Source organism: Engystomops pustulosus, chromosome 7, assembly GCF_040894005.1.
Source record: "Engystomops pustulosus chromosome 7, aEngPut4.maternal, whole genome shotgun sequence".
NCBI lineage: Eukaryota > Metazoa > Chordata > Amphibia > Anura > Leptodactylidae > Engystomops > Engystomops pustulosus.
In genome coordinates, this window is record NC_092417.1 from 105,988,066 (window position 1) to 106,060,154 (window position 72,089).

A 72,089-nucleotide genomic window follows, 5' to 3' on the forward strand; every position below is an offset into this window, starting at 1 on the left:
CCGTAACGGAAAATAGTGCCCAAAGTTGAAAATGGCACTTTTTTGCCATTTTGAAAAAAATAAAAAAATCAATAAAAAGTTATCAAAACGTCATATAGACCTAAATATGGTAGCAATAAAAACGTCATCACAATTTGCAAAAAATGAGACCACCCACAGCTCTGTAAATGGAAGTATGAAAAAGTTATTGGTGCTAGAAGATGGTAAGATCCCCTGCTGTTAGCCCTCATCCACAGATCAGTCACAGCTGTCAGTCATCAGGCTACAATTTGATCCTTACAAGTGCCCAGGTGAGAAAAGAGCTGAAAAGACTCAAAGTGGGCAAGGCTACAGGACCAGATGGTATCAGTGCAAGATTAATCAAGACCTGTGGTGATCAGCTTTGTGGTATCATTGCACATATGTTCAACATGAGCCTGGAGTTGGGAAGGGTACCACAACTGTGGAAAACATCTTGTGTGGTACCAGTTCCAAAAACACTTCACCCATCGGACCTCAACAGCTACAGACCGGTGGCATTAACATCCCATTTGATGAAGGTCTTCGAGAGGTTGGTTCTCACACATCTCCGCCCTCTAGTGAGCTCATCTATGGACGCCCTACAGTTTGCTTATCGGCCAGGCATTGGTGTAGATGATGCGATCATCCACCTACTACATCGAACTCTTTCTCACTTGGAGAAACCTGGGAACACTGTGAGAATAATGTTCTTTGATTTCTCCAGTGCTTTCAATACCATACAGCCAGGGCTACTAAGAGACAAACTGGATCTGGCTGGAGTGGACCACCATCTCTCTAGTTGGATCCTAGACTACCTCACAAACCGACCTCAATATGTGAGAGCCCAGGATTGTGTGTCGGATACTGTGATGAGTAGTACAGGTGCACCTCAAGGTACAGTTCTGGCTCCCTTCCTCTTCACATTGTACACAGCAGACTTCAGGTACAATTCATGTAGCTGCTACCTCCAGAAGTTCTCTGATGACTCTGCAATAGTAGGCCTCATTACAGGTGAGAACGACAGGGAGTACAAAGAACTGATCCGGAAATTTGTTTACTGGTGCCAGCGAAACCACCTTAGGATTAATGCTGAGAAGACCAAGGAGATGGTGATGGACTTTCGTAAGCACAGTCCTCCTTCTCAACCGGTGGTCATCCATGGGACGGACATTGAGGCAGTGAAGTCCTATAAGTACTTGGGTGTCCTCCTCAACAATAAACTGGAGTGGGCAGAGAACATAAACGCACTTCACAGGAGGGGTCAGAGCCGGCTACACCTGCTGAGGAGGCTGAGGGCATTCGGAGTGCGGGGGGCTCTTCTTAAGACCTTCTTCAACTCTGTAGTGGCACCAGCCTTCTTCTTTGGCATAGTCTGTTGGGGAAGCAGCATCTCAGCTAGGGAAAGGAGCAGACTGGACAAACTGATTAGGAAAGCCAGTTCTGTCCTGGGGGGTCCTCTTGACACAGTGCAGGTGGTAGCTGAGAGGAGGACACTGGGTAAGTTGAAGTCTATTCTGGAGAATAGCTCCCATCCCTTGCATGAGACTGTGGTGGCATTGGGGAGCACCTTCAGTGACCGACTGCTTCACCCCAAATGTGAGAGGGAGCGTTATCGTAAGTCATTCCTCCCCGCTGCCATCAGGCTGTTCAACAAACAAGGCCCAAACAGAAGTAACCTGCGCCCCCCATCTAACCAGTCCCTGCAGGTCCCATCCACAGACTAAACATCAAACTGCCGATCATTGCTTGTCTCTTTTATGTCTTTTTATCCCCCTTTTATTTTTGTTCATTTATCCCTAATATTATTGTTGTCATAGTTTGTACTTCACTCTCTGTACCCTCTCTGCTGCTGTAACGCTGTGAATTTCCCCACTGTGGGACTAATAAAGGATTATCTTATCTTATCTTATCTTAAAATCAAAAAAATATTTTTGTACAAGAGGTTTTAGTTTTTGTAAATGTATGAAAACATTACAAAACTTATACAAATTTGGTATCCCCCTGATTGCACCAACCCAAAGAATAAAGTAGACATGTCATTTGTTGCACAATCTGTAAAATCCAAGCCCACAAAAAATGTTGCAAATGCACTTTTTTCTACCATTTTCACTGCATTTAGTATTTTTCCTGCTTCCCAGTACACGGCATGGGATATTAAATATCGTCACTGTGAAGTGCAATTTGTTACGCAGAAAATAAGCCATTTATAGATTTTTGAAGATGGGGAGTGAAAAGTAGAAATGAAAAAAAAAGCTGGGTCGTTAAAGGGTTAATCATGGTCTATGGTGGTTTTGACATATTAGTCCATTGTCTTTTCTTTTATACCTTAAATCATTAAATATTTATATACACATACATATTGATACCACTTCCAAGTCATATATTTTACTGTATAATGTATTGGGGGCACTTAGAATGAGGGGCTGGGTGTTTTAGAGGCAGGTTACAGTATTAGGTGCAACCATCTCCATTTGTCGATTTTTGTGGTATTTTATACCTTTTTATTGTTTTTGCTATCTTTGTGGTCTAGTTGGATTAATAAAAATAAAGATGTATTGCCTATTTTGACGCATGTCTGCTTTCCGTTTTTTATTTGGATTAATAAAAATAAAGATGTATTTCCTCTTTTGACGCTTGTCTGTTTTCCGTTTTTGATAATAATTATCTAAGTTGAGTGTGTCTGGCTGTTGGTCATTCATTAGTGCCGGGCCTGCACTTTTATGATATATAACACCTACAAGGTATGTGACAACACAGTGTAATCACGTCCATGGCATCTACTGGACACTTGGGGACCTCTATCTGATAGAAACATGTTTCTCCTATCAATGTCTGCATACACATGAATGGTTCATCTTAGTTCACTTTCAAGGTGTCTCCATTCACTACTATAATGTTTCTTACATTAGTAAGTTTGTCAATTTTCTATTTCCATTATTTGAGGATCCAACCTCTACGATACTAAAGATTTAGCAAATACATTACTTCTACCTCTATGTGGAAATTCTGATGAACTCTTCAGATGTCAGAATCTTACAAGTCATAGAGTAATATCAAATTATAAGAATATGCCATGTAAGGCCAAATGCTAATAATTTCCACTGTTTTCTGACTCCACTAACTCTTCTATTATAGAAGAAAATTGCTTTTGCAATTTCAGACTTCTTTCCTTATAGAGTTATATGTACAGAAGGTCTTCATTCACTTACCGTTATCCATTGGGTTAATTGTATGGTACTCATTCTGTCATGGTTCTGTTATTTATAGTAGAAAAAAACACATGAGCTGCAATGCTAATTTTGTATTTTTGTAAATAACGGAAAGCACAAGACGGAAAGCACTAAAAATATGGGTTACACACACAAATAACACCAGTTTTTAAAAATAATGTCCCTGTAAACTGAAACCTTCACACAACTTCTAAAAAACTAATTATGGAATCAAACATACACAAAATACACACATGTATATTATCACTCACACCGATTATTGTATACAAATACACATATATACATGTAACCACATATATAGGCACATACATAATGTTAGGATCCGGGATGTGTGAATCCAATGGACCACCACGGGAGGTGGTACTAGCCGACACCTGGGACCAGAGTCGAAGTGGCACCTGGTCTTCACCAGAGCCCGGTGGCAGCCAAGGTCGAGGTGCCTTAACGGAAGACAGTTGGGTACAGGCAGAGGGTCAAGGCAGAGATGCAGGGTCAAGTCCAATCTGGGGTCACAACAGGAGGTCCAGGCAGATGGGAATGGGAACACAGGCAGACGGGACACAGGAACACAGCAACACGGAGGAACACTGGTAACACGGCAACATAGGACTCAGGAGAAGGAACACATAGGAACGCAGGAATACACAGGAACTCAGGAATTCACAGGAATGCAGGAATACTTGCTAGAAAGCTTTTTCTCAGGCTGTGAGATCCGGCAATGCAGGAAGGGAGGTGCCAGATTTTAAGGTGGAGTTTTTCAGCCAGCGCACCAATCAGCGGGGGCACACAGAGGACCACGGGTGGTCCCGCAATCCGAGACAGGGATCGCGGGAGCACCTGTGACACATAAAGAGACATGCGTGCACATTTTGATGCGTGCAAATCAATACATTTATTCCAGCATTCTGTGTGGCAGCCAGCAGTGAGATAAGTAAGCTGCATAAACTGGAAGTAGTTCTTTTTTTAGCACACTCTTACTTCCTCCTGCCCTCAATGACACTGGCACTCTAGGCAACTGCACCAATCCCCCCCCCCATTGTACTTACAATGCCCCTGTCACTATGACAACATTGACAGCTGTCTTACCTGTGAACTCTTTACGTCTGCCTTGGTCAACACTGGATTCTCTCAATGCCAAAAAAGAGAAAATGTATAATTCAACCTCTGAAATCTAGTAATTAAATGTATTATTGAAAATAATGCTCCTTTGAATGTCTGATTTGGATATATGAATATGCAGGCAGCAAGTGATCGTCAGAGTGCAGAACACTTATAATAGTCTGGGCACAAATTTGCATGACTATTCAGAAGACTTCACTACGTGTGATGGCCAAAGGTGGTCTCATAACAATATTCAGATTGTAATAACATTCCTTTAGAGAATGTAACTCAACAACAATAGACTCGTTGAACTTTTAACAAAAAAAATCTCTTTCACTCAAGATGGTATAAAACAAGGCTTCCTGATGTACCACTTGCTAATATATATGCAAATATCTCAACTCCCATTAATACAATCCTTCAAAATCTTGCCTTCCTTTTACAAAAAAACTCCCGATATTACCCAGTGTCAAGAGGATGGCATAGAAATGGCATCAAGATGAGAATGTCAAGGTAATTTCTGACATTTCAGCCTATCACGCTAAGTGCTCATTGAAAATCTCATCTCCATCATTAGTTAATGTCGCCAATATTTCCAATCTGTTTTCCAGATCTTAGAACAAAGATCACATTTGACTGCATTGCAATGTCCTGTAACACAAGTCGTATTTTTGCCTTCTTATTATTATTGTCAAGACAATTGTAAGGATTATGTGAAAAAGTACTTATTTACTCTGCCTCTAAAGAAAAAGCTGGCGTTGGCATGGAAACAAGCTCATAAGAGTCCTGAGTATTCCACCTCTAAAAGCTTTTCTAAATGTTTTCAGAACTATAGGTAAGACATGCCATTTAATTTCTAATTGCACCCACGGTATATGAAGGCTGCTCAGCTAATTCTTGCATGTGTGTGCGAGGGGAAAAGGCTAATAATGTATTAGTTACAAGCTACTCCCATGGTATAGAATACACAAAAAAGGGTTCCTTAAAGGCAACCTTGAGAGGACACACATTTATAAATATGAATTATGAACATCTGTAGACATTTTTTAATCTTCATCTTACCCTGTTGGAAAGAGGTCCTGCTCCACATATGTCGAGCTATTGAATATGCTAATACACTGCTGCATAACCATTTTTCCTGCTAGACGTTACCTGCTGATGCCCTGATTAGAATAAAGTTACCTACTATTCTTCCATTCTATTACAGTTCTTGCATGTCCCAATACACAGAGCAGAATAATAATGCTGCCTAGTGTGTATTGTTTATGCTGCACATTGGAAATTCATGGACCCCGCATCATGACTGGGCTTTTATTTGTTATGCTGAGAAGGCACATACTTAATATACAGAATAATTTGAAATGCTGGGTTGTAGGTTCTTTTTTAATGGGGCCTGATAATTTATTCCTCTCAAGAATTTACTCAAGAGCACAAATTACAACAAAGAGGGAAAGAAGAATTAAGGGGGGAGGTGTAGAAGAGGAATATGCACTTATATTAGAAGTAATGAAAATATGATTTTTTTTATGTAGCAAGTAATATTTGGGAAATTTGTATTTAACCCTTTATAAACTATATAATAATTTCTCTAAATTGAGCAAACAAAAAAGGTAAATTTAATTTATAAATATACTGAAGATTGTTAATCTGTAATAATTTTAAGTCTTACTTTGAAAGTCCAGTACAAAGCATTTTTGAGATCAGGGAAAGAGGTGTGTGTTTTTATCCATTAAAAATCTAACCACAAACAGAACCAAATATTCATTGCCCCATTTAACAGTTCAGGCCACGGATAGGAGCATTGCATCTTGAGTGGCTAACGGCTATGGAAGACATTGGAAGAAAGCAATTTCATCATCCTAAAACTAATTGTAAACCAAAGGGATTCTCTAAGAGCTCTTGTAAACCTAAGCCAGCTAGTCAGAATCTCACAAAGTTATGTACAGATGTATCAAAAGTTAACTTAAAGGTTGTCACGGGTGCTCTTGCGACCCACGTCCTGTGTAGCGGCACCCTACAAGGCTTACCTTTCCATGCTCCAGCGGCGTCTTCTGCGGGCCAGTGCACACATCCCCACCTCCTATGGCGTGCTAGCTTTGTGAGATTTAAAGGGTCAGCGTGCTGTTAATTGGTGCTGGCCTGCCCCCGACCTGTTAAATAGCCGGTCTCTTCCTATAACCCCTGCCAGATCTTTGTGCCTCAAAGCCCTACAGAAAGTGTTTATTGTGGCTCTTGTCATTATCTGTTGTGACCTCTGCTTACGTTTCTGATCTCAATTCTCTGCCGCCTGCTTTGACCTTGTACCACATCCCTGACTCTGATCCCGTTCCGCCTGTCCTGACCTCCTGCCTGACCACGACTCCAATTCTGCTTGTTGATTCTGTACCTCGCCTTGGCCACCACCTCGGGCAAAGTCCCGCCTTTTGTGTCCCTTTGCAGCAAATCTAAGCGGCTTTGCGCTGGGCTCTGGTGAATACCAGGTGCCACTATGCTCCTAGGTGTCATTTTACGTCATTGCTCAAGGTGGTTCAGTGGGTCCACTACCACTGACCCTGAAAAAGGGGTTGTCCACATTCCAGCAATTAATTGATATTGTTTGTGTAATGAAAAGTAATAAACATTTTCCAGAATAGTTTCTGTATCAATTCTTCTTGTTTTCCAAAACCTCTGCTTGCTGTCTTGCAACAGGAAGCTTTGTCGTTTACTTTCTTTAGATAAACACCAGTCCATGGTCATGTGATCTCACACAGGTGCATGACTCGTTGTAACACACAGTTTAATCATAGCTGTGTGATTATAAAGAGCTATACACCTGTGTGAGATCACATAACCATGGACCAGAGTTTATCTACAGGAAGTAAACATAGACGCTTTCTAGAAAACTGTGAGGAATTTATAAAGAAAGTGTATTAAGATAATTTAATAACTTTTCATTACACAAACTATTTCAATTATTTGCTGTAATGTGCTAAAACAACACTTTAACATATTAATAGCTCAGCACTTTTAACAGTCTTTCAATGGTTTTTGGTAAAAAGATATGATAATGATCATAAAAGTTCTGAGGGATTTTAATAACTGTAGCATATTGATGAATATGCTGTAATCCAATCATTGTCCCCCATTTATTAACGTGTTTGCACCAGTTTTCTGTCTGACAAAAAAAATAAAAAATGTGCACCTAATGGGACGAGTTACTGATTAGTCGAATAAGGCGCCACAATTCTGTCTGCGCTGCAATTCTACAACATGAACAAAGTGCGCCAAAAAAGAATAGAAAATGGTGCACACTTCCAGAGCAGAGCAGGGGGCACCAGATTAATGAATACTGTGCACCACAATTCATGAATCTAGCACCCACTGTATACTACACAGGCAAACTGCACATAATGTTGTTTGCACAGTTTTTGATAAATATGGCCCATTGTGTATTATTCAAATTCTTTCTAATATTGTATAATGTGGAGACAAATTAAATGATATACATAATCCATATTTCATTTCTGCATTTCAATATCTCCTTTCTATATGTATGGCAACTACAAAGGTCATATTTAGCTCCTGGACAATATTTTATCATCTACCTGAAATCTTAAACAGTGCAGTGACAGGACCAGTCTGGACATACAGAAGCAAAATTAGATCATGTGAAAACTCACAGCTTTAATGCAGTTGCATCCAGATGTTTACATAAACTATATAAAAACAGTTTTTTTCACTATTTGACATGAAATCAAAATAAAACTTTAGCGTTTTAGTAATTGACACCATTGCCCTTAAACATTTTAGATATCCTTCTAAACAATTCTCACAATATGTGGTAGAAATTTGGACTCTTACCTTCTGACAAAATTGATGTAACTGAGCCATGTGTGTAAACAAGCTTGCTCACAACTGGCTTTTCAGCTTTACCCAAACATTTTCATTAGGATTGAAATCAGGATTTTGAGATGGTCACTCCAAAATATTGACTTTGTTGCTTCAGTTTTACCTTATAATGTTCTTTCCTCATGATGCCATCTATTTTGTGAAGTGCACCACAACATGATGCTGTCAGCCTCAGGTTACACTTTTGGGATGATGTTCTCAGGCTTGCAAGCTTCTCCCATGTTCCTCCAAATATAACAATGGCCAGAATGGCCAAAGAGTCCAATTTCAGTTTTGTCAGACCACAGGATGTGTTTCCAAAAATGTAGGGCTTTGTTCCTGTTTGCATTTCCAAACAAACTTGATTTTTTTAAGTATCTTTTGGATTATTAGATTCTTCCCAGCACAGTGGCCTTTTTTTTCCATTTTCATACAGATTTTCTTTCACTGTGGATAATGACACACTCCTATTAGCTTCAGCCAGCATCTTCACAAAGCCTTTTGTTTTTTCTTGGGTTCATATGGACATTTCAGACAAAAACATGTACATCTCTGGAGCACAGTCCTCTTCCTGAACTGTATGATGGCTGAAAATCTGCATCTTGTTTGTACATGTGTTTAATTGTTTGTACATATGAATGAGCCACCATCAGTAATCTTCAATTTATCTGTAAATTGCACACAAGGATGAACCAGACTTGTGCAAGTCTACAATATTCTTCCTGATATTTCAGCTGCTCTATGTAGAATTTCTCATAATGTTACAAGAAGATGCTGTGTGTTTTAGGTGTGCCATCAAGTACATCCACAGGTGTGAATGTTGCCAATAAAGCTTGCAAAGACATGTCATCATCACAAAGAACGTTTCAGAACACACTGGAGGGGGAAGTGTTCCTTGCTCACTGTAAAAGTCGATGAATCTGCAGCATGGAGGGGCTCTGGAGAACTCTCAGACTCATTTGCATAATTTTAGAAATAGATTTTAGAAAGAAGTTGGCCATGCATAACAAATTAAAGACAACTACCTACATCCTGGATCTCTGAGTGAGTGCCCCTGCTACATCATGCTTGATATTGATGGTAGATTCCCTTAAAAGGATTTACAAACTTACCAAAAGCAGAGAGGTTTGATGGGTACAGTTTTAACCCCTTAAGGACGCAGAGTTTATTCGCTCATTTCTCGCTCCTCCCCCTTCAAAAATCCATAACTTTTTCATTTTTACGTGTACAGACCTGAGTAAGGGCTTATTTTGTGCGTAACAAATTTTACTTTCCCGTAATGTTATTTATTTTAACATGCCGTGTACTGCGGAGCTGAAAAAAATTTCTAAATGTGGAAAAATTAAAAAAAAAAAAGCATGTTCTTGTGGGCTCAGTTTTTACAACTTTCACTCTTCGCTCCAAATAACATGCCTACTTTATTCTTTGGTTCGGTGCGATCGCGGTGATACCAAATTTATATAGGTTTTATTGTGTTTTAATACATTTTCAAAAATTAAACGAATGTGTACAAAAAAGAAAAATTGTCATATTCTGAAGCTAATAACTTTTTCATAATTTGGCTCACGCAGCTGTGTGTGGTGTCATTTTTTGTGAAATGAACCGAAGTTTGCATTGCTACCATTTTGAGGTCTGTGCGACATTTTAATCATTTTTTATTCCATTTTTTATGTGATGTAAAAAGGTGTAAAAGTCGCATTTCGGACATTTGGGCGCCATTTCCCGTCTCGGAGGTCACCACCGGCCGTAACCGTTTTCATATTTGATAGATCGGGAATTTTGGGATGCGGCGATACCTAATGTGTCTGTGATTTTTACTGTTTATTATGTTTTATATCAGTTCTAGCGAAAGGGGGGTGATTTGAATTTTTAATATTTTATAATTTTTTTTTATTTTTTAAACTTTTTTTTTTCCTTTTTTTTTCCACTATTTCTTAGACCATCTAGGGTACATTAACCCTAGATGGTCAGATCGTTCCTACCATATATTGCAATGCTTCTGTATTGCAATATATGGCATTTTTGCAGCTCATTCATTACAATGAGCCACTGGCTCATTGTAACGAATCTGCAGAAGCCAGATAGCCTTGGGTCAAACGAAGACCCGAGGTTACCATGGCAACCGATCGCCGCCCCCTGATGCCGGCGGCTTGGCAGGCGGCAATGAAAGGGTTAATAGCCGTGATCGGTCAAGCACCGACCGCGGTTATTAGCGGTGGGGTTTGCTGCAATATGCAACAACCCCCACCTCTGTATGAAGAGGACGCAACCCGTGAGCCCTCTTCATACATTCCCTATACCTCTGCGCCGTAGAGCTACAGCGCGGAGCTTTAAGGGGTTAATAAATTTAAATTTTAAAACCTGTATAAAAATGAAATAAAATATTTTAAAAAACCATGCCAATATAAAGCAGATATGCAGTAAACGTTGAATTGTAACTAATTTGGTTGTTTAGACTAAATGTTTGATGAGCATAACATTTTAAAATCTGTAAATCACTAGTCTTATACATATTTTCATAAGTGAATGCAAAACATATCAACCAAAATGTACCACTAATCTGCAGTACAACTTGTCACAAAAAAACTATCTGAAAATCACTTAAGCATTTTTAAATTATCACATATCACATGAAAAATTGGGCTTTGTCCTACAGATAAAAAACTTGCTGTGTCCTTAAAGAATCAAGGATTGTAAACCAAGCACACTGACAAACTGGTGTGTGCCTCCTCTGGCAGGATCTGCTCTTCTTGCCTTTAAAATCATGCAAATTAATACCTATGGGACCCAGAGCCCCTCACACTGATTTGCATAGTTTTAAAAATAACATATCCTACCCGTGGGAGAGCACACCAGTATTAAAGTGTGCTTGGTTTACAATCATTTATCCTGGTGGTAGATGTCCTTCACGGCCTCATGTACATTAATGTGTATACTTTATGGGCCACAAGCAGGGGAACATGCTCCCCTGGTTGTGGCCTGTCGGACCTCAGGGGTAAACGCCGCTAACTCCACCCTTGGCAATAGAAAATGACTGCCAACACTGCAAAGATGGGCGGGAATAGGACATGTTCTCTAATATGCCATGACCAAGCCCAGTAGAGACTGATGAGACCATGAGTTAGCAGTATAAAAAATGGGAGAACACCACCCTGATTTTTCCTAAAGGTACTGTTTTTACAAGTCCTTGTTTTGTGATTTATATCTATATCTATCTTATTTGTACTGTTTTAGTCCACACCTTCAAATGTAGTTGTCTATAATTTCTGCATGTATATTGTAAATATCAGTTATACCTTTTGTTGTTATTTTCAAAAATGTTAAAATCCAATAAAACAAAATTTGAAAAAAAAAAACGGCCAGCACAAAGCCAAATTAAATGGCTATGTACATGATGCCTAAGGGGTTACAAATCAAGAACTTATCAAGAACGTATTTAAGTGATGCAAGAACATGTAAAGTCCTCAGGGTGTGGTCACACGTCGTGTTTACTGCATGTGTTTAAAAACGCATTGGAATAGCTGAAGAGTGATTTGCCTAATTATACAGCTGTTAACACTTGCGTTTACAAAATGCAAATGTTAATAAACACATGTGTTAACCGCAATGTTAACACATGTGTTAACAATGCATTAACAGTTGCGTTTTGTAAATGCAAGTGTTAACAGTTGTTTAATTAGGCAAATCGCTCTTCAGCTATTTCAATGCATTTTCAAATGCATTAAGTAAACGTGACGTGTGACCGCACCCTCAAGCTTCGATATTGCCCCAGTATTAACTCACACCCCATAAAAGTTACCTAAAATAATAAGATCTCCTATAACCAACATTATATTAAAAGTTAGGTACCATATAAGTTTGAATTAAAGGGAAAAAAACTATAACAATTGTAACTGACAAATCATATACTTTTACATGACAAAAAAATATTTCCAATTCAAACACCATCAATTAATTTCCTTTATGTTAATCCATCAGTTAAGAAAAGCAAAACATGTGCATATTGCATTTGCAACTCCTAATGGTACTTTAAAAAGTTATAGGAAAAAAGGTTGAAAGAGAAGGATTTTGTAATTAATCAATACAAATGCTTGAGAAAAAAAATCACATAAATGATGAAATTAAACAATTCTCCAATTATAATGTGTGATCTCAGAAAATGTCAGTTGCCATATGTGATTTAATTAAAAAATAAAAATCAATTTGCATTTTTAGTACTTGATTCATCATGGTTTATGATAAGATAAATCTGGTGAAATTCCATTATAAATTTGATTTATGATATTGGAAAAAAGGTTAAAAAACAGAAACTAATACTGAAGCAATATACAAAATGTGTGATGCAAATAAATAGATAAAGCTGATGAGTAGAATATAATCATTGCAGTTTGATCAACACAGAGAGCAGTAAATAGAAATTAGATAGAACGGTCCATAAATAGTTCAGGACAAAGATCAAATGTTAGATGTTACATAGCTAGGGCTCTTTCACATTGGCGTTGCTTTGCACGTCTGTTTTTCAGTGATTTCCATGGATGCCTCACAAAGCCACTGATTTCTATCGGTGTTTTCACATTGGCTTGTATTTTCACCAATTTGTGGTCCATGGAAAAATTATGCAACAAGCGGATCACAGAATGGAATAGAAGTCTATTGGTCAGCAAAGAAAACTGATGAAACTTCTTTTTTTCACTGATGAGGCTAAAAAAAACAGGTGGGATGTTTTCATAGCAATGTTAACCCCTTCCCGACGCGCGCCGTACGGCGCGTGCCGGGTCCCGGTGCATGGAGAGGGCTCGCGGGCCGGTAAGCCGGTAAGTCTTTGCTGCATATTGCTAGCACCGATCGCGGGAGCTTTCACCGCGATCGCCGACGGCAATGCTGCCGGAGGCTTAAAAAAGATGGCGCCGCATGGCCGCCATCTTGGCGCGGACCTTCGCTCCCCGATGACGTCACGGGGAGCGGTGATCCGTTGCCATGACAGCATCGGGTCTCACGAAGGCCCGAAGCTGTCTCGTTTTAACCCATTCATTACAATGTGCTATCAGCACATTGTAATGAATGAGGAGTAAAATCCCCATATACTGCCATATTGCAGTATGGCAGTATATGGTAGGATCGATCAGACAACCTAGGGTTAAAGTACCCTAGGGAGTCTGAAAAATAGTTAAAGTAAAAGTAAAAAAAAGTTAAAAAAAAAAAAATTATATTAAAAAAAACTAAAAATTCAAATCACCCCCCTTTCCCTAGAACTGATATTAATATTAATAAACAGTAAAAATCATAAACACATTAGGTATCACCGCGTCTGAAAATGTCCGATCTATCAAAATATAATAATGGTTTATCACTGCGTTTAACCCTGTAACGGAAAATAGCGTCCAAAGTCAAAAATGAAATTTTTTTGCCATTTTGGAAAATATAAAAAAATTAATGATCAAAAGGTAGCACAGTCCTAACAATGATAGCAATGAAAACGCCATCAAAAGTCGCAAAAATTTACACCACCCACAGCTCCGTACACCAAAGTATGAAAAAGTTATTAGCTTCAGAAGATGGCAAAATCAAAAAAAAAAAATTTGTACAGGAGGTTTTAATTTTTTTAAATGTATGAAAACATTATAAAACCTGTACAAATGTGGTATCCCTGTGATCGTAGCAACCCAAAGAATAAATTAGACCTGTCATTTGGGGCACACAGTGAAAGCTGTAAAATCCAAGCCCACAAGAAAACATCGCAAATGTGTTTTTTCACCATTTTCACTGCATTTGGAATTTTTTTCCCGCTTCCCAGTACGCGCCATGGAATATTAAATACCGTCACTACGAAGTGCAATTTGTTACGCAGAAAATAAGCCATCACAGAGCTCTTTATGTGGAAAAATAAAAAAGTTATAGATTTTTGAAGGTGGGGTGTGAAAAATGGAAGTGAAAAAACTAAAAAAGGCCAAGTCGTTAAGGGGTTAAACCTTTTTTTGACACAGGGACAAAACAGAAGTGAAAAGGGAGACAAAACGGAGACAAAACACACATAGCACCAATGCCAATATGAAAGACCCCTGAGGTCCATTCATAGATCTCAAGGTAGATATCAGGCTGCATGCACAATGTTGGAAATACTAAAAGTCCTTGAGAATAATGTTAAATAAAAACAGTCAGATAGATAGATAGATGTCTAAAAGATTGATCATTGTTTGTATGTTGTTCACAGTTTTTTTCTGGATTTTTCTTTTATTAACCCCTTAATGCTTAGCATTCGCTATATCGGAGGCTGAGTTGATGCCGGTTCAAATTGAGATCTGAGCCGAAGCAGCATTGGGATACATGGGGTGCTTGCTGTAACTAATAGCCGACACCCCATTGTAACACCCACATTCAGAGTGGGCTCCGATCGCCAGTGTTTAACCCATTAAATGTTGCAGACATTTAAACTGCCTTCCCCCACGATCCTCCCCTTCCTCTGGCAGCCCTGAGGTCCGATCAGGACCCCAGCATTGCTTGCCAGTAGTTCCTGTAAGATGGCATCTATGACATCATCTTAAAGGCACAATGTCAGCCTATGCAAGTGCTTGTTCATGTCCCATGCTGGAAGTAATAGAAAAGTGTTAAAAAATTGTTATTCAATATAAAATAAATCAATAAAAATGACCATAAGCCCCATAACATATAAAAAGATATATAATGCGCAAAAAAGTCTAAATAATAACACAAGCCCAATATATATAGTATCCCCATGTCCGTAAGAATCTGTAGAATAAAAGTAAATAATTATTGAACCTGCATAAAAAAACCTGTTACAATCCCGCCCAAAATTATGATTTTTACCTATTTAATCCCCCAAAAAATGCAATAGAAAGTCATCAAAAAAATATGTACCCTAGAATGATATTGTTGCAAAGTACAACATGTCATGCAAAAAAAACAAGCCATCAATTAGCTCCATAGCCAAAAAAGTAAAAATGTTATACCCCTTAGAAGATGGCAATGCAAAAATGATAGGTTTTTCCCCAGATTAGAGTTTTATTTGGTAAATTTAGTAAAGCAAAAGAAAAAATATTCATGTATGGTATCCCTGTAATCTCTTTGACCCATAGAAAGATTAAAGATGAAAGATTACATGATTATTAGGATATAGGGTGAACCCCCAAAAAAAGTAAAAAATCAGTACAGAATTGATGCTTTTCTACTTCTGCCCTCAAAAAAAAGTTCATACATTTTCAACAATAGGGGACACCAACCCCAAAATGGAAACACTGGAAAAATCACCTCAACCTGCAAAAAAAATGCTGTCACATGGCCCCAATAACGAAAAAAAGCTGAAATTTTACAGCATACAAAAGGAGATAATGAGAAAACTAAAATCCTGGCAGCTCCTTCCTTTCTGCATCTCGCTGTGCGCCCATAAGTAACGACCTCATGTCAGGGGTCTCTGTACTGGGGAGAAATTGCATAACAAATTTTAAGATGGGTTCTCTCTTTTTATCTTTAGGAAATGTGTACATTTTAGGGCTTAATGAACGTATAATTGACAAAATTTGCCCATTCTAAATTTCACCTCCATTTTGATTTAATTACTATGAAGATATCAAGTGGTTAACGATCTTCCTAAAATCTGTTTCTGATAGTTTGAGGGGTGCAGATTTGAAAATGGTTGGATTATATAGGGGTTTTGTTGTTAAATATGTAAAATTTCATTCAAAACAGTATTTACCCCCAAAATAGTCAATTCTGAAAATACGGAAAATCGATATTCGATTTGTAAGTCGCGTTACATCTAAATAAAGTATCCAGACATTTCAAAAATTATGAAAATGTATAGTAGACATATGAGTAATGTTATTCAGCAAGTTATTTATGTGGTAAATCTATCAGCCTGAAAGCCTGAAATCAGCCAATGGTTTCGAAATTGGCAAATTTTTCAGAAAATTCATCAAAATCTTTTCTTTTTGTTGTAAATAAACACAAACTTATCAGCCAAATTTTACCACTAAAATGAAGTACAACATGAGGAAAAAACAATATCATCATCGTTTAGAATCACAAGCGACGCATGTCGGTATACATCTTAAATCACAACTAGACATATTTTAATAGTGTAAAAGTATTAAATTCCATTATGCTCATATTGTATGTTTACCATGGTTCCATTAGCTATTATATTACAGTTTTCTGTCAGGTCTTTTGAAGAAACCCATGAATGTGCTATATTATTAGCAGCTCCATGCACAGCTTCCTCTTTAAATTATTGCTGTCTCTATACCTGTCACTTTGTATCCATATTGTTTTGGTAATTGTGGCTTGTCTTTATAGGTTCACCCTTGCTATGCAATTATGTTTCTATTACTTGCACCATAGCCACATATGTTTCAGCTGTTTTGTAGAGATATTCACTGCTGCTGTGCAAATGTATTTTTTAGGAATAATTACTAGTTTAATTAGGACTCAATGCAGATAGATTTGGAAAAATGCAACTTTAAAGGGAACCTGTGTTGACTTCTTCACACATACAGCTAGTGACAGGTTCCTATAGAGTCCTATTAACTAACCTATTGACACCATTCTTTTATGGTGTCAATATAAATCAACTTTATATGTAAATCAACTTTAAATTATATTTCCTTGCATCAGAGAAGGCTTGTCCTGCTTGGACATTCCCTCCCATCTCCTCCTCCTATTTCTCATGTCACATGCCTCTTTTCAGCATGTCATGGGACTAGAGTGACATTATTACAGATCCTTTAGCCTCCTATCATTAGCAAACTGTATACATGCATATATCTGATCACATGAAATCACAGCATGCCTTATTGTACTTCTACTTCTTCCCATCTTCCATGAAGGCATGCTCTCCATAGAGCAAAATATCATAGACTGTCAATCAGGAACAAGGAGACAGGGCAATGCAAGTACAATTTAATATGTATGGCTTAATTAGTGTGAATGACTCACATCAGGTGAGCTGCATATAAGTTTCCAAACTATTTTTTATAGCATTATAATATTGCAGCCATGTAATTGAACTATGAGGGATGAGGGCAATGCTTTTTAATCATAGTTTTTAAAGAAGTCTTTATTTTGGGTGAGTTAATTTGCATGACAGGATCTTTTTAATTCTCCTTAATAAACTTTCTTGGAGGTGACTTTCTTTATCTTTACTTTACTTCAAGCAAATGTTGTCTTTTCCATGGTCATCATGATGAAATTTTTAAAGTTTGTTGCAGGTGTTGAACATTGGAGGGTTTCTACTATTGATAATCGGACCCATTTAAATTTGGGTTTGGCAGAATTTTAAAAACCTGTACCAAACCCGTACCCCAACAGGTAACTGTATAAATGCTGCTGGCAAAGTCGTTAGCAACATTAAAATTACAGCTGCTGTGTATTCACTGGCGTTTTTTGGGAGGCCCATGGCTCCGATGAAGCTAACATTTGGGTTTATTGCAAATTATATTTTATTATACATATGCAAAAAATGTGAAATCCTAACAATATATATAGAATGCAAAAAAAAACATTAAAACTACTGCAGAATTCTGGGGATGCATGATGAAGTAAGTGAAGAAAATGTCAAATTGATGGTATTACCCCACGGCTACCATGGCATACAATATATATGCATGTGTGTTGAAATGTGGGTTCTTTTAGCCATTAAAAAAGGGCATCACTCATTAGAAAAAGCTTCTGGTCAAAAGAATATTATATTTATTAGATATATTTATTAAAGCAAAAGCAAACAAAACATATACAAGAACAAAATGCTGAAAGGGGTCTGGTTGCAGCTACTTTTGAACAAGCAGATCCCCTATGGATCTTATAGCTTCGACACCCTGAACTAGAGCCACTCTATTCCCAGATTCCTAGAGTCTTAACTCCTTTGCGTCCCAGCTTTTTTTGTTTTTTCACTTTTCCGTGTACAGAGCTGCTTGAGGGCTTATTTTCTGCGTACCAAATATTACTTCTCAGTGATGTTATTTATTGTTCCATGCCGTGTACTGGGAAGCTGGAAGAAAATACCAAATGTGGTTAAATTGGTGAAAAAACGCATTTGTGTCACATTCTTGTGAGCTCGGTTTTTATGATTTTCACTGTACACTCCATATGATACATCTACTTTATTCTTTGGTTTGGAGCGATCACGGCGACACCCACTTTATAAGTTTTAATGTGTTTTAATACATTTTCAAAATTAAAACTATGGGCCAGATGTATCACTATTTTGTTCTGTTGTTTTTGCACCTTTTCATACTTTGTGCCAGTTTTGCTACTAAACACCAGACACCAAAAATAAACATATTTCCCTCATTTATCCCACCAATTCAGAAGTTTTGCTGCACCTTATAATATTTATCATTTGTAACTTCATTCAGGCGCAAAAACGGGCGCAAAAACACTCCAGTCTTAAGGTGGCGTAAACTGAGAAGCAAGCATTGAGCTCTTGTGCAGAGCATAATGTGCAACCTCTGTTTACAGTTCATGACCTTTGATTTACAAAACAATCTGCAAAAGCCTCAGCTCTGATTAGGACAGAAGAGACGTTTGTAGGATTTTGCATATACTACAGAGAAGTTTCCCTTTGTAGCAGGATGACATCACTGATGTCTGAGGAGGATACTGCCCAGAATTGCAGGGGGGCAGCAGAAGATTAGCACTGGAGAATCAAATTACCAGGAGAATACCCTGTTGAGGAGATCATTGGGTGCAGCTTGTCACCTACCTGGGCTCTGCTGTGAGGGTCATTTTCATGCTGGGGTGTGGCAGAAAAGCAGAGAGGAGTTTGCAGGATGAGCACATGTAAGTACCCTGAACTAACATAGCGCCTAAATTGCGTCTAAAATAAAGTGATTAATAAGAGGCAGGAATTGAACTCATCACAGATGGTTGTAGCTTGTGATAATTCTGGTGCTACAATGCAGCAGAATTAAGGTGCAACTATTATACTTAAGTGCAGAAAAGTGATTCACCTGGCCCAATGTATACAAATATATATATATATATATATATATATATATATATATATATATATATATATTTCTCACATTAGCTATTATTTTCATTGCTTCCAATTGAAGGAATGCACTTTTGCACCTTTTTACATCACATAAAAAATGTAAATGTAACTTTATATTACATTTTTTATGTGATATAAAATAGTGTAAAAGTGGATTTTTGGACATTTGTGTGCTATTTTCCATTATGGGATTCACTGCTGGGAATAAGCGGCTTTATATTTTGATAGATCGGGCATTTTGGGATGCTGTGATACCTAACATGTTTGTGATTTTTACTCTTTATTTACTTTTATATCAGTTCTAGGGAAAGGGGGTAATTTGAATTGTCAGTTTTTTTTTAAAATGTTTTATTTTTTTTACTAATTTTTTTAGACCTTTGATGGTCTAATCATTCTTACCATATACTTCAATACTCTGAGAGCTGAGATCTTAACAAAGATGATGGTGTTTACACGCAACACGTCTTTTAAATGCTGCCATCGGCATTCAACGGGATAATACTCTCAATCGGTGCTAGCACCCATTGTGGGTATTAGCAGTGGGTGTTTGCTGCAATACGCAGCAAACACCACCTCTCTATGACAAGGGTTCACCCCCTCAGCCCTTTTCATACACCCTTAGTAACTCTGTGCCGTACATGTACAGCGCTAAGCGTGAAGAGATGGGATAAGCCTTTGAGTTGCAGCACTCAAAACAACTTCCACATTTGATACATTGAGCATAAATTATGCATGCATAACACTACACTTGTATTTGAAAAAAAACTATTGGCTTACAGTATACACCAGTAACCAAATCACAAAGAACACAAACATATACAGCTTGGCTGCAGCAATGCATCACTTGGCATTAATCAAGCACAGACTATTCTACCCCAGAACACCCCGGGTAAGATGCAGGTAATGCTGAGTTGTGAAAACAGTTTGTTTGTAGAAATAATATTGGACATGGGCAAAAGTTTTGCTGGCCAGCAGAAGTAGAAAAGCAGAGAAACATATATTCACTATCCACCCCTAACAATGTGTTAGATTCATTTCATCCCCATCCCCAACTCACTGGTAACTTTCTAACTTTTTTTGTACTACCATAAACATAAAATACCATTTTGAATATTTCAGTGCACTACAGCAATAGCCATGAGTTCCTACCCACTTTTTGCTAGCACACTTGCATGTTTGCTTGTATGCTGTGATTTGGAGGAAGATTTTCCAAGGCTATAACCTGAATTAATAATCAGAAAGGTAGTGATAAGAGTACCCAAGCTTCAAAGTTTGGATCCGTACTGAATTTCATAGGTTCGGTCACCACAACTGAAACACACATTATTTGGTATCCAGGAAAATGCATGAAGCTGTCTGATTGACTGCAGAACCTGAAGCATGTATTGCTTTTTTTACCACTATGAGAATGACTAGCTCTGAACACCCATAGCGCCTTTAACCACTGTGACATCATTTATTTCTAATTAAATTTTTTATTATTTGTTTATTCTTTTATGTTATTTTATTATTTCAAATACTTTCCATAGCCCATTGTAGGCTGGGAAACTTCCTTGTTATTCCCACCATTTTTAGCACTTACTAGCCCCCTTTTACAGCCATTCTTGGTGTTAAAACCTCCATTTTCTATTATGTGGTTCATGTTTGGGTCAAAGTTCTGCCCAAAGTCTTTTTCCAGACCAAATTTTGTCAAATCATGGTAGCACTATTTTGCTTGGTGCATTTTCCTGAGCTTCTCCATGTTTTGGAGTTGTGAACATCAGACTAGTAACACAAATTGTTTGGAAGCATTATTATATTGATTTTTCTGACATTTAGAGGTAAGCTGAGACAATTTAGTGGTGTATCCTTCTATGACTGTTCACAGTCTGAACATACTCCCCATGGTGCTGACTAGAGATGGAAGAATCGATTCTAATGAAGTGAAATTAGTAACGAATTTCACCAAAAATTTGATTTGTCACAAAGCTGAAGTTTATGCTGATTCGTGGGAACAAAGTTCCCCCCTCCCTCTTTTTTCAGCTAAATGGGCGCGAGCACAACATGTTACATAGGGCAGAGAACTCTGGGAAGGAGAAAGGAACACCCTCGATGAGATCTGCAGACCTGTAAGCCAATCAGCGACCGGCAGGATTATGTGATGTCACACAGTCTCACAGGCCTATAAAACTGCCGGCCATTTGCAATCCCGGCATTTTACACTGCATGTGCTGCCTGTAGCGTCTAGCTGCTTCTACTGTACTGTGTAGTAGCGATTTTTGTTGCAATCCCAGGATATATATACCCGAAATAGCAGTTCTATTTAGTGATAAAATCGAATAGGAAGAAATCTGTTTCACATTGATGCATCTACAGTAGCGATTTGTGGACCAATCCCTGGTTGTTCTTAATGGGGGATCTGTATACCCCAAATTGCAGTTCTATTTAGTGACAAAATCAAATAGGAAGAAATCTGTTTGACTTTCATGCATCTGCAGTAGTGATTTGTGGGCCGATCCCTGGTTGTTCTTTAAGGGGGATCTGTATACCCCAAATAGCAGTTCTGTTTAATGACAAAATCAAATAGGAAGAAATCTGTTTCACATTCATACAGTGTCAGTTGTGGGGTATCTGTATAATGCAAATTGCCATACTTTTTTGGGGCTATAGTTTACAGCCAGATTTACGTGTGAAACCCACTTAGTTTATACAGTGATTTTCCCTGAAATTACAGTGTCAGTTGTGGGGTATCTGTATAACGCACATTGCCATCCCTTTTTGGGGCTATAGTTTACAGCCATATTTACGTGTGAAACCCATGAAGTTTATACAGTGATTTTCGCTGAAATTACAGTGTCAGTTGTTGGGTATCTGTATAACACAAATTGCCATAACTTTTTGTGGCTATAGTTTACAGCCAAATTTACGTGTCAAATCCACGTAGTTAATGCAGTGATTTTCGCTGAAATTATAGTGTCATTTGTGGGTTATCTGTATATTCCACTCATTGGAATTCCAGCCTCCATATGTTAAACCGCCTGTATGAACAGAGAAAAGCCATTAATGATTTTTTGATGATGCAATCAGACAGGAATACTCCCCTGTGTAATTTTGATGTCAGCCACTAGCAGCTCATGTGTGACACCTGCCGTTTCTTCAGGCCCTTTGAAGAGGCCACGTTATTTGTCAGTTGCCAGGACTGCGTGATGAATAACGTCATTCCACTGCTTCATGTCCGGGAACTCATGCTGCAAAATCTGTCTGGTCAGGGCACTATAGGAGTGGAGACTACATCTCATGGCCACATGGCTCTTGTGGGGACTGAACTGGAGGAGGACATTGGAGCACAAGCAGAGTCTGGTGCAATTTGTGGTTTTTCTACTCAGGAGACAGGAGAGGAGGAGCAGGAGCATCTGGAGGAGGTAGAAGACGAGGCCAATGACCCACAAGCACCGTGACAGTACACTATGGAGATAGAGGCTGGGAGTCCCTCAGAGTCACTTGCGCAGATGGCCTGCAGCATGCTGCTTTGCCTAACTAGTGACAACCGAATAGTCCACATCCACCATATGGATGACTTTTGGCTCTCCACCCTCTTGGACCCTTGCTACCGGTCAAAAATGGGTGACCTTTTTCCTGCTGCTGAGAGGGAGGAACAACTGGCATACTATTGAGAAATACTGAGCAAACAGTTGGCCGCTACCTATGTGCGCCACTGTCCATCCTGTCAGGTCTGACCTGGGAATTCCTGGCAGTCATTGCTCATGTACTACCGCCACGGCTGCTGTGGGGAACTGGGGGGGTAGGAGCAGTAGTAGTTCCATCAGCAGCAGCTTAAGTCTGTATTCCTTAATGAGCGATTTCCTTCACCTGCTTATTGAGGAGGGTAGCCGCAACCAGCAGCAGCAGGACATGAAGCAGACCATGTACCAGCAGGTGGTGGTCTACTTGGACAGCACTTTACCACCTTAGGTAGGTAGAGGATCCCATGGACTACTGGGCAGCCAAACTTGATGCATGGCAGCAACTTGCGGAGTTTGCTGTAGAGAAGCTGTCCTGCTTGGCCAGTAGTTTGGCATCAGAGTGGGGGTTCAGTGCAGCAGGGACCATCATTACCCCAAGGAGAACCCCCTTGTCCAACCGTAATGTGGAGAGACTGAACTTTGTTAAGATGAATCAGGCCTGGATAGGCCAGGATTTCAACTCACCAATGCCTAATGCATCAGATTAGATCAGCCATGACGCCTCCTCCAAACGTTGAGAAATGAGTCTGGGTTCTAACTACTGTACCTGTCTCATCCACTATTCTGATGCTGCCACCCGCCTGATGCCACACATCTGCTGCCAGTTGCTCCATCTGCCTCCTACCATCTTTACCAATGACTGGAATTGTCCGCCACCTCCACACTATATCATTGTGCCACCCAGTAGGCTCCTGCTGCTGCTGATGCCACCTCCACACTATATCATTGTGCCACTCTGTGGTCATCTGCTGCTGCTACTGATGCCACCTCCACACTATATCATTGTGCCACTCTGTTGGCTCCTGTTGCTGCTGCTACTGATGCCGGCTCCACACTATATCATTGTGCCACTCTGCAGGCTCCAGCTGCTGCTGATGCCACCTTCACAATATATCATTGTGCCACTCTGTGGGCTCCTGCTGCTGCTGCTAACGCCACCTCCACACTATATCATTGTGCCACTCTGTGGTCTTCTGCTGCTGCTACTGATGCCACCTCCACACTATATCATTGTGCCACTCTGTTGGCTCCTGCTGCTGCTGCTACTGATGCCGGCTTCACACTATATCATTGTGCCACTCTGCAGGCTCCAGCTGCTGCTGATGCCACCTTCACAATATATCATTGTGCCACTCTGTGGGCTCCTGCTGCTGCTGCTTACGCCACCTCCACACTATATCATTGTGCCACTCTGCAGGCTTCTGCTGCTGCTGATGCCACCTTCACACTATATTATTGTGCCACCCTGCAGGCTCCTTCTTCTACTGATGCCACCTTCACACTATATCCTTGTGCCACTCTGTGGGCTCCTGCTGCTGCTGTTGCTACTGAAGCCACCTCCACACTATATCATTGTGCCAGTCTGCGGGTTCATGCTGCTGCTACTGACTCCACCTCCACACTATATCTTTGTGCCACCCTGTGGGCTCCTGCTGCTGATGCCACCTTCACACTATATAATTGTGCCATACTGTGGACTCCTGCTGCTGCTGATGCCACCTCCACACAATATCATTGTACCACCCTGCGGGTTCCTGCTTCTGCTGATGCCACCTTCACACTATATCATTGTGCCACTCTGCGGGCTGCTGATGCCACCTTCACACTATATCCTTGTGCCACTCTGCAGGCTCCTGCTGCTGCTGTTGCTACTGACGCCACCTCCACACTATATCATTGTGCCACTCTGTGGGTTCCTGTTGCTGCTGCTGCTACTGACTCCACCTCCACACTATATCTTTGTGCCACCCTGTGGGCTCCTGCTGCTGATGCCACCTTCACACTATATAATTGTGCCACGCTGTGGGCTCCTGCTGCTGCTGATGCCACCTCCACACAATATCATTGTGCCTTCCTGCGGGCTCCTGCTTCTGCTGATGCCACCTCAACACTATATCATTGTGCCACCCTGCGGGCTCCTGCTGCTATAGATGCCACCTTCACACTATATAATTGTGCCACTCTGCAGGCTCCTGCTGCTATTGATGCCACCTCCACACTATATCATTGTGCTACTTTGTGGCCTCCTGTTGCTGCTGCTGATGCCACTTCCACACTCTATCATTGTGCCACACTGTGGCCAACCATGTTGCCGCCTCCTCCATACCTCTGACCTCATGCTGCTTCTGGTGCCACCTTTGCAGTTCTTTTTTGTCAAAGACCTGATATTTTCAGGAAAACTGTAATGTATTATGGACGTGGCGTCTCGAATCTACAAAATTTACATTTAATACTTTGAATTCAAATTCATTTCAATCTTTCGTTGTGCCACAATGTGGCCTCCTTTTCTGTGGGTTTTGTGGGCTCCTGCTGCTGCTGATGCCACCTCCCCACTCTATCATTGTGTCACCCTGTGGGCTCCTGCTGATACTGATGCCACCTCCACACTATATCATTGTGCCACTCTGTGGCTTTCCCTGTTGCTCCCACCATGTTGCTGCCACCTGTGGGCTCCTGCTGATGCTTCTTCTGCCGCCACTTCCACTTTCTTATCATTGTGCCACTTTGTGGCCTCCTGTTGCTGTTGCTGATGCCACCTCGACACTATATCATTATGCCACTCTGTGGCTTTCCATGTTGCTGCCACAATGTTGCTGCCACCTGTGGGCTCCTGCTGCTGCTTCTGCTGCCGCCACCACCACACGCTTATCATTGTGCCACTTTGTGGCCTACCATGTTTCCGCCACCTCCATAATTTGTCATTGTGCCACTCTGCAGCCTACTCATGCTGCAGCCAACTGAGCGATGTCTCCCTGGAGCGTCCTGTGATTTCCATAATGCTGCTTTCACCCTCCACCACTCTATGACGTTGCCACTGTTTTGTTTTACCCTTCATTTCATCTGTCAGAAGGATGAAAAGCTTCAGGATTGATAGCCAAAAGCAGGAGTGGATACAGAACACCGAGGACATGCAAGTATCCCATTTACTGCTCATCTCTATTCTGGATCAACTCTTGTTTGTTTTTGTCTTTAGCAATACTGATGGATTATTGACCAACTGAAAGAAGCTGTCAAGGACTATGTGAAGATAACGTATCACATCTCGCGGGAACTGCCCGCAAACTGCATGATGCCATGGTAATGCCAGACACAATTGGGGAGGCGTGCCCTTGGTACAAATCTAATCGCTTGTGCAAAATCTTGCAAAATTATTTATAAGGTCAGTGTAGGTAAGGATAAATAATGAGGACATGAATCTATATATGGTAGTGACAACCTAAATGAAAAGAGGGAAAACACAAGTGTTATGGTAAGTGAAAGTGCAAGTGACATGTAGTGATCAGGCACCCAGTGAACACACGTGACAAACCATGAAGGGGGATATATATTGTAAATGAAGTGAACAATTCATAGAGATGCATAAAAAAACACAATATAATTATTATTATGATGAACAGATTAGCATCTATTGATACACTCAAATATATATATGCAATAATATAAAGTGCATGAGTTGTATTGTAAACAACACAAAAGCTTACAACCAGACCAAAGGGCATCATAGATAAAATGCAGTAATGCCGATGGATAAAAATTTATAAATACGATAATCACAGCTCACACAAACATATAAACACGTATAAAACCAATAATACTATACATGTGTCGGGTCATGCACACGCTCAGGATCTGTATGATTGACAGGTTATTCCCTCCCCCCCTCCTACTCACACCACCCGGAACACAGAGGTTACCCCCATTTGTCATAGGGGTCTCTGTGCCTGTAATTGTATTCCACTATGGGTTTTGCTGCTGTAAATTTCTGCCAGCAGGGGTGAAATCTTCCTCATTTGTATTTATTTGTGTGGTTGTGTCAGGGATAATCTTTTTACATTATTCTCTACACCTGATTTAGTGTGCACTGTTTCCTTTCTCTTTGCTTTACTTGTTTTGTCTGCCGCCTTTTTTATGCCCCGTTGTGGGAATTTGACATATTTGTGTGTATAGTTTTCATTAAAGTATTTGTGTATTCATACATAAGGGACTTTTGTAGTGTTTTCATGCACTAAGTTTGTGTCTTTGTTTTTGAGAGGAAAGCACTTGACTAGTACCACTTTTTTATAGCCTATTTTCTGTAGCACTTTAATGACATGGAATTTTAGAATAAATCCCCTCATCAGACACAGTAACAATGGCCTGCACATCATAAGGCATAAAGGACTGTTTTCAAGAAGACCAATTGTGACTTTCAATGTCTTTCTGTATGTACAAATTTCATACTTCAGCATTAGAGATGAGCGAACATGCTCGTCCGAGCTTGATGCTCGGTCGAGCATTAGGGTACTCGAAACTGCTCGTTACTCGGACGAATACTTCGCCCGCTCGAGAAAATGGCAGCTCCCGCCGTTTTGCTTTTTGGCGGCCAGAAACAGAGCCAATCACAAGCCAGGAGACTCTGCACTCCACCCAGCATGACGTGGTACCCTTACACGTCGATAGCAGTGGTTGGCTGGCCAGATCAGGTGACCCTGGGATAGACTAGCCGCTGGCCGCGCTGCTCGGATCATTCTGTCTCTGGATGCCGCTAGGGAGAGAGCTGCTGCTGGTCAGGGACAGCGTTAGGGTGCTAGTAGATTACTGTTAGGCAGGAGTGATTCAACAAGAACCCAACAGCCCTTCTTAGGGCTACAATAACGTTCTACTTTTTTTATTTTAATTTGCATCTATTACCATTTTGTGAGGAATTAGCAGGGGGACTTGCTACCGTTGTGTTTAGCTCTTAGTGGCACACATATCCATAGCAAAGGCCGAAGTGGGAAAATTCAGTAGGGGTTGGATTTCTATTAGGCACTAACTCAGTGTCATCTCATCTGGCATAGTAGTGTGCTTCCTTTGATACTTGGCTAGAAAATAGCCATAGGAGAATACAAATAGCTTCTTGAAGCCTACAGTAGCGTTCTATATATTTGATTTCTGGTTGATCTGCTGGTGGCTTTAGTTTCTGCAGTGCATGTACTTGCCAATTCTGAGCAATTTGTAGTGAGACTTGCGACCGCTGTGTTCTGCGCTTAGTGGCGCACATATCCATAGCAAAGGCTGAAGTGGGAAAATTCAGTAGGGGTTGGATTTCTATTAGGCACTAACTCAGTGTCATTTCATCTGGCATAGTAGTGTGCTTCCTTTGATACTTGGCTAGAAAATAGCCATAGGAGAATACAAATAGCTTCTTGAAGCCTACAGTAGCGTTCTATATATTTGATTTCTGGTTGATCTGCTGGTGGCTGTAGTTTCTGCAGTGCATGTACTTGCCAATTCTGAGCAATTTGTAGTGAGACTTGCGACCGCTGTGTTCTGCGCTTAGTGGCGCACATATCCATAGCAAAGGCTGAAGTGGGAAAATTCAGTAGGGGTTGGATTTCTATTAGGCACTAACTCAGTGTCATCTCATCTGGCATAGTAGTGTGCTTCCTTTGATACTTGGCTAGAAAATAGCCATAGGAGAATACAAATAGCTTCTTGAAGCCTACAGTAGCGTTCTATATATTTGATTTCTGGTTGATCTGCTGGTGGCTGTAGTTTCTGCAGTGCATGTACTTGCCAATTCTGAGCAATTTGTAGTGAGACTTGCGACCGCTGTGTTCTGCGCTTAGTGGCGCACATATCCATAGCAAAGGCTGAAGTGGGAAAATTCAGTAGGGGTTGGATTTCTATTAGGCACTAACTCAGTGTCATCTCATCTGGCATAGTAGTGTGCTTCCTTTGATACTTGGCTAGAAAATAGCCATAGGAGAATACAAATAGCTTCTTGAAGCCTACAGTAGCGTTCTATATATTTGATTTCTGGTTGATCTGCTGGTGGCTGTAGTTTCTGCAGTGCATGTACTTGCCAATTCTGAGCAATTTGTAGTGAGACTTGCGACCGCTGTGTTCTGCGCTTAGTGGCGCACATATCCATAGCAAAGGCCGAAGTGGGAAAATTCAGTAGGGGTTGGATTTCTATTAGGCAATAACTCAGTGTCATCTCATCTGGCATAGTAGTGTGCTTCCTTTGATACTTGGCTAGAAAATAGCCATAGGAGAATACAAATAGCTTCTTGAAGCCTACAGTAGCGTTCTATATATTTGATTTCTGGTTGATCTGCTGGTGGCTGTAGTTTCTGCAGTGCATGTACTTGCCAATTCTGAGCAATTTGTAGTGAGACTTGCGACCGCTGTGTTCTGCGCTTAGTGGCGCACATATCCATAGCAAAGGCTGAAGTGGGAAAATTCAGTAGGGGTTGGATTTCTATTAGGCACTAACTCAGTGTCATCTCATCTGGCATAGTAGTGTGCTTCCTTTGATACTTGGCTAGAAAATAGCCATAGCAATAGGATAGGATTGTTTGTTTCTAAAAACTCAAAAAAAAACAAAAAACACAAAAAAAAACAAAAAACACAAAAAAACACAAAAAAAAAAAAAAAAAAGTAAAAAAAAAAAAAAAGTTATAACTCTCATTTTAAAAATGTTTAACCCCAGGGCTAGGGGTAGAGGACGAGGGCGGGGACGTGGGCGTCCAACTACTGCAGGGGTCAGAGGCCGTGGTCCTGGGCGGGGTGAGACACCACCTGCTGATGAGGGAGCAGGGGAACGCCGCAGAGCTACACTCCCTAGGTTCATGTCTGAAGTTACTGGGACTCGTGGTAGAGCACTGTTGAGGCCAGAACAGTGCGAACAGGTGATGTCGTGGATTGCTGACAATGCTTCGAGCAATTTGTCCACCACCAGTCAGTCTTCCACGCAGTCCACCCATGTCACCGAAATCCCCACTCCTCCAGCTCCTGCACCTCAGCCTCCTCCCCCCCAGTCTGCCCCCTCCCAGGAAAATTTGCCATTTGAACCGGCATACTCTGAGGAACTGTTTTCTGGACCCTTCCCACAGTCACAAACCACTTGTCCGGTTGCTGCTGAGCAATTTTCCGATGCCCAGGTTTTCCACCAGTCACAGTCTGTGGGTGATGATGACCTTCTTGACGTAGTGGAAGTGTGTAAAGAGGTGTCCGACGATGAGGAGACACGGTTGTCAGACAGTGGGGAAGTTGTTGTCAGGGCAGGAAGTCCGAGGGGGGAGCAGACTGAGGGATCGGAGGATGATGAGGTGACAGACCCAAGCTGGGTTGAGAGGCCGGGTGAACACAGTGCTTCTGAGACGGAGGAGAGTCCTCGACCTGAACAGGTTGGAAGAGGCAGTGGTGGGGCCAGACGGAGAGGCAGGGCCAGAGCTGGTGCATCAGCGCCACTGTCAACTAGTGAAGCTCCCGTGGTGAGGGCTCTTGCGGCGAGGGCTAGATCTTCAGAAGTGTGGAGGTTCTTTAAGGAAACACCGGATGACCGACGGACTGTGGTGTGCAACATTTGCCAAACCAGGCTCAGCAGGGGTTCCACCACTACTAGCTTAACTACCACCAGTATGCGCAGGCATATGAATGCTAAGCACCCCACTCAGTGGCAACAAGCCCGTTCACCTCCGGCCGTGCACACCACTGCTCCTTCCCCTGTGTCAGCTGCTAGTCAGCCCCCTGCCCAGGACCCTGGCACAAAAACCCCATCGTCGCCTCCACGATCCTCCACAGCATCCACCAGCGTTCAGCTCTCCATACCCCAGACGCTGGAGCGGAAACGCAAATATAGTGCAACCCACCCGCACGCCCAAGCCCTTAATGTGCACATCTCCAGATTGCTTAGCCTGGAGATGCTGCCCTATAGGCTAGTAGAGACCGAGGCCTTTCGCAACCTCATGGCGGCGGCCGCCCCTCGGTATTCGGTCCCCAGCCGCCACTACTTTTCCCGATGTGCCGTCCCAGCCCTGCACCAGCACGTGTCAGACAACATCATCCGTGCCCTGACCAACGCCGTTTCTGACAAGGTCCACCTGACCACGGACACGTGGACGAGTGCTGCCGGGCAGGGCCACTATATTTCGCTGACGGCACATTGGGTTAACTTGGTGGAGGCTGGGACCGAGTCTGACCCTGGGGCTGCTCATATACTGCCGACGCCGAGGATTGCGGGGCCTACCTCGGTCCAGGTGTTTCAGGCCTACTATGCCTCCTCCTCCTCCCACCCCTCCTCCACCTCCTCCTCCGAACTACCATCCGTGGGCACGGCGCCATCAGTCGGTAGCTCTAGGCACAGCAGCAGTGCCGTCGCTAAGCGACAGCAGGCGGTGCTCAAACTGCTGAGCCTAGGCGACAAAAGGCACACCGCCCAAGAGCTATTACAGGGCATCACGGCGCAGACTGATCTGTGGCTGGCACCGCTGAACCTCAAGCCGGGAATGGTTGTGTGTGACAACGGCCGTAACCTGGTGGCGGCTCTGCAACTCGGCAGACTGACACATGTGCCATGCCTGGCCCATGTGTTAAATCTGATAGTGCAGCGTTTCCTCAAGACATACCCCAATCTGTCTGATTTGCTCACGAAGGTGCGCCGCATCTGTGCGCATTTCAGGAAGTCCAGCCCAGATGCTGCCACTCTCAGGGCAGCGCAGCGCCGCCTCCAACTGCCCGCTCACCGACTGTTGTGCGACGTGCCCACGAGGTGGAATTCAACACTGACCATGTTATCCAGAGTTTACCAGCAGCGCAGAGCGATTGTAGACTGCCAGATGTCAACTTCCACCAGAACTGGTAGTCAGGTCAGTCAGCTTCCTCAAGTCTACAATGAGGAGTGGACGTGGATGTCTGATATCTGTCAGGTGCTGAGTAACTTTGAGGAGTCAACACAGATGGTCAGTGGCGATGCCGCCATCATCAGCCTCACCATCCCGCTGCTTGGCCTGTTGAAAAACTCTCTGGTCAGCATGAAGTCGGAAGCTTTGCGCTCGTCACAAGAGACGGGGGAAGAATATTCCCTTGTTGATAGCCAAAGCACCCTGAGGTCTGTTTCTCAGCGCATATCGGAGGAGGTGGAGGTGGAGGAGGATGAGGAGGAAGAGGAGGAGAATGTTGGCGAGACACAAGAGGGGACCATTGTTGAGTCCTTCACTGTTCAGCGTGTATGGGCAGAAGAAGAGGAGTTGGAGGAGTTGGAGGAGGAGGAAATGGACAGTCAGGCCAGTGAGGGGAGTGAATTCTTACGCGTTGGTACTCTGGCGCATATGGCAGATTTCATGCTAGGCTGCCTATCCCGTGACCCTCGCGTTCAAAGAATTTATTCCAGCACCGATTACTGGGTGTTCACTCTCCTGGACCCACGGTACAAGCAAAATCTTTCCACTCTCATCCCTGCAGAGGAAAGGAGTGTGAGAATGCATGAATACCAGCAGGCCCTGGTGCACAAGCTGAAACAGTATTTCCCTTCTGACAGCGCTAGCGGCAGAGTGCGTAGTTCTGCGGGACAAGTAGCGAGGGAGAGTAGGCGAGCAGGCAGCTTGTCCAGCACTGGCAAGGGTACGCTTTACAAGGCTTTTGCCAGCTTTATGTCACCCCAGCAAGACACTGTCACCTGTCCCCAGTCTCGGCAGAGTAGGGCTGATCTTTACAGAAAGATGGTGAGGGAGTACGTAGCTGACCATACCATCGTCCTAAATGATCACACAGCTCCCTACAACTACTGGGTTTCAAAGCTGGACATGTGGCACGAACTGGCGCTGTACGCCTTGGAGGTTCTTGCCTGCCCTGCCGCTAGCGTCTTGTCCGAGCGGGTTTTCAGTGCAGCTGGTGGCATCATCACCGATAAGCGTACACGCCTGTCGACTGACAGCGCTGACAGGCTGACGCTTATTAAAATGAATAAAGGCTGGATTTCTCAGAATTTCCAATCTCCACCAGGTGAAGGAAGCTCAACCTGAATAATTGATCCACTCCTCCTCCTCATTTTCCTCCTTCTCCTCCTCTTTGTACAGTAAAGCAGAGGAAAATGGCTATTTTTTGACAGGGCCCACTGGCTCTTGCTATAGTACTTCATGCATTTAATTTTTCTGGAGGGCCACCTACCCGGTCCTCTGTTTGAAACAATTTTTGTGAGTGCCACATACAGGCACTCAATCTATTCCATTTTTCTGGAGGGCCACCTACCCGGTCCTCTGTTTTAAAAAATTTTGGGGACTGCCACATACAGGCACTCAATCTATTCCATTTTACTGCAGGGCCACCTACCTGCTCCTCTGGTTTGAACAATTTTTGGGACTGCCACATACAGGCACTCAATCTATTCCATTTTACTGGAGGGCCACCTACCTGCTCCTCTGGTTTGAAACATTTTTGGGACTGCCACATACAGGCACTCAATCTATTCCATTTTACTGCAGGGCCACCTACCTGCTCCTCTGGTTTGAACAATTTTTGGGACTGCCACATACAGGCACTCAATCTATTCCATTTTACTGCAGGGCCACCTACCTGCTCCTCTGGTTTGAACAATTTTTGGGACTGCCACATACAGGCACTCAATCTATTCCATTTTACTGGAGGGCCACCTACCTGCTCCTCTGGTTTGAAACATTTTTGGGACTGCCACATACAGGCACTCAATCTATTCCATTTTACTGCAGGGCCACCTACCTGCTCCTCTGGTTTGAAGAATTTTTGGGACTGCCACATACAGGCACTCAATCTATTCCATTTTACTGCAGGGCCACCTACCTGCTCCTCTGGTTTGAAACATTTTTGGGACTGCCACATACAGGCACTCAATCTATTCCATTTTACTGGAGGGCCACCTACCTGCTCCTCTGGTTTGAAAAATGTTTGGGACTGCCACATACAGGCACTATCCAAATTAAATTGTCTCCATAGCAGCCTCCACACGTTGTCTCCATTGCTACCTCCAAAAGTCGTCCATATAGCTGCCTCCATACATCGTCCCTTTATCAAACGAGGTGTGTCAGGCAGAAATTTGGGTTGTTTTCATGGATTCCACATCAAAGTTGTTAACTTTGTCGCCACCCTGCTGTGTTATCCACAAAATATACTGGCAAACTTTTACCATTTAGGGATATTATTTCAGCGCTTCTTGCGCATCTGTTTACATTCCCCTCACCCGGCATATCCTAAACTTATAAGAACGCTACTACACTTGATCTTATACAAAAGGTTCTTAGAAGTGCTGTTTGGGGAGTAGCCTAGAGACAGGGGCTTGGATTGGCGAAAGCTCGCCTGGCAGCAGAGCGCCAGCTCCATGCGCATCATGCGCTTCTTGCGCATCTGTTTACATTCCCCTCACCCGCCATATCCCAAACTTATAAGAACGCTACTACACTTAACTTGGTGCAGGCTGGGACCGAGTCTGACCCTGGGGCTGCTCATATACTGGCGACGCAGAGAATTGCGGGGCCTACCTCGGTCCAGGTCTCAAAGGCCTACTATACCTCCTCCCACCCCTCCTCCACCTCCTCCTCCTCCGAATTACTATCCGTGGGCATGGCGCCATCAGTCGGTAGCTCTAGGCACAGCAGCAGTGCCGTCGCTAAGCGACAGCAGGCGGTGCTCAAACTGCTGAGCCTAGGCGATAAAAGGCACACCGCCCAAGAGCTATTACAGGGCATTCCACATCAAAGTTGTTAACTTTGTCGCCACCCTGCTGTGTAATCCACAAAATATACTGGCAAACTTTTACCATTTAGGGATATTATTTCAGCGCTTCTTGCGCATCTGTTTACATTCCCCTCACCCGGCATATCCTAAACTTATAAGAACGCTACTACACTTGATCTTATACAAAAGGTTCTTAGAAGTGCTGTTTGGGGAGTAGCCTAGAAACAGGGGCTTGGATTGGCGAAAGCTCGCCTGGCTGCAGAGCGCCAGCTCCATCACAAGATCCAACTAACATAGTTGCAGCACCTTTAATCTACTACTAGTTCACTGCCTCCATAATAATAATAATCTTTATTTATATAGCGTCAACATATTCTGCAGCGCTTTACAAATCATAGGAAACAAATACAAATGTAATGTAACAGAGCACAACATTTGTATGGAACAACAGGAGTGAGGTCCCTGCTCGCCAGAGCTTACGGTTTATGAAGATGATGGGGTAACACGAGGTAAAAGAATATTTAATGGTCAAGCCATTCTTCTTAGGGAATAGAACAAAATATAATAAATGGATTTGCTGTCGCTTGAACCACTCAGCCGTCATCTTATATACCAGGTCCAGGGTGAATGGGACTGCAGAGAAGTCTGGTGCCTGTTGGTTGCTGGATAACAGATGGGAGGACGACACAGGACGGGTTAGTAGAAGAGTTAAAACTTCATGCAGTTAATGAGTGTTATAGGCTTGCCTAAAGAAATGGGTTTTAAGAGCACGTTTGAAACTTTGGAGGTTAGGTATTAGTCTGATAGTCCGGGGCAGAGCATTCCATAGAATTGGTGCAGCTCTAGAGAAGTCTTGTAGACGCGAGTGGGAGGTCCGCACTAGGGTAGAGGTTAATCTAAGATCACTGGCGGATCTAAGAGCACGGGTTGGGCGATAGACTGAGATAAGAGAGGAGAGGTAGGGGGGTGCAGCATTATACAGAGCTTTATGGATGAGGGTTATTATTATTTTAAACTGTATTCGAAAGGAGACTGGCAGCCAGTGCAGCGACTGGCATGAACTGTAAGCATACATGGTCCCCTTATCAAACGAGCTGTGTCAGGCAGAATTTTGGGTTGTTTTCATGGCTTCCACAACAAACTTGTTAACTTTGTCGCCACCCTGCTGTGTAATCCACAAAATATACTTGCAAACTTTTATCATGTACCGATATTATTTGAGCGCTTCTTGCTCACCTCCTTTGGTTCCTCTCTGCCACCCATTGGTTTGAAGCCTGAGTCCATTTAGGGTATGTCGCCATGACACTCTCTAGCCTGCTGCCGCTGCCTCTGCATGCCGTCCCCTATAGTGTCAGGGTCAATTATTAGATGTTTTAGATGCTATCTAGCTTCATTCTGTCACTCTGTCATGGCCATGCTGTTGCCCATAATTTTGGCATAATGGTGCGATTAAGCAGCCTCAGAGGCATCCATGCATGCTGCCCCTGCTGTTTCCTGTCCATTTCCGTGGTGTTTCCATCCTTTTCTGAGGTTCCCAGGTGTTTGGCCAAGCTTCCCTGTGCAGAGCCTTGGTCCCCTTGAAAAATGCTCGAGTCTCCCATTGACTTCAATGGGGTTCGTTATTCGAGACGAGCACTCGAGCATCGGGAAAAGTTCGTCTCGAATAACGAGTACCCGAGCATTTTAGTGTTCGCTCATCTCTATTCAGCATGTGAACATTTGTTAACCACATCTACATGGAGGTTTAAATTATGACTGAACCTTATCATTTGTATGGGACAACCAAGATTATTACAGCAGTAAAATAAATTGAGCTTGTTCTGTATTTGCATTTTAATGAGGTCAGTAAAACCATCAGATACTTTAATTGCAATTTGTTTCCGAACTCTCTGGCAAGGAATGGGTCAACCTATGAACCAGACATCTTAATGAATAAAGTAACATTTAAGGTGCGGAACTGATGATTTTTATAGCTTGTGATTTATGTATTTTGCATGTGAATATCAGAAGCTTTAGATCTTTCCAGATGTTAGAAAATGCTTTCATCGTTGTAAAACAGAGCACTATAGATGTTTTGAGTAATAAATATAGTCAAAAGATGGGAAAATTAAACCGGAAGAAAAACGATGTTTTTAGAGTAGGGAATAATAATAATAATACTAGAAACTTTATCTACACTGTCTAAGGTTAAAGGGAATCTATCATTTGTTTTCATGCATTGTGAACCAAACATACCTTGATAATGCTGTAGCAACACTGATGTAGAAATACATCTTGTTTAATCCCTGAATTGAGTGGTTTTGCTGAAAAAAACTATTATAAATGATGATAATGAGGCTCTGTCATTTCTGTGCCTGGCTGCAGCTCTTCTCTTCTTAACTTGAGATGAGCGAACATACTCGTCAGAGCTTCATACTCGATCGAGCATTAGCGTACTCGAAACTGCTCGTTGCTCGGGCGAATATTTCACCAGCTCGAGAAAATGGCATCTCCTGCCGTTTTGATTTTGAGCCAATCACAAGCCAGGAGACTCTGCAGTACACCCAGCATGACGTGGTACACTTACACGTCGATAGCAGTGGTTGGCTGGCCAGATCAGGTGACCCTGGAATAGCCTAGCCCCTGCCCGCGCTTCTCGGATCATTCTCTGTCTGGATGCCGCTAGGGAGAGAGCTGCTGCTGGTCAGGGATAGCGTTAGGGTGTTCTATTAGATTAGTGTTAGGCAGGAGTGATTCTACAAGAACCCAATAGCCCTTGTTAGGGCTACAATAGCGTTATTTTTTTTTTATTATTTGCTTGTGGCTGGGTTGCTGCCGATTTATTTTTTCTTCAAAAGTGAAAGTGAAAGTCACAGCACAAAATCCTTTTGTATGCTGTCAGTGGTGCAAATGCAATTTCATGTACCTTAGTCTGCCTGCTACTGTTTAGCAATCTAGTCTCCAGAAATCCCAATCCACACAATAGTTCACAATTTGAGATGAGCGAGTATACTGCTCAGTCGAGTATTAGCATACTCGGACCGGCTCGTTACTTGGACGAGTATCTGGCCGGCTCGAATTCGAACATTAAATTAATAAGATAGTGAAGAACAGTGTTTACACTGTTCTTCAACACATAACACATGTTTCCAGATGTTTTAATTGTAAGAATACATTAAAAAAACCACTATTCTTAGATTACTTAGATTCTTAGGTGTTCACGCGTGTCTCCCGCTAAGTTCGGAGATGTGCGCCGAACATCAGCAATGTAAATAATAGTGTTATTTGAATGTGTTCTGCACTTAAATGCTCGTGTTTTCACTGTTTTCATTCTATTCTTCACATTGCTGATGTTAGCGCGTATCTCCGAACCAAGCGGGAGACATGAGCGAACATCTGCAAAGTGAAGAATAGAATGAAAACAGTGCAAACAGTGAAAACACAAGCATTTAAGTGCAGAACACATTCAAATAACACTATTCTTCACATTGCTGATGTGCGCGCACATCTCCAACATTATCGGAAAACTTGAGCTAACATCTGCAAAGTCAAGAATAGAATAAAAACAGTTAAAACAGTGAAAAACAGTTAAAGAACACATTGAAAAAACACTATTCTTCACCTCCTGTCCATTTCCGTGATGTTTCCATCATTTTCTGAGGTTTCCAGGTTTTTGGCCAAGCTTGGTCCCCTTGAAAAATGCTCGAGTCTCCCATTGACTTCAATGGGGTTTGTTATTCGAAACGAGTACTCGAGCATTGGAAAACTCGAATAACAAGCACTGAAGCATTTTAGTGCTTGCTCACCTCTACTCTTAACCTTATTATGCACTGCTTCAGAGAATGATGTAATCACTGTTTTGTCCGTGACAGGCAGGAGTAATCAATTTTTGCACAATCCCCCAGCTGCTGTATATTTTTTCATCCAGCCCAGGTTGATCTTCTGTCTGGGCTGTTCATGAAGCTCTGTGTAATGTGCTTATGAATGGCGGCACCCAGCTTTCCCAGGGTCCTGAATGTTCATCAGTGTAGCTACAGAATTCTCAAGGTATGTTTGATTCACAATACATGTAAACAAATTTTAGATTTCCTTTAACCCTCTAAAGACCTGGCCGGCCCTTTTTTGTTTCCTCATTTCCATTTTTCACCCCCCACCATCAAAAATCTATAACTTTTTTATTTTACATGTAAAGAGCTATGTGACGGCTTGTTTTCTGGGTCACAAATTGCAATTTCTAGTGATGGTGTTTAATATTCCATGTCATGAACTGGGAAGCATAAAAAAATTCCAAATGCAGTGAAATTGGTTAAAAAAACACATTTGCACCATTTTCTAGTGGGCCTGGATTTTACGGCTTTGACTGTGTACCCCAAATGACATGTCTTCTTTATTCTTTGGGTTGGTATGATCAGGGCGATACCAAATTTGTATAGGTTTTATAATGTTTTCATACATTTACAAAAATTAAAACCTCCTGTACAAAATTGTTTTTTTAGATTTTTCCATCTTCTGGTGCTCATCTTTTGCAACTTTTGATGAAGTTGTCAATGCTATTATTTTTAGGACACGACCTTCTGATCACTTTTTATTGAATTTTTTTATATTTTTCAAAATTTTTTAATTTGAACGGTATTTTCCATTACGGGGTTAAAAATCCATATTATATTTTGTGATATGCAGAAAAGACTTACCGCCAATGGAGAGAGCTCAGCACCCGCAGCCGACCCGTGATGTGCTATTAGGTTACAAGTCGTTTAAAGGTCGAAGAGGCTTTTTATGAGCTTCTGAAGGTTGGGCAGAGGATCAAATAGTTAAAGGGTGTTTGACCGTTTTCATAAAATACGAAGAATATGTTTACAAAAGGTAAACTATAGTAAAAATAAGGCTAAATTCACACTACTGTTAGGATTTCTGTTTATTTACCTCCGTCACAAAAAGATAACGGATGGTAAGTAAATGGTAATATAACTGAACCTAGCATATGACAGTGTCCGTTATAGTAAGAGACAATTAGTTTTAGTTTCAATACAATGAGCTAAAGCTTCTATATCCATGTAAGTATGGAAGAATAACAGATGACTGTCTAACACATGACAGCGGATGACATTAAAAATTGCATTGATTTTAATGGGATTTATAATAGATCGGTTAAATCATTTTTTTCCTTTTTTTAAAGGAAACCTACCACTGCTCGCATGATAAAATCATGCGAGCAGACCACTTGGTAGGCTATTTAATACTGATGCCGGCACATAATTTAGTTAGGCACGGCGATCGTTAGTTTAGCTAAAAAAATGTTTTACTTACATATGAAAATAGCCCTCCGGTGCTACCCTACGTCATCTTCGGAAGGGAGATGCCTTCCGATCTTTAATTATTCCCGCCTCCTTCATTGTAGCCGGCCTCCTTCAGGTGCCAAGAGCCGTGACGTCACCAAGCTCTCGCCATCTATCGTGCATGTGCAGATACTAATTCTCACACAGCCGGACAGCAATAGGTGCCGAGAGCTTGGTGACGTCACGGCTCTCGGCACCTGAAGGAGGCCGGCTACAATGCCGAGAAATGGAAATTTGAACAGTAGTGTCAACTGAGCCTAAGATGTACTGTAATAAATCTCTGAATTGGCCCTTTCTGCACTAGACTTGATCCTTGGGTTTTGATGGAGCAAGATTCTACAGATCTCCTCGCTAAAGCACCCCTGGTGCAGCATGTATTGGTGTGATCCTGAATATTCTTCCGTTTGCCTGACTTTGCCCAGATGTCTTTTTTGGAATCTGTTTGTCTGTCTTACTGTTCTGTGTATTTATCCATGGTAGGGACCATCTCAACCAATGATTGGCATTACTTAAGTCACCAGGAACATCAAGCTATACTTTAAAATAGGACCAGTGCAGGATTACATTATCCTTTTAATAGCAAATTCAAAGATTAGGTCATCTTCTGATTGTAGAAACCAATTAAATAAAATAAATAAATAAAACAAAATAATAATATCAATAATAATAATTTAAAAAATAATTAAAAACAAACAACTTTTATTTCATTATTACTATTATTATTATTAGCATATTCATTATATTATTACTGTAAGTAGTGTCGTAGTTATTACTGACAGGGTATTGTATTTGTTGTTATTATTATCATTATTATTACCACTCTTAGCATTATTAGTAGTCAGTTCTGCCATCTTTTCAGTTAGCAGAGTTGATGGAGCATAGGTATATAGTTAATTAAGATCGAATAATTAATTCCTATAATTTCCTTAGCTCTTTCAAGCAGTTATGTTTTCATAATACAAAATCAGTTTATTTTAATAACAGATCATGTGACATTTTTAACTGTTTCATTCCACTGTGCTTCCAGCTGTCGAGAAGCGGAGCAGTCAATTGCTGATGAACTGCGTTGATGACGGCCTAGAGCATTTCAGCTGGAAGTCGCAGTGAGATTCCTGGACGCACGCTTTGATGTTTTAAACTGATACAAGACATGATTAAGAAAGGTCTAATCTCAAAGTTCTCTCTTTTTTCTGCTGCAGGCGTACTATGGAAATGAGTCATTACTAAATAATATCTGTGGAAAATCAAAATAAATTAAACAATTACGGCATAGCAGATTTCTTTCAGCTTTCATTTGGAGCTAATTAAGTACAGGAACAACATGGTGTGGGGAATGGGAAGGCGTCAAAGTTTTGTTCCACTAGACAGTCCACTGGTTGGATGTAGCACTTCACTTATGTCTCTGCTGCTATGGTGCACATCATTTTCTGAAAAAAATTGGTTCAATTGACTGCACACTACATCTCAAGATGATTTTTATGAGTACATCTCATACCCAAATACTCCCATTACTAAGTCATACACCTTGAGACTGACAGAGAAAATAAATGATCAAGAGGTCCCCCACAAAATCTTTATTTTAGTTTTCTGAAATGCTGACTCAAAAATTGCTTTGACATTGACAGTTTGTGTGACAGCATCTCAATTTTGTGTCTCGGAATTTGTATTGATGCTTTATTGCATTCTTGTCATTAAAGGAAACCTACCACCACAAATCTACCTATAAAGGTAGATCGGGTGGTAGGTGAATCAATGGGACGTGAGGATAGCCCTTTTAAGGGCTAATCCTCACGTCCCCGCACTGTTTTATAAACTTTTATTACCCTAATATGTTAATTTACTTATGTGGCTACTGGGGCGTGGAGTAGCCGCATCTGAGGTTACACGAGGCGGCTACTCCACGCCCCGGTAGCCACATTACCCCTCCTACTCACCATGTTCGGCGCGCAGCTGCTCGTAGCTGCGCGCCCTCGTCCGCCGATCCTGACGTCTGCGCATGCGCAGAACAGCAGGCCCGCGCCTGCGCGGTCACTGCTCTGAAGCCGGGGCTGCGCAGGCGCGGGCCTGCTGTTCTGCGCATGCGCAGACGTCAGGATCGGCGGACGAGGGCGCGCAGCTACGAGCAGCTGCGCGCCGAACATGGTGAGTAGGAGGGGTAATGTGGCTACCGGGGCGCGGAGTAGCCGCCTCGTGTAACCTCAGATGCGGCTACTCCACGCCCCAGTAGCCGCATAAGTAAATTAACATATTAGGGTAATAAAAGTTTATAAAACAGTGCGGGGACGTGAGGATTAGCCCTTAAAAGGGCTATCCTCACGTCCCATTGATTCACCTACCACCCGATCTACCTTTATAGGTAGATTTGTGGTGGTAGGTGCCCTTTAATAATATACTGTATACATACTGTATGCATATAGTATTATGAATTGCTAATTGCAAAAGTGTTGAGGAAGCAGGAGTAAGATGAGACAGTGTAACAGTCTTTAAAACCAAATCACAGAGTGAAGAACCCTTAGGCTCGGTGCCCGGATCTTTGAGTAAGTGTCCCTGGTTTATGATGCTTGGTTTTAATAGTGGATTTCCTTTCAGTTAAAGGGATACTACTTTTCAAAATAATATGTTTTTGATAATTTTGATAACTTTTACTGATAATTCAATATTTCTGTATAATCTATTTTAATGATTTTTTTTATTTCCAGCATAGTTAAGACCTCTGTTTGCTACATTGAACTACCATTTACCCCAATGCCTCATATACACACATACTGCACATACACACCCAATACCCCAGATTCTAAGTCCCCTGACGACACTATGGCTGATAATCATGTATACATACTAGTTACCTCTTGGAGAGTGCACGTCACAAGTCAGTGCCTCCCTCTCATCATCCTTAACTCAAAGCATCCTTCTGCAGTCTACAAAATCTCTGACCCTCAAAATCCTCATATCCTCAAATTAACCAAAAACCAGTTGTAAATAAAACCGACACTATACCAAGTGTGAGAAGAGTGAAGACCAATAAAATGGAAAATAGAGTCTAATAAAGACAAATAGGAGCTGGACTCTCAGACATGTTTTTTGCCCTGCTTCCTCTGGGGGCAATGACTGTCTGCTGAGCTATTAGTCCACCAATCCAGAGAAGTGCATTTAGCTGTATAAATCATTTAAGCTTGTGACTACACCTAATGCAACAGACCCAGTCATAATTAATACTAAGAACCCAATTGATGGTAGTTACCGGCCGGTAACACGCGGTGTGCATGTGCTGGTTGGCTGCTGTACCTTGTCACGTGGTGATCACTCTGTCCTCAGATGAGCTTCTGAGGCATTGCCTACATAACCAAGATAAAATTGGAGCACAAGCCACTAGTAACCTGCAGCAATGTGACCTCTTCCTATCAACACTACTAGCATTTGGGAGAATTTAGGAAGTCTCACAGGACAAACCCTTTAAATACTGATTCATGTTGCTGCACTTCTAAAAGTGGCTAATATCTGGATAATTTATGTACATTTCAAAAACTACATACAGACATATTCTATACAGCATGTCTCTACCTTATAAGGGTTAAAGATTTGTCATGAACTAGTAACATATTCACATGTATGTTATTGTATTGTTAAAGGTATTAGGCCACAGTACAGTATATTGTACCATATATAGTGGACTAGATTGAAGACAAGAATTTACATTACAAAAAGTGAAGGTAAAATGAATTCATGCAGATATATTCTATACAGTGTGTTTGTTCCCCTCGAAGGTCACAGATGTGACGTGCACTAATTACACCTGCTCAAATAAGGTTGAAATATTATTTGCTTTTCCTTGCACCTTCCTGACACAATCCTCTATCCTCTTTGAGTGACAGGTCTAGGGAGCTCAGGGGGCAAGAGGATTGTTGGATTATGTTTCATTTTGAAGTACTCCAGAGATTCACCTCTAAAATGTTAACAAACAAGGTCACCATTTTAGAAACGCTGCAGTCATGGGACTTTCAACTGTTTCTTTCAAAAGCTAATGTATATTTCCAGAATGTATTACTTTCTCTGTAGATTAGATGAGGAAACAATGACAATGAAATGACTTTCCAGAGAGTTCTACACAAAGGATGTGTGCTGTGTACATCCCCTCCTTAGGGTTAAACTAAGCACTATATTTAACTAGTTAGATTATTTTTCTTTTTGTTTTTTTTTTTTTATTTTTTTCAGATTTCATTTTCTGATAAATATTTATTTATTTTACCATTGCTCATGAGGTTCCAAGTTGTTTACTTGTTACTACTATACATTCAGTATCTTATTCCACGTAATGGCTTACACAATATTTAATGCATTTTTCTATATTATTTACTGAATTAGAAATCTATAGCAGGTGCATTTAAGCAAATTATCAAAAGCCTTGTTCACATTGTTCTTTAGAGCTGGATGTGGATTTTCTTCTACAGAATTGTGCAGCCAGGTATAAGTTTTGAATTGGAAACATGAACGTAAGGGACATTAAGGTCCATGAAAAATCCTAGGTCACATGCAAAAAAGCCCAAAAGCAACAACCATGAGCAGTCAGGGTTAGATTGTTGGATAGCAGCCACAATACTAGAATGAAAGCATAGTCACTGGGGCACATTTACTTACCCAGCCAACAGAGTTCACCCGAAGTGCATTGTCTGACTGGAATGCACTGTGACGCGATTCACTAAGATCGTGCGCCTGATATCCTGCTTGTGTTGCTTCCCCACTCAGGTCCACCGGGGTTCGCCTTCCTCTTCCTGGTGCATGTAAGTGCTTGATATTAAGAAACAATTTGAATGTTAAATCCCGCACTCAGTCCGAATCAGTCGGATCATCCAATGGCACCTCTCCCCCCGATTTCTGTTGCATGGAAACAGTGGAGCTGCACCACAATCCTATCACGCGCGGCACAATCCCCAGTTAAATACTTGTCACAGTGGCGCAAACCAGAAAATTTTTGAAAGTCACGTGGAAATGCGTCCGCAGACCCTTAGTAAGTAATCCCCACTGTGTTGGTACTGGTACTTGGTCACAATTACAGGTGTTGACTGTTGGAATGCTGTTGGCAAAGTCTGATGTCATTGGTGCATGCAGCATATAAATGTAGATATATATGTGTTGGCATGCATGTGGTAATTCAATTTACATGCAACTGATAACATGACATTAAAACAGTTAACCTCTGAGATTGGTGCCAGCACCAGATCGTGGGCGCCACTGGCAAGTTCACTATGGACCCAAATTTTGATCTTAACACTAATTGTGACAATAACTTCACTTACAAGGGCCTATTCACGCTAAGAGCAAAGAGGCTGGAATTGTAACACCATATATGGGAACCCTAGGTATACATGCATCCTGATCTTACACAAACTTTGCTTCTATAATTGACTATTATCTCAAGTCGTATCACAAGACTTCGAAAAAGTTGGGGACTGATCAATAGGGAGCTTCTTTTAAAAAGCTACTAGCAGAGGTGAAGTGTGCATTTTCCATCATGGAAAACATATTTTCTTATTAATTTCTTGAAAACCTTAGTGAACATGTGTGGTCTCTAAGCTTCTGTACAACTACAAGGCAGTTTCCTCAAGGAGTAATGCTAGACATCAGTATACCACAAAAATCTTTATCTCCAGCTTGTATTTCCTACTTCGTGGATCAAAGTATGCAATCCCAATGCCATCTGAAAGATTTGATTCTTACATTTAATTTGATACCAAAATATTTCTAAGTTAAACAAAGCAGAAGATAGGGGCATCTGAAGTGGTACTCCCCCTGTAGCCGCTACACTCGTCTCAAAATTCCTATCTGAGATTAAATCAGACTATGATTAAGAACTATATTTAGTTCTAAACGCGTCAGTTTTTTTCCACCATGGTACCGTTTTAATAATTTTAAAGGATGAAATAAACTTCAACTTTTTTATTCATAATTTTGTCTTCATACCTGCCTGGCTGCTGGATTACTGTTCGCATTCTTCCTACAAGCACTGATCCGGCTCAGTTTTATCCGTGCACCGGCGATCTACATATGACTGCACACAGAGGGTGAGCTGAAAAAAACCTCCATTTTTCTTTTCCAATGAGATTAAATCCTCGACTCCCATTAAGCTGATGGAAAGACTCTACTTGCAAATGAGTCTACATTCAGATCTTGTTTTTTTGGACATGTTCAGTGCTACTCCAGGAAAGATCCCAGCATACAAGCTGAACATGTCCATTGACACCTTGTTGCATACAGAAGCCTCCTTTTGGATTATGTCTACTCAGTTAATGTCTGATGCAGCAGGAAACACAGTACAAAAAATGTAGTACATTGCACTTTTTTATCCTGTTTTCTTCTGCAAATATGTATATGTTAACCAAAGGCCTTAATAACCTATGGTGGACAGATGCCTCTGTATGGCATCCATCTACAGCCTCCACTGTATGTACACTGTAGATCTCTCAGTGGTATAACTGTCCATATGTCAACTCTCCCTTTTCATGTTTGCCAAATTACTAGGAAAATAAAATTGTAAATATTTTTTTGGAGAGCCATGAATTAGAACTAATTTCATATATTCTGTACTGCAGTATACTTCTATTACTTCAACTGTAATGCTATAGTAGTACTTGAACTGAATGTCCTGTACTGTGCCCATGCAACATGTGCCAGTTGCTGTGCTATGTTTTGTATTGCTGCCATGTGCCTATTCAACTAGTAATGTGTCTCACATGTATCATATAATATGCTAAAGAAGCTCCTATTACCCCTTACCGACATGTGACGTAGTATTACATCACATGCCGGGTGCCGGTACATGGAGAGGGCTTGCGGGCTGATTGCAGGTGCCAGCACCGATCGCAGGTGTTTTCGGTCTGATCGCCGCCGGCAGCTTCAAAAAGATGGCGGCACATGGGCGCCGCCATCTTTCTGAGGATCGTCGCTCCCCGTGAGGTAATCGGGGAGCAGCGACCTGTCGCCATGGTAGCCTTGCGCCTCGCGAAGACCCGAGAATACTTTGTTTCAACTAATTCATTACAATGTGCACATTGTAATGTATGAGGAGTAAAATCCCCATATACTGCCATACTGTAGTATGGCAGTATATGATAGGATCTTACAGACAACCTAGGGTTAATGTACCCTTGGGAGTCTGAAATAAAGTAAAATCCAAGCCCACAAGAATACGGCACAAATGAGTTTTTTTTACCAATTTCACTGCATTTCGAATTCTTTTCCTGCTTCCCAGTACACGGCATGGAATATTAAATACCACCATTTTGAAGTGTAATTTTTTTATGCAGAAAATAAGCCCTCACACAACTCTGTACATGGAAAAATTAAAAAGTTACAGATTTTTGAAGGGCTGCAGCGTTAAGGGGTTAAAGTTAATTTTCTGACTTTTTATGTCAAGACCTGTATTTCCTGTCTAAGTTTATTTAGCATTTTTCTATTTTGGGATGGCATTTTGGGACCTTCAGCACCAATTAATAATTTTTCTTGGAATTATTATTTCAATTTAGATATTTTTAGGCTATGGTGAAACAAATTCATATTGTAACTTATGGGAACATTGAACTCTGTTAAATTATTTAAACGTGTTCACCCATTTACAAAAATCTCTTTAAAAGTGTTATCTAATGCCACACAGAAATTATAGCTTGTTTATTTTTTCAATAGTTCTTCAGTTTGATTACAGTTTTGACACATTTTACACTTCTTTGATGAATGCGATGAAATGAAACTTGATTGCCAACTGAAATATTGACTCCCTGACAGTGGGAGGGAGAATGCAGAGATGATAGAGATAGACTTAGACTCTCTAGAAAATGAGATTATTATTTTTCTATATTTCCTTTTTTCTTTATCAATTGATATTACTTTAAAAGTATTGTCTGGTACTGTATGACTACTTACTGTATGTCCTCTGTCTAGACACATTTACATTATTTACTTCTATATGTGGTGATAACTTTATATATGTAATGAATTCTATCCATGTGTAACAGAAAGTATGAAAACACCTGTATGATATCTAACAATTGTTAGGGCTTTACTTATCACCTCAAAACCCCATACTAAACCACTAGCAGAACCTTGGAGATTACTGTAAATTAGTTTGCATTGTTTCTGTGTGGCTTCTCTGTGCTTGTACTCCAGCCCAAAAAAGAGTTTAATTTACCCTGGTGTCTTTCCCTGATGCAGTCAAGGAGGTGGGAGAGCTCTTGGATCTTAGTCAAGCTCCCATGCTTCCTCAAAGCTGCTCACACTGCTATAGCCCCCCCCCCCCCCCCACCGAGCTGCCCACAGCCTTATGTCACTACTAGTTCCTTTGAAATTTGCTCAAACAGGCAATGTGCCTTTCATTTCAGCATCAGGTAGATCATCCCTGCACAGCTCCACCATTCATGCACGAAAAGTGGACACGACGCTGACTGCGGGTAAGCTAGCTCTTACAGCTGGTACCATGCACAGTACTATCTCTCATTTCCAGCCACCACCACATACAGTACTTGCGCATGCATGGTTCCCCTCTGACACTGCGCAGTGACTAGCTGTCTGTTGCTAAAATGAAAGATGCACCACGTGTGTACGCACAATTCAAAGTAACTAGTAGCAAAGTAGGGCTGGGGGCAGTTCTGGGGTGGATTTATATATAGTTATATTACAGTAAATATTTATTGTAAATTAATATTATAAATAATGATGTTACCATGGAATCTCAAAATGACAAAATGAAATCCATTCAATTGAGACAGTTTTTGTTTTCACCTTGGGCTGCCCCTTATGGTAATATTCTATAACTGGAGTTTATTAAAAATGGTATTTCAAATGCCTGTCAGTGTATAAGCCTCCTAGGAGATCTGGATGGGGTCTCTACCAGGTCGGGCCTGTTTAGACCAGGTCAGCCCTGGATAAGATTTTAGCTATTATTTAACAGTTATTTAACATAATATAATAAGTAGAGTTTTATATTTGTGAGAACTGGGCTTGGAAAATAAGACATATGTATGACACATGCAGCAGGATAGAAAAGAAAAACATGACTCCAAATCCTGAGATGTCATAATTATTCAATAAGCCAATTGCCCTTTACATTAATAAGCATATTTCTGTATGCCTATGATGTGTGCAATATTTTCAAGTGGCATTTTAAGGTTAAATCGTATAACAAGTGTAGGTGATTCCCAGAAATGGCTTGCTACTGCTCTTGATTTGCTCATGGTTATTGCTCAAGATAGAAGGCCCTTCTGCTTGGTTGCTAAGTCAACACAAATCAAACATAATCATACAAGTTTGTCCTTTATGTTTCAGTGCACATGTTTCACACTAATACTCAATGTCCTTTTGCTAGAGCTGGAAGCTTTTTATCTTGGCAAGTAAGGCAGATTTTGGTCCTATACCTGATATTAAAGTCCAAACTAATCACAATGATGCACAGAGTAAAGGTCAGCCCAGCTTTTAAATGCTAATTGTTCTGCCAACAAACCTCATTTACAAGGCTTTTAAAGGCCACATATCTGTTTTATGTGATGCAATAGGCAGATATATTCCCTGAGACAAATTACAATTTATAGTCATTTAGGCCATATAATCTGCAGGAAAAACGTAAATAAATGTGTAAGTGTGACTATCCCAAAGGCAGTGACCAAATGCATTTTATGACAGGTATTACTGCTGCCTGGCCTACTCCTCTAACTGATGCTGCCTTACTATAGGACCTAAAATACAGGACCTTTCTGGAAAATAATTTTGCCATTATTGCAACATGTTTATATTGGTTTAGATTACTTAGAATTTCATCTTGGTTTATAACAGAGACCTAAAGCCTTCTTTAAAGGAAATGTACACTTTTTCAATTAGTTTTCCTTCTGCCAAAGCATCTTAAATAAAGATTTTTCAACTGAATAAACAGTATTTTATTTTAAATAATATTCTCTACATACAGTTAGTAAGCTGACTAATGGGTTCCAATGGTTACAGGCGTTTCATATCGGATTAGTTTAACACCCTTCTGACCTTTGACCTAATGTCACTACATGTCAGGAAGGTACTGTGGTACTTCCCACAAAATGACAAGCTTCTGGCATTGGGTCTGAGTGGCATCCGTATATTAAAGCTTACACCCTCCTCTATATTAACTTTCATTGTGGATGTTAACTTCTTTTATGCTGCTGTCAAGCATGCTACATGTAAGGGGATTCCACTTAATGGGGGACTTTAAGGGAACCTGTTACCACACTTCCCCAGATACAGCCATTGACAGGTTCATATAGAGCCCTTTTAACTTAGTGAGTCCCTTCTTTTTGCTAAAAATTGTTTCCCTTACATCCAAAAAAATCAACTTTATCTTATATTACTTGGCGCCAGAGTGGGCATACTCCTCCCTAGGCCTGATGCCTCCATATTATTCAGCACTCATGTCATGTGACCATGTTGATCTCATCAAAGGTCAAATACCCTTTACATTTGCAGCGTATGCCCCATGTATGTATCTGATCACATGAAATCACAGAAGCTTCCATGAAGGATAGGGAGGAGTAGAAGTCCATGAAGGCTGCCTTGATTTCATAGGATCAGATACATATATTGGGGAAAATATTGCAAATGCAAAAGGTATAGGACCTTAGATGAAATCACCCTGGTCGCAGGACATGAATGTTAAACAATATACACTGGAGGGTGGGACTAAGAACATGCAATAACAAGTGTAAATCGCTAAACACATGAAGAACACCTTCATATAGAATCCACAAAAAGCCATGAGTCAGGTAGCAAAATTTCATCTTTATTAATGAAGCACACATATATTGCAACTAATCAGACAAAACATAAAAATAATTAAAAAAGGAAAACAGCCAAACTGTGACCCTATTGCAAAAAGTATATATTGAGTATATAAATTTATAATAACTTATCTGCTGTGATAAAATATGTACTCTCTATTGTACTCTGTATGTACTCTCTGTGATGAAATCTGTACTATATATTCTGTATTCCACATACTATGTGTCACAGGTGACCCTGCAATCCATGTATCGGATCGCGGGTGCACCCATACTCTGATATGTGAGGGCCTGTCCCAGACCCGCAACTTACCTCTGCCAGTTCCTGGCTCCTGGCTCCATTTTGGTCCTGTGGTGGCGCGCCTGCTGTCTGACTAGGACTCTCAAGGAATTTAAAGGGCCAGCGTCCTTCTTATTGGCGTTGACATCCCCGCCTCTGCTATATAGCCTGGCAGCTCCCACCATCCCCTGCCGGATCTTCAAGTCATTCTAACTGAAGTGAAAGCCTCCTAAGCATTTCCAGATGCCTCTGTGATTCCTGAACGTTTCCAGATGCCTCTGTGATTCCTGTGGTGTTTCTGTGATTCCTGTGGTGTTCCCGTGTTCCTGTGGTGTTCCCGTGTTCCTGTGGTGTTCCCCTGTTCCTGTGGTGTTCCCATGTTCCTGTTCATTCCCAAGTTCCTGTGTTCCTGTGGTGGTCCTGTGTTCCTGTGTTCCTGTGGCGGTCCCATATCCCGGTGGCCATCCCGAGGTACTGCCATCCTGAGGTCCAGCAATCCCGAGGTCCAGCCATTCCGAGGTCCTGCCATCCCAAGGTCCTACCATCCTGAGGCCCTGCCATCCCGAGATCCTGCCAATCCGGGGTCCTGCCAATCAGAGGTCCTGCCTTCCCATGCTCCTGCCTTCCCGAGGTCCTGCCTTCCCGTGTTCCCCGTGGAGCGACCTGGTGGCTGCGCACCAAAGCAAGACCACTCCGCTTTGCGTCGGGCTCTGGTGAAGACAGGTTCTGTTCCACAGGATGGACTCATAGTAAATGTGGTGCCAAAAATAAAAAAGGGATTAAAATGTGATCCTGGAAACTATAGACCTGTGAGGGTTTGAGGGTTTTTTTAGAGATGCTATCCTGTCAGACTAATCTGATCAGTTTCAATGAGGGGGTATGTTCTAGATTGGACCTGGGAGAGGCTGTGGATTAATTTTGCAAGCATTTGATACAATGCAAGATAAAAGGTTGGTACATAAAACGAGACTACTGAGACTAAGGGAAAAATTGTGTATTTGTGTTAGCATTTGGCCTATTCCTATAATGGGTTAAAGTTACCAGTAGTTACCAGTGGTTAGTATTGGACCCCCTTCTTTTTAATATTATTATTTATGATCTTATAGAGTGTATACCCAGTAGAGTTTCAATATTTACAGTTGATACTAAGCAGTGTAAAGTGTCACAGTTCACTTAGGGAATTAACTGTCTGAGAGTCTCTTTGGGAAGAGTCTGTGGACCCTCTGGAGCACTGAGGGAGGAGATGGAGCTAGCGCAACCCGGGACCGGAGACTAAGTGGCACCTGGTCTTCGCATGAGCCCGCCGCAAAGCGGGATGGTCTTGTTGCGGCAGGGTGCCACCACGTCATTCCGGGCTGGGGAGGGGGACAGCGGCAGCGGGGACTGCGGCACCGAGACAGGCACGGGTGTGCCCACGATCCATGGCATGGATCGAGGGGACACCCGTGACATAAACTAATTAATACTGAGGCCGATTTGTGGAAGCTGGAGGATTGGGTGGTAAAATGGCTGCTGAGGTTTAATGTAGATAAATGTAATGTCATGCACCTGGGTCATGGAAACAAAAAGTACAATTATGGGATGTATCAAGAGAGGAATCTAATATCATGATAAGGACATAATTTTATCATTGTTCAGACCACACATGGGGGATAATTTATCATTAGACAGGCTCCATACAACAGTTCTATATCTTTCTATGGAGTTGCCATCAGATTCATTAACCCCTTAAAGATGAAGGGTTTTTTTCACTCATTTCTCGCTCTCCACCTTCAAAAGTCCATAACTTTTTTTCATTTTACTGTGTATGAAGGTGTTTAAAGGCTTATTTTTTGTGTAACAAATGTACTGGGAAGCTGGAAAAAAGTTCCAAATCTGGGGAAATTGGCAAAAACTCTCTTGCCTCACTTTACAACTTTCATTGTGCTCTCCAAATATCACCTCGGCATTGGCAGGGTTAATACCCACGATTGGTGCTAACACTGACTGCAGGTATTAGCAATGGGTGTTTGATGCAAACGCCACTTCTGTATGAAGAGGGCTTAGCCTGTGAGCCCTCTTCTTATACCCCACGGATGGCGCGGAGCGTGAAGGGGTTAATGTGGCTTTGGCCTGTATAAACCTGCTGGCACTGTCTTATGCTATGTGGGTTATTTGTGACAGTCTCATAAAAAGTCACAAACACCATCAAAAGTCGCAGAACATAGACCACAGTAGGGATTGGCATCAATTTATGCCAAAATTTGCACCTAAGCAGAAAGATGCAAATCATGAAATCTGTCCTATTGTGAAAACTAATCAAATAATTAATTTCATGCAAGCAGGGTCTATGTCAAAGTGACTCTGCACTGTCCTACGTTCATTTGGCGTGATGGAAAGTCGCAAAACAGCATTTTTACCAAAAGTGAGCTTGGAATACTGTGTACAGTTTGTGGACATAGTAGAATTGGAGCGAGTGCTGAGGAGAGCAACCAAGCTTATGAGGGCAATAGGGGGACTACAATGACAGATGCAAATACCTCAATGTGCAGTACAGGCATCTATCCAAATAGCTTTTTATACCTAGGCCTGTGAGCAGGACAAGGGGGTATCCTCTACGCCTATTCTTCACTGTAAGGTGAAGGTAGCTTTTGTAAATCCGTAAAGGACAGGTGGCTGACATGACGCGTCAGCAGCAGGACTCAGGACTTCCTGTGATGTCCCATGCTCTTGTGACTTCTGGTTTTAGGGGTGTGTGAATGTCCTTGGCATGCCCTTTCCAACCACTGCTAGTGGTTATTATGGAGGGTGGTGTGCAAACAGTAATAACTACACTGTCTGCTTATTGGGCAACAGAACATAGCAAATCACAGGAAGTCTTGAGTCCTACTGTTGGTGGGTAATGTACAGGTGGCTTTATTTTAACTTCACTAGACAAAGTAATATATGGGTGACCCTATTAAGGTTTTAAATTAATGCTATTGAAGTTTTGTGATTGAGTCAACCTCTTTCCATGGGACCTGTCCCCACATCAACTGATTCCAAAACTTTTACTGGTGGTGCTTCACTTATCAAGTTTCACCATTCCCAAGCAATCAGCGCTACTAATGGTGTCTTTTGGCACTAAGTAAATATCAGTGGTGTCTTTTGGTACTGAATATGCTAATTAGGGTCCCTACCACCATATAGTTTTGCTGATAGAAATGTTCCAAACTTCACAGAAGAGATGGCACATGAGACAATTATTTCATATCATCCCACTTTCATAAGTGGCGTTGCTCGAGAAAGAGGTTTGTGTCAATGAGCTCTAATTGAATTGTCATATACACTCAGTGTCACCAAAAAAATATTAATAAAAATTCATAAATGGACTTAGTTCCCTAAGCAGACCCATATTGTTCCACTCCACAACTAAGGTGATTGTCATGTTTATGTGCTGCTGACATTTTCATTTTCGAACAATGTAAAACAGTGGAAGCCAATATAATTATGTGTTTGAACAAAACAAACAGACTGTAATACAAAACTGATTGCTATTATTTAATGTCACTTTTTTTTACCCTCGCTCTCCTACATCTCTGAATATATATATAATTGACATTTGAAAGAGCAGGGCTTTTAACAGTGAGTGAGTATTGTGCAGAAGATCAAATGTTGCTATTGTGTCTTATGTAATGTAAATTAGACTTGATTTTCTGAGATTTTCCTTTGCTTTTTGCTTTGTTTTTACAATAATTTTCATTACTATTTTTTTATAGCTGGTTATTATGTGGCAAAACTGAGAGTTCTTTGGAGAAATACCTGTCAAAGACAACAATTTCTTTTTTGTGTAGCCATGAACTGTATTGCAGTATGGCAATTAATCTTTTTATAATTGACTACTAAATTAAAATTATTAATAATTCTATATAGAATAGAGTGAGAAAACCAAAACATAGGGGCACATTTACTAAGGGTCTGAACGTGCCATTTTCATCGGATTTCGCAATTTTTTTCTCCGATTTGCCCTGATTTGGCCGGGGTTTTTGGCTCATGCGATCAGATTGTGGCGCATCGGTGCCGGCTTGCATGCAACACAAATCAGTTGCGTGGACGTCGGACAACCTGACTGATTCGGACAAACCGCAGAATTTAAAAACCAAATTGTGTCACAAGATCAGCACTTACATGTACCGGGAAGAAGAAGGTGAACTCCGGTGGACCTCAGTGGGGAAGGGACGCGTGCAGGAAATTGGACGCACAATCTTAGTGAATCACGGCAGCTCCGAATCCCCATCGGACATTCCGGATTGGCAGCATCAAAGGGACGGATAAGTAAATGTTCCCCTTTAGCTCACATTTTTGTTGACCAATAATGGATACATATTGTAATTACTGTTACAAGTGGCAAATGTTGATACAGCCAGACCTTTGAGGAGAAATAACCTTAATAAAAATGTAGGTATTTTTTGGACTATAGGACATACCTAAATATAAGATGCACCACAAATAAAGTCATCCAAAAAAAGGCAACATAAATTTGACACCAATTAAAAATTCCCTGTTGGTCACACAAAAGCTCAGAACACACAGTTCTGCTACATCCATTCACACACAAACAATACTGTTATTTCCATTTTATCATAAATCTCTGCTACAAGCATTCACTGGGAGTGCTGGATCATGACCTTCATACTGTAAAAAGCAAGCACTTTTAGCAATATTTTTTTCTTAATTGTAATTTTGTCTTGGGGAGGAGATTATTTTATTGTATTTACAATTGTTTTAGTTATTTACTTAATATTATATATACTTTATAATATTTTTCAGTGGCCTCTTTTCGAGAAAATAAACTAAATGGAAACAATTGTATTTCTAAGCCAAGTAGAGCCTTAATTATGACAATGAATCTTTTTTTGTTTTTCTATTCTAATTAATTATTAATATATCTTGCAAATATCCAGGCAAGATTTAAAGATCTGTGATGTTGTTCTGTATCTTTGTATTGCTCCTTTGCAGAGAACTACAAGCTCTGTAATTGCCAATGTCATATACTGAAATGGAATTTACGAATGATGGTTTTGAATCAATACTATTAGCTGTGATGGATTATTCAAGGACAAGTAGTGGTCTTAGTCATGATATAGTGACCCCAAAATAATTATCTTTTTGAATGGGAAACGGATTCTTGTGAAGTTAAGGGTAATGTCAAAGATAAGAAAGCAAATATTGTACCTTGCAGCTAGAGGTGAAACTTCAAGTGTATTTGTCATCAGATACAAATTGTATACCCAAATATACAGATAGTTAATAAATCTGCTGACATTAACAAATTAAGCTACATTTTCTTATAAACAGGCATATTCATCTAACACATGTTGTACAAGGAACAATGCAGCATGTTGCAATGCTAAAAAATGGTATTCTACACAAATATCATAGGCATGCTAGGATAAAAGAGCGGTGCACCAGTTCAGTCAAGAAATTCTCTACCAGTTTGCATACAGGGGAGGCAGTGGATCTTATACTCCTAACCAGATTCCATAATTTTTTAAACAAAACTATTATCCCCTGCATAGTCGGTATACCCAGAAAACCCACTCTTCCAAGTCTTAAACCTCTCCACAAAAATTTTGACCACTGAACAAACTATGGTCCTCAAAAAAGGTCTATCTATCTATTCGTTCATACCTCTGATTTCAAAGCGCTTGATTGGATAAAAGATTTACACTCCAGGCTAGACACCTGCATTGGCAGAAACATTTCCTGAGACAGGAAACTGGGTATTGCTGCAGAAATGCTTAAGGATGTTAGATTGTTGTTTGAATTGGGAGTTTCCTCGGTAATTGAAGATAAAGGAGCATTTACGGACCTTAGGCTAAACAGTACTAAAATGTCCCCTAAAGTGGAAGTGTCATGTGTGAACGTGTTTGTTGATACTGTATCAAGGAAACTTGAGGGTGCCACCAATATCAAAACACAATATAATCTTACAAAAAAGAGATTCTAGTTGCATAGCTTGGAAGAAGATACATCACTGGTAATAAAGCCATCAGATAAGAGGGGGGGGGGGGGGTGTTGTAGAAATGGATGCCCCCCGTTATAAAATCACGTGTAGACATAGATTGTTATGAAATTCTTGTTACCAAAACTCCCAACAATTGCAACTTTTTATGCCCTCCCCAAGGTGCACAAGGATACGAGCCCTCTGAAGGGGAGGCCAATAGTGTCATGGGTTAACTTTCAATGTAAAACAATGTCAAAACAATGTCAAGGCATCTATATAAATTAGATCCTCAGATGTTTTGTAGTGTCTCTAGCTATGTACATTATGGACACAACAGATTTATTAAAATGTCTAGAGTGGGTGACCCTTGATGAGGGGGTGATGCTGACTAGCATTTATGTAGAGGCACTTTACTCATCAATACAACATGAGAAGGGCTTTGAAGCAACAGCACACTTCCTATCCAGTAGAGGGCGACAATTCCAGGCACACAATACTCCAATTCTTGAATTATTAAGATACTTATGCATAATTTCATTTTGTTTAATAGTAAATTCTACCAACAGCTCAGGGATAAGGCTATGGGTAGCCCTTCTGCATCTACGTACACTAACCTACTCCTTGGCTGGTAGGAGACAACAATACTGTTTGGTGATATGTATTACCCAGGGTTGGAGAGGGTAGAAATATTTCTCCATTTCATAGATGATATCTTTTTACTCAAGAGGGGTGATGAGGAGTAATTTTCTAGTTTTGTCGAGAGCATAAATCAAAATCCTATGGGCTTAACATTTACATCAGAAATTGACTGTAGAAGACTGCCATTTCTAGATGTATTGATCACTAAGACAGCCAGTGGTACTTTGCAGACCACGATCTATCACAAACCCATAGCCACTACCGCACTACTCAGCTGGGAAAGGCAACATCCATTGGCACCACCTAAGGTTATTCCCAAAGGGCAATACCTGAGAGTTAGAAGCAATTGTAATACCCCACATGAATACAAAACTCAGGAGGACGACCTTAGGGTTCGATTCCAACAATGAAGATATCCCAACAATGTCCTGAGAACAGCATTTAAACATGCATCACAGTTTAATCAGAGTGCATAATTTACTAGTACAAAAAGGTGCAAGCAAAGTGAGGGCCTGTGCCTGTGAACACTGGTTCATTTTGATGATGTATGTCGACATAAAAAAAATGGTTGGGCCCGCCCCCACATTACTTTCAGATGTGGACAATCCTAGGACAGACTACTGCAAAGTCATTTTTTATCACCCAAGTTACAAGGCAAGGGATTCTTGAAATGTGGGAGTGACTGCATTGCCTGTCAATTTATAGAGGTCTCCAAACCATTCACGAGTAATGTATCTGGTGGGGTCTTTGTTATTAAAGACTTTATAAACTGTTTGACAGGGGTCATATACAAAGCTACATGCCGAGGTGACATGGAGTATGTATTGATGATGACCAGAGAGTTTGGTATGAGAAATTGCGAACATTTGGGCAATATTCGAAAGAACAGAGATAAACCACAGGCCAGACATATGCATCAACACCATGGTGGTGAATGTGAGATACGATTTGTGGGGATTACCACGGTGCCATAACCAGGGAGCAGAGGGGATTGGAACCTTGGAGTCTTACAAACAGAAGTCAGATGGCCAAAATGAGCAACTACAATATGCTTGTTTTATCTAAGTCATCTAGCATGTGGTGTGTTTTTATCTTCTGGACGCATCGCCAGATCTGTGATAAGAGATCAATACAGGCAGTGGCTTTAGAGAAGATGGTATAATGCTGGATCCTTGATTTCAACATAAAACATGTTTATAGTTTGAATAACTTAATATCCCCTAAGATATTTTTTTTTCCTGCCCCCTATACCTACAGTCTGCTACTTTGATATATCCCCTCATTAGTACCCATCACATATATATCTTCCAAGGATCCTTGGTAATAGTAGGTAATATCATTTGTTTTGGACCTGAATGGTCTTCACCTTGTTAAATTAATTTTACTGGACTGAGCACTAATTAACCCATGTGCTGTATATCCTGGCACGGTGATTAATCTGCCTGCTATGTGAATCACTAGAGCCAGTGATCACTGGAAAAACTGGTATACTTGGTGGTTTCTGAGACATGTCATGACTGCATCTCTACCGTGTCATCATCACAAGCTGATCACAAGTTGACAGTATACTGTGATGTTTCACAGATGTAGCGGGGCATGGCTACCATATTATAAAACACAGATTACTGACTCTAGAGATAGTGGGGCAGATTTACTTACCCGGTCCATTCGCGATCCAGCGGCGCTTTCTCTGCGGTGGATTCGGGTCCGGCCGGGATTCACTAAGGTAGTTCCTCCGCCGTCCACCAGATGTCGCTGCTGCGCTGAAGAGCATCGGAACGCACTGGAGTTCACCGAGTCGGGCTGACTGAAGGAAAGTGCAATTCTCGCGACACATTTTTTTTTTAAATGCGGCGGTTTTTCCAAATCCGTTGGGTTTTCATTCAGCCACGCCCCCCGATTTCCGTTGCGTGCATGCCAGTGCCGATGCGACCCACAATTCGATCGCGTGCGCCAAAATCCCGGGGCAATTCAGGGAAAATCGGCGCAAATCGGAAATATTCGGGTAACACTTCGGGAAAACGCGAATCGGGCCCTTAGTAAATGACCCCCAGTGAGTTCCGCACACAGGGCCACAATGAGGTTCGTCTCGCGCTCAAGCGCACTTTCTTTACACCCCAGGACATATTAGAGTGAGTCGCTTCTGTGAATGTCCCATACATATTCTTTTTATGTTGTTGCATCTACTCTAGAGTCGCTCTGAGGAATCCATTTAATTCAAAGAAAGAAATCAGGGCTCGAGGGATGTGGGGTGTCTGTTAGGGTTCAGTACAAGGCACTGACCTTGTAAGGGTGGGAGCCATTACATGGGGAAAAGTGGAATCCTGATGTAAAAGTTCAATGTAATTGACTTCAGTCCCTTGATGAAGTCAATTGTAGTGACTTAATTTATGAATTTATGATGAGGTCTGCTGCACATCATAAAATAGGTGCCTGCTGCACTGGTGTAAATGAGTATCAATAATGGTATGAAAAACAGTCTTGATAAATGTCCACCAATGTTTTTTTTAAGTCTTGGAACCTGAATGTTTTAGTGTTTTTCTTTACTTCCTGGGTACACATGAGAGCACATTGATCATAGGCTGGTGCTAAGTGCACTAACCACCTGGCACTCACCAGACCTATCAGGAGGGTCCACCCTCTGAAAAATTTCCTGGACTGATGGCTTAGCGACTTAGCTTACAAATTTGTATTGTTTTTTTTTTGCTTTGGTTTTTTTTTACGATGTACAAGCTGTGATAAATGTGCCCCATTATGTCTATTCTACTTCTTACACTGCACTTCTCTGATAACTGGCCTCAGTTTTGTTCCTGACTTTACCTCTCTTTATATCTAGTGTTACCATGATGACCACTATTGCTAACTTCAGGCCTTCCATACTGTGTTTTGCTTCTACACTGTTCTTTTATTTATTTCCACCAACAGTCTGAGAATACTATAAGACTATAAATTCTCTACAGTAACATTGAGATCAAGTCCAGAAGTAGAAAGGTTGAATACTAGGTAACTCCTTAAACTTAAGGAGTTTTATTCTGTATTCAAAATTAATGAAAGTTCCATTAGTCATTATTACAAAGCCAAATTAACCACCTGCTATTATCTACTTATCTAATCAACTTAATATCAAGAACATACTTACCTTATCATTTTAATTAACAAGAAAGTCATAATTGACTGAAGGATTATATGTTTTTGTTTTCTTATCCCAAGTGCTTTAGTGCCACGGAAGACTGAAACTGCAGTTGAGGATGTGTAAACATCAAGCTTTTCAGCTAATTTCCTCCTCCTTGTACAGCATCAAAGCATGTCTTCAGTTGTGTTACATTAGATAATCGCCCTCCAGAGAGAGATGATGTGAGTTATTAGTGGGGTGCTCCCTAGGAGGGTCATTATCTAATAGAAAACACTCTTGTGCGGCCCCCAAGGACAAAAGAGCATGTCGTAGAATGGTTAGCTTGTATTTACACAGGACTGATAACGCAGCACCGCTCAATATGTTTTGCAAGATCATCTCCTGTACACTATGGCCACGACTCCCCTAATAGTCTTGCGGTTTTCAAAAGAACAATGCTACAGATAGATTACAACCTGTGCTCAATAAATTGAAAGTGCTGCAATTTTGAAGCCCTGAAAAAAAAGATGGCTGCACTTGATTCTTGAAAGGATTCTGCAACAAGGTTGCTTTAATGATACAAAGCCGACATGTAGAGCTCAATCCTCAAGGGTCACTAATGTTCCTCAGTTTCGGGATTTCTCTAATTAAGAGGTAATTAATTTGTTCCTCACATCACTAAGCTAAATGTTGAGCTGATTATTGTTCGGGAAACCTGTGAAAGGCTGTAAAATAGCAATTTTATGTCAAAAGCACCTGCTTCTAAGAATTTTTCTCCACATTTCATATGAGAATCTTTGGACATCATGACAGTAACATAGTTAAATACTGTAGATAGTATTTGAGTCATCCCGACATACAGAAAGGGCATTGGAGTTGTCCTCTTGAGTCATAGTCTTTTCATATTCTATTTATTTTGGTCTCTTTTATGGGAAACAGATGCTATGTGACAACCTCTAATGGCAGCCATTACCAACATTACCCATAGGTTTGTCCCTGAGCTACATAACTTACCACTATTTTGCAACATTTTCCCGACTGGTTCATCTCTCCTTCTGTTCAGAATCTCTTATCTTCTATTATAGCTCTAGAATTATACTACTGATTTTGAGAGATTTAAATAAAAAGAAAAAGGTCATTTATGAACACGATAATTCAGTAGTAATTAATGTTAATTAATTAGAGATAGGCCTACAGTTTAAGTCTAGGATCTCAATGTCTACAAATATAGCATTGTATATCACTTTAGTAGTGCAAGAATACAGTAGATAACACATTTTCCTTTTTCTCCCACTTTTTCCTCCACCAGATCTTTTTTTACAGATTACTAGATTACATTATCACTGTTATCATTATTCCCAAACTCTGAGATGAAGTGCATAAAGAGAAAGATCAGATTGAATGCTGAGGCAGGTGAGAGGTAGGTTCTAGAAAGAGACATACGGGGGGGGGGGGGATTAAAACTCTTTCATGTACAGAGATGTTTGAGGGCTTACTTTTTGTGGGACAAATTGTACATTTTATTGGCGCAATTTATTATTCCATCCAAAGCTGGAAAAAATTCCAAGTGTGGTGAAGCTGACAAAAAATGCATTTGCAACAATTTCTTGTGGCTATGTTTTTATGGCTTTCATTGTGCACTCAAAATATACAACTCGCCTTTATTTTTGGGTCAGTACAATCACAGGGATATTACCATTATATAGGTTTTATTATCTTTTTGTAGATTTTTTAATATTGTTTTACAAATTCTAAAGGCAATACATTTTTCATACTTTGGTTGTGATTAGAGATGAGCGAGCACTAAAATGCTCGGGTGCTCGTTACTCGAGCTGAACATTTCCCAATGCTCGAGTGCTTGTTTCGAGTAACGAGCCCCATTGAAATCAATGGGAGACCAGAGCATTTTTCAGTAAAATTACAAACTGAACGAGCACAGTGAAAGAACACAGTGCAGAATAGATTGCAGATGTTCGGGAACATCTGCGATCTGTTCCGGAGACAGGCGTGCAGAACGGTGTTCTCCGCAATAGTATTTGAAGAACAATATGTGTGAAGAACAACTTGCAGATGTTTGGAAACATCTGCAAGTTGTTCTTCTCACATATTGTTCTTCAAATACTATTGCGGAGAACACCGTTCTGCACGCGTGTCTCCGAGACATCTGCGATCTGCTCCGGAGACACGCGTGCAGAACGGTGTTCTCCGCAATAGTATTTGAAGAACAATATGTGTAGAGAACAACTTGCAGATGTTTCCAAACATCTGCAATGTGTTCTTCACACATATTGTTCTTCAAATACTATTGCGGAGAACACCGTTCTGCACGCGTGTCTCCGGAACAGATCGCAGATGTTCCCGAACATCTGCAATCTATTCTGCACTGTGTTCTTTCACTGTTTTCTTCAATTGAATGATTAAATTAAATGTTTTAATTGTATTTTTTTACTGTTCTTCACTTCTTTTTTTTTAATTAAATGCTCGTTATCGAGCAGGGCAAATACTCGTCCGAGCAACGAGCCGGTCCGAGTATGCTAATACTCGACCGAGCATCAGGCTCGGACGAGTATACTCGCTCATCACTAGTTGTGATGCTTTCATTTGTATTAACTTGGGACCTATATTATAATTTTTATTTTTTTAAGGACACAGGGTTTTAGCCCTCATTTCTTGCTCTCCGCATTCAAAAATCCAAAACTTTTTCAGTTTTATGTGTACAGATCTGTGTGAGGGCTTATTTTGTGTGTAATAAATTTTACTTCTCTGTCACATTATTTATTATACCATGCTGTGTACTGGGAAGCTGGAAAAAAATTCAAAATGTGGAAAAATTGGAAAATAAACACATTTGTGTCACGTTCTTGTGGGCTCAGTTTTTACAGCTTTCACCGTTCACTCCAAATAACACCTCTACTTTATTTTTAGTTTGGTATGATCACTATGATACCAAATTTATATAGGTTTTATTGCATTTGAATACATTTTCGAAAGTTAAACAATTGTGTACAAAAAGAAAAATAAATTTTCATCTACTTCTGATGCTAATAACTTTTTCATACTATTGTGTGTGGAGCTGTGTTAGGTGTCATTTTTTGCAAAATGAGTCGACGTTTTCATTGCTACCATTTTAAGGTCTGTGCAACATTTTTCTCCCTTTTTTTCCATTTTTTATGTGATGTAAAATTGTGTAAAGGTCGCATTTCAGACATTTGAGCACTATTTTCCGTTATGTGGTTCACCGCCAGCAATAACCTTTTTTATATTTTGATAGATAGGGTGTTTTGAGAAGCGGTGATACCTATTGTGTCTGTGACTTTAACTGTTTTATATTACGTTTTATATCAGTTTTAGGGAAAGGGGGAGGTGATTTGAACTTTTAGGTTTTTAACTTTTTTTTATTATTTTTACATTTTTTTAAAACTTCTTTTTACATTTTTTATTCCCTCTAGAGTACATTAACCCTAGATGGTCTGATCGTTCCTACCATATACTGCAATACTACTGTATTGCAGCATATACTATAACGAAAACAAAAAAAAGAGAGAGGCAAAACAAGAGGACGGCGCCTCGTGTATTATCGTAGGATAAATGGGAATATGTAAATTAAATTTAAATTAAAATATCCAAGGGATATGTATAGAGAGGGAGGGTATGGACAGTACCCCCCCCCTGAGAATCGCGCTCACCTTAAATAGCTTAAATCGAGCGTAGAGATACGCCAAAAGCTGCCCAACAGCTTGCCGGTATTCACTTTATGCAAAGGCTGAACCAGTGTAACAAGCATAAAATGGGGTTAGAAAACCAAGAAAAAGGCTGGCACGGCGCTATTATGGAGAGAGTCTTCTGGTAAGTTCAAATTGTTTATTACAAAAACTGTAAACGCGTTTCGGGCGGAACACCCTTCTTCAAGTACAAATGGAAATAGCTCTAAATGATATTAAAACAAATGCATAATACATAGTAAATATATGGGTAAAAAATTAATGAATAAATAAATAAATGTATAAAATGGGGAGGCATTACAGCGAATAGGGGATATAAAAAGCAAATACTTCAAAAATATTCAATAACTATTTCTACAAGTCTACTTCAATGTATATTCCAATTTGGCACATGGCTCATAGAAACAGGGGATTGAATTTATAACATATACATATACATAATATACAAATATGAATATATATATATATATATACACATAGATATACAAACATATATGAATATGCACGTACAACATATAAAAGTACATATAAATATGAATATATATATATATATATATATACACACATAGATATACAAACATATATGAATATGCACGTACAACATATAAAAGTACATATCGATGGTTAAAAGTATATCATAAGCTAAAGTGCCCGTACAATGCTTGACATGGTTTGTCTTGGTGCAAAAGGATGAGTGTTAAACTCAAATATTCTATGGCAATTGGTAAAGGCTCTGTGCGTTATGATGATGATAAAAAACTTTTTTTAGATGTCAATAAACATAAGTATAAAGAAATGACTTACAATCGTTGCGCGCTGGATCCATTCAGTGCTGGAGCACCTAGGTACATGACACGTGGGATGAATGAACACAAAAAAGGACCATGGGTATAGACTTAGGGAGATACCAGTGTGAAGAATATTTATGTATAGGTATCTATATAAATTTTAATGGACATAAAAAAACAAAACCTGACACGGAAAACAAAGGCAATAGTAGATAGAATATACCACCGTAGGAGCATAAAGGTGGAGTGGAATGAGGGTATACAATACACACAAGCTGTTAGTAGGATGTCATCTAGGATCTTCTAGTGCTTCATTTAGCCCATTGGGCATTAGTGTTTTGAGTTTAAATATCCAAAACATTTCGCGTTGTCTTAGCTTGTTGAATCTTTGGTGGCAGGTGTTATCGATTTGTTCTATAGGGGTAGCCACCCTACATGACTGCAACATAGATGACTTTAGTGTCACCCCTATAGAACAAATCGATAACACCTGCCACCAAAGATTCAACAAGCTAAGACAACGCGAAATGTTTTGGATATTTAAACTCTCCATAATAGCGCCGTGCCAGCCTTTTTCTTGGTTTTCTAACCCCATTTTATGCCTGTATTGTAGCATATGGCATTTCTGCACAGTATACAATCCAATGATCCACTAGCTCATTGTAACAAAACTGCAGAAATCTGACGAAGACCTGAGGCTGTCATGGCAACCGATCAGTGCGATGATCGGATCCAAGATGGCAACGCACATGTGCTCCTGTCTTTTGAATGCCGCCGGCAAGAGCTAATAGGTTATTAACGGTGGGGGTTTGCTGCTACGGTGCAGAGCATCAAGGGGTTATATGTTTATGGATGGAAAAAATTGTGATTCAGACATTTTGACGTTATTTTCTGTAAAGTTGTTCACAGCCATGAATGGGCTTTTTTAATATTTTGATAGCACAGCATTTTAGTACATGGCGGAGGAGGGAATAATGCAGGGAAGGAAGCACGTGTTGTTGAAGAATGTTCTGATACACACTTACATTCACTCTGCCATATAGCTGTATGAGAGGTCTCAGATCTCCTGCTGCAGAAAACATTTATATACTTGGTCCACGGCAAAGGTGAGTGTAGCCTTTTGATTCTTTCTGCCAATGAGAGGTTTGAGCACTGCAGAGTGAGTTTTCAGTCCAAATGGTTTTAAACATTGAGAAACTGTATGAAGATGCAGATCTTTACCCTGTTCAGTGCTGAACTGCCTTGCACTTCCAGCTGCAATGTTGTAATGGTTACCCATGGAGATTTTCTGCATTATCCTGATCTCTCTTGCATTTGTCTTTTGTGGGTGACCATCCATCTTGAATGACTGGAATGAAGTTGTGATGCTTTAAAGAGGGAATAATCTAAGACCAAAGACTGATCAAAGAAACTAGCCTTTCTTGCTTTAGCTGATAGGGTCACCCCTATGGCTGTCATCTGGATAGCCTGCTGCCAGAGGGCTTTAGACACTTTGGAACGGCACACAAATTTTTCCTGAGTCGGTAAAAAATGGAAAGCTAAGTGACCGATTAATTAGGGTTTGTGAGATAATAGATCGGGTGGCAGATTAACATTAATAACTTGCAGGTATCTAAAAGTGTTCTCTTATTCCGATCAGTGTTCTTTTACAATTATCACATTTACATTTCTATTCTGTGCTGTAGAATACATACAATTTATTAAATAAGCTTCACATAATGCTATTTTACTCATGTTAGGATGTATTCACATTGGACTACACAATTGACCTGTAGGAATTTGTGTTTTTCTCATTTGGATCTCCATTATACAGTGGTCACCAAAAATGTTTATAAGGGTTTTTCAAGGATGGATCACGATCCATACTTAGATATGTCATCAAAGTCAAATCATTCTTATATAGCTCATTTTATTGGGGTATGTTAACCATGTCCACTATGAAACCAATTTGAATATTCTTGTGTATTATAGACCCTCAAAGAAAGTAACCTGAGTTTTAAAGTTCCTTTTTAAACAGCTGAGGCAAGAGATGGAGAAATAAATAAGGCATAACCTTGAGAAAATAGGATGAAAAAATGGACACCATATATACTACAGACTTTGACGAAATGGAATAGCAATCTAAAGTAGTGAACATGGTAGAGACTGTTTACTTTATGTGGAGTTCGTGTGGTTTCAAGATTAAAATGCCTATTATTCTGCCATCTCAGAAATATATTCCCTCAAATAGTCATATATCTGTCAAATATTGCAATCCAGTTTGGTCTTATATACAGAAAAACGAATGGAGAAACAGAATAATTTCACTTTTTTAATATATCTGAGCACTTCGGGAAGAATGCGAGTCTGTAGATTGAATAAATGTTCAAACTACACATATAAAGAAATTTACGACAGAATAGATATTGACATTTGTGTTTTAATATATCTTTTTGGAAAAGCCTTGAGTGTTATGGTTTCTTCATTGAAAATTTACTGTCTTTCAAATTACTTCTCATAGCTGTTTTGTGAACAAATAGCCCACGCGAGAAACGCTTTTTAGGATAAAAATAATAAAAAAGACCATTTGTTTGTTGTATAACACTGCTGCCCTTCAAGTGTTAAGCAGCCTACACCTACTCTCCTCCCATATTCCTTGTAAAACTCTCAGTGTAAACTGAGGATACATAACCTATTTTTCTGTCGGCAATAACAACAGCAAATTGTTAGGTATGGCAAAAATGAGATATAACTAGTGTTTAATTAGCATTCACGTCTAGTATTGGATTATATTAGCCAAAAGCAAAACTATTTTCTGTTTTTCCAAAGAAATTACAATGCATGATTTTTCTGAATGAAATTTACAGAACTTTTTTAACACAGTATTTCAAACATTTAATAGTACAAGATGAGACTTTCCACAATTTTCAAAGGCAACTATATTCTTGGCTAACTGAATATATTGTAATCAAATAACCATCTGTTCATAATTGAAAGTAAGTCCGCCTGAATATTAAAAATACAGTAACCTTGTTCCTGTCTCAATACAGTAAAATCTCTCTTCCATTGTGTTGGCAACCAAAGAGTTTTGCCAACCCTGACTATACAAATAAATGTTTATAGTTCCAAAGCTGGTAAAGGGCTAGGAATCACAACATTTGGTAACTTTCTTCTTTTATGGTTTAGAGATCTCCAGAACTATGTAACATACTGTTGATATGGGAATATTGATTCTGTGATGGTAAAATGGGATAGTAAAAGCTATGGAGGCAGAACACATAACCAATGGCTACACTTTACTTTACTTTGGAAAGTAAAGTTCTGACACTAAGGAAAAAAAAGATCTGGAATGCAGATAAATGTGGTGCAAAATCCGACTAAACACTAACACCCACTGTAGGTGCATGTTTTTTCTGTTTTGTCAGACACAGTGCAGTCGCGAAAAAAAACTAGCGCAGATACTTTGTAATACACATGCAAGCAGTTTGCACTTTCCTTTCAGTACAATACACAATAGGTGCAATGTACAATACAATAGGTACAGAAATGTGTCAGATATCGCAGAACTCCTCTCCTCCATTGGAATAGAGATGGGTGTAGAAGTAAAGCTGAGTATTTGCCCACTTCAGATGAGATATACAGGGTGCAAATTGACACTGTTAGCTGCATGCCATATATTTGCCTAAACATCCATGATTTCAGGGAGAATCATCTGAATGGATTGTGTATGAAAATGTAACTAGTTCAGCTCAGTTTTAATGGACTTATTATTAAATAGTGATTTTAGATTGCTTTCTATCCAGGTAGAATATGTATTTGAAGCTGGAAACTAGTTCTAGGAATCTTAACCTTTAGTAACCTTCTTCTTCTATGTTGTAGGAAATTGATTTTGACGGTAGTATGGGCTAGTACAAATATTCAGGAGTAATATTAAGACTGTTATGTTTTAACCATCTATGACTCAACTATGATGGTTATGACTAGAGATGAGCGAACATACTCGTCCGAGCTTGATGCTCGTTCGAGCATTAGCGTACTCGAAACTGCTCGTTGCTCGGACGAATACTTCGCCCGCTCGAGAAAATGGCAGCTCCCGCCGTTTTGCTTTTTGGCGGCCAGAAACAGAGCCAATCACAAGCCAGGAGACTCTGCACTCCACCCAGCATGAAGTGGTACCCTTACACGTCGATAGCAGTGGTTGGCTGGCCAGATCAGGTGACCCTGGGATAGACTAGCTGCTGCCCGCGCTGCTCGGATCATTCTGTGTCTGGATGCCGCTAGGGAGAGAGCTGCTGCTGGTCAGGGAAAGCGTTAGGGTGTTCTATTATAATAGTGTTAGGCAGGAGTGATTCAACAAGAACCCAACAGCCCTTCTTAGGGCTACAATAACGTTATACTTTTTTTTTTTTTGTTTGCTTGTGGCTGGGCTTGCTGGCACTAGTAGTGCAGCTAGTACCATATTGTGAGGAATTTGCAGGGGGACTTGCTACCGTTGTGTTTAGCTCTTAGTGACACACATATCCACCTCAAACACCAAAGTGGGAAAATTTATTAGGGGTTTGATTTCAATTAGGCACAGTCTGCCATTTCCTTTTAATTTTACGTTTATTTTTTCATAACTCAGCGTCATCTCATCAGTGTGCTTTCATACTTGGCTAGAAAATAGCCAAAGGAGAATCCAAACGGCTTACTTACGCCTACAATAGCGTTATATATATTTTATTTCTGGTTGATCTGCTGGTGGCTGTCCTTGCTGCAGTGCATATACTAGCCAATTGTCAGGAATTTGGAGTGAGACTTGCGACCGCTGTGTTTAGCGCTTAGTGACGCACATATCCATCGCAAAGACTGAAGTGGGAAAATTTATTAGGGGTTGGATTTCAATTAGGCACAGTCTGGCAGTTTCTTTTTATTTTACGTTTATTTTTTCATAACTCAGCGTCATCTCATCAGTGTGCTTTCATACTTGGCTAGAAAATAGCCAAAGGAGAATCCAAACGGCTTACTTACGCCTACAATAGCGTTATATATATTTTATTTCTGGTTGATCTGCTGGTGGCTGTCCTTGCTGCAGTGCATCTACTAGCCAATTGTCAGGAATTTGGAGTGAGACTTGCGACCGCTGTGTTTAGCGCTTAGTGACGCACATATCCATCGCAAAGACCGAAGTGGGAAAATTTATTAGGGGTTGGATTTCAATTAGGCACAGTCTGGCAGTTTCTTTTTATTTTACGTTTATTTTTTCATAACTCAGCGTCATCTCATCAGTGTGCTTTCATACTTGGCTAGAAAATAGCCAAAGGAGAATCCAAACGGCTTACTTACGCCTACAATAGCGTTATATATATTTTATTTCTGGTTGATCTGCTGGTGGCTGTCCTTGCTGCAGTGCATATACTAGCCAATTGTCAGGAATTTGGAGTGAGACTTGCGACCGCTGTGTTTAGCGCTTAGTGACGCACATATCCATCGCAAAGACTGAAGTGGGAAAATTTATTAGGGGTTGGATTTCAATTAGGCACAGTCTGGCAGTTTCTTTTTATTTTACGTTTATTTTTTCATAACTCAGCGTCATCTCATCAGTGTGCTTTCATACTTGGCTAGAAAATAGCCAAAGGAGAATCCAAACGGCTTACTTACGCCTACAATAGCGTTATATATATTTTATTTCTGGTTGATCTGCTGGTGGCTGTCCTTGCTGCAGTGCATCTACTAGCCAATTGTCAGGAATTTGGAGTGAGACTTGCGACCGCTGTGTTTAGCGCTTAGTGACGCACATATCCATCGCAAAGACCGAAGTGGGAAAATTTATTAGGGGTTGGATTTCAATTAGGCACAGTCTGGCAGTTTCTTTTTATTTTACGTTTATTTTTTCATAACTCAGCGTCATCTCATCAGTGTGCTTTCATACTTGGCTAGAAAATAGCCAAAGGAGAATCCAAACGGCTTACTTACGCCTACAATAGCGTTATATATATTTTATTTCTGGTTGATCTGCTGGTGGCTGTCCTTGCTGCAGTGCATATACTAGCCAATTGTCAGGAATTTGGAGTGAGACTTGCGACCGCTGTGTTTAGCGCTTAGTGACGCACATATCCATCGCAAAGACCGAAGTGGGAAAATTTATTAGGGGTTGGATTTCAATTAGGCACAGTCTGGCAGTTTCTTTTTATTTTACGTTTATTTTTTCATAACTCAGCGTCATCTCATCAGTGTGCTTTCATACTTGGCTAGAAAATAGCCAAAGGAGAATCCAAACGGCTTACTTACGCCTACAATAGCGTTATATATATTTTATTTCTGGTTGATCTGCTGGTGGCTGTCCTTGCTGCAGTGCATCTACTAGCCAATTGTCAGGAATTTGGAGTGAGACTTGCGACCGCTGTGTTTAGCGCTTAGTGACGCACATATCCATCGCAAAGACCAAAGTGGGAAAATTTATTAGGGGTTGGATTTCAATTAGGCACAGTCTGCCATTTCCTTTTTATTTTACGTTTATTTTTTCATAACTCAGCGTCATCTCATCTGGCATAGCAGTGTGCTTTCATACTTGGCTAGAAAATAGCCATAGCAATAGGATAGCATTGTTTGGTTTTAAAAACTAAAAAACACACAAAAAAAACTAAAAAACATAAAAAAACACAAAAAAAAGTAAAAAAAAAATTAAAGTTATAACTTTCATTTTCAAAATGTTTAACCCGAGGGCTAGGGGTAGAGGACGAGGGCGGGGACGTGGGCGTCCAACTACTGCAGGGGTCAGAGGCCGTGGTCCTGGGCGGGGTGAGACACCACCTGCTGATGAGGGAGCAGGGGAACGCCGCAGAGCTACACTCCCTAGGTTCATGTCTGAAGTTACTGGGACTCGTGGTAGAGCACTGTTGAGGCCAGAACAGTGCGAACAGGTGATGTCGTGGATTGCCGACAATGCTTCGAGCAATTTGTCCACCAGTCAGTCTTCCACGCAGTCCACCCATGTCACCGAAATCGGCACTCCTCCAGCTCCTGCACCTCAGCCTCCTCCCCCCCAGTCTGCCCCCTCCCAGGAAAATTTGCCATTTGAACTGGCATACTCTGAGGAACTGTTTTCTGGACCCTTCCCACAGTCACAAACCACTTGTCCGGT

The 72,089-nt window shown here is 40.7% G+C and overlaps 1 long non-coding RNA gene across 1 annotated transcript; it reads left to right on the plus strand.

The window, feature by feature from the left end:
- The first annotated feature begins 5,085 nt into the window (after positions 1–5,085).
- LOC140068920 (uncharacterized) lies at positions 5,086–40,967 on the plus strand. The gene is made up of 2 exons (XR_011848629.1): positions 5,086–5,166; positions 40,725–40,967. It is a non-coding gene; the product is annotated as an uncharacterized lncRNA (long non-coding RNA).
- Positions 40,968–72,089: the final 31,122 nt, after the last annotated feature.